This window comes from Vombatus ursinus, unplaced genomic scaffold, assembly GCF_900497805.2.
Source record: "Vombatus ursinus unplaced genomic scaffold, bare-nosed wombat genome assembly UNPS02014794.1, whole genome shotgun sequence".
In the NCBI taxonomy this organism is placed as follows: Eukaryota; Metazoa; Chordata; class Mammalia; order Diprotodontia; family Vombatidae; genus Vombatus; species Vombatus ursinus.
Window position 1 is genome coordinate 16,479,917 of NW_020954572.1, and position 72,089 is coordinate 16,552,005.

The 72,089-nt window shown below is 40.4% G+C and overlaps 1 protein-coding gene across 3 annotated transcripts; it reads right to left on the reverse strand.

Annotated features, from left to right (window-relative positions):
• Window positions 1-15,238: 15,238 nt before the first annotated feature.
• Window positions 15,239-30,095, reverse strand: SPATA5L1 (spermatogenesis associated 5 like 1). Of its 3 annotated transcripts, none has more exons than XM_027870117.1 (8): window positions 28,939-30,095; window positions 26,370-26,555; window positions 21,752-21,910; window positions 20,865-21,074; window positions 20,558-20,742; window positions 18,928-19,066; window positions 16,891-17,016; window positions 15,239-15,465 (listed from the first exon to the last, which is right to left on the reverse strand). In XM_027870117.1, the coding sequence occupies exons 1-8, from the start codon at window positions 30,022-30,024 to the stop codon at window positions 15,301-15,303; spliced, it is 2,256 nt and encodes a 751-aa protein (XP_027725918.1). In that variant the 5' UTR covers window positions 30,025-30,095; the 3' UTR covers window positions 15,239-15,300. The 3 variants fall into 3 exon arrangements, with proteins under 3 accessions (XP_027725918.1, XP_027725917.1, XP_027725916.1); XM_027870116.1 differs by having other exon boundaries at window positions 18,928-19,056; window positions 20,515-20,742; XM_027870115.1 differs by having other exon boundaries at window positions 18,928-19,062; window positions 20,515-20,742.
• Between the last annotated feature and the right edge of the window lie 41,994 nt (window positions 30,096-72,089).

Below are 72,089 nucleotides of genomic sequence, written 5' to 3' on the forward strand. Positions count from 1 at the left end.
CCCCTGTGTCACATAATTAGGTGCCTTTACTCCTTACTAAGGCTAACCCCCCTCTAGCTGCTCAAGAGATCCTATTCCACCCTGTCTCCACCAACAGATGACTCCCTCTCTCATCACCATTCTGTCACTTATTTTCAATCTCTCTCCAGCTACTGGCTCCTTCCCTACTGCCTATAATCATACCTGTCTCTCCCATCCTGAAAAAACTCTTGCTGGATACTTCCATCCCCACTAAATATTGTCTTATATCTCTTGTACTCTTTGTGACTAAACTCCTTGAAAAAACCATCCAAAATAGGTGCCTTCCACTTGTCTTTCACTGTCTTCTTCACCCCTTACAATCAATCTGACCTTATCATGCCACTGAAACTGTACCCTCCAGAGTTACTAATGATCTCTTAGCTGTCAAAAACAATGGCTTTTTCTCAATTCTCAATCTCCTTGACTTCTCTGGAGCCCTTGACACTGTTGATTGCCCTTTTCTCCCTGAGACTCTCTTCTCTCTAGGTTTTTGGGACACCACTCTTTCCTGGTTTTCCTCCTACCTACCTGACTGTTCCTTCTCCATTTCCTTTGCAGGGTCCCTCAGGGTTCTATTCTGGGCCTTCTTCTCTTCCCCCTCTATACTACTTCATATGGAGGTCTCATCGACTTCCATTGATTCTCCAATCTACCTCTTCTGCCCCAATCTCTCTGCTGACCTCCAATTTTATATCTCCAGCCGTCTTTCACACATCTCAAACTGAACATTCAGTAGCCATTTTAAGTTTATCTGAGACCAAATTAATCTTTCCCCCTAAACCTTCATTGTCTCCTACCTATCTCTACTCCTGTAGAGGGCAACACCATCCTCTCAGGCTCAAAACCTAGGAATTATCCTGGATTCCTCAATATCTCTCACTCCCCCATACCCAAGATATTGCCAAGTCCTGCTGATTTTGCCTTTGCAACATCTCTTGAATATGCCTCCTTCTCTCCTCTGATAATGCCACAACTCATCTCACACCTGGACTATTGCAATAACCTGTTTATAGCTCTGCCTGCCTCAACTCTCTCCCCATTCCAGTTCATCTTCATTCAGCCATCAAAGTAATTTTCCTAAACCACAGATCTGACCATGTTACTCCCCCTATTCAATACCCCAGTGGCTCCCTATCATCTACAGGATCAAATACAAAATCCTCTGTTTGGCATTCAAAGCCCTTCATAACTTAGCTCCCTTTTACCTTTCCAGTTTTCTTTTACCTCACACCCCTCTCCCCCAAGTACTCTTCAATATAATGACATTGACTTCCGGGCTATCCCACAAACAAGACTGGAATGCTGTCCCCTCTTCATTTCTACCTACTGCCTTCTCTGGCTTCTTTTAAGTCCCAACCAATTTTTCCATCCCCTCTTAATGGAATTATTAATGCCTTTAATTATTAATTAATTAATATGCCTTCCCTCTGTTATTTCCTATAAATCCTATACATAGCTTGTTTGTACATTAATTGTTTGTCTCCTCCTTATTGTCTCCCCCATTAGGTTGTAAACTCCTGGCAGGTAGGGACTGTCTTTTGATTCTTTTTGTATTCCCAGCCTTTAGCACCATGCCTGGCACATAATAGAAGTTTAATAAATGTTTATGAACCGAATGGCTATTTAAAGGTAACCTAGACACTCCCTAAGACTAAACTGCCTCTACATCAGATCTTTATTGTTTTGGGGTGTTTCCACACTGGCAGTTCTCTATATAGATGAAATCATAGGTCTACATCAAAAATAATCTTTAAAAAAGAACATGTCAATATTTCCTAGCTGTGTTAAACCAAAATTAAAAAAAAAAATTTAATTGTCTGATGGGCACCTGGCCCTAACTAGGAGAGACAACACTGAGCTTTGTCGGCTGAAAACACCAAACAAAACAAAACAAAATCTTTTCTGGAGCCTCATCCTCTGATTTTTTGAAACATCAAAAATCTAGAGCTGAAAGGGGTCTCGGAGGACATCTACTTTAGCCACTCTTGAGGGTAAGTGATTTGTCCAAGGTCATTCAAGTAGTAAGCATCAGAGGAAGGGTGTTCTTTCCACTACACCATGTTGTCTCCTGGGCCTGCCTATTCAAAACCCAGCTACATTTTATTATTTACAATATCCTCCAGTCTCCATCAGAGCTGAACAGTTACTGCTAGAATAGTGAAAGCTAAGTAGCCATCAGAAATAAGTTATATCCTAAGAGCCACAGTGGGGCAGCTAGGTGACACAGTGGATAAGACACACCTAGAGTCAGGTTAACCTGAGTTCAAATATGACCTCAGACACTAGATGTGTGACCCTGAGCAAGTCACTTAACCCAAGTCACTGAACCCTGTTTGCCTCAGTTTCCTCACCTGTAAAATGAGCTAGAGAAGGAAACTGCAAACCACTTCAGTATCTTTGCCAAGAAAATCCCAAATGGGGTCATGAAGAATTGGACACCATTGAAAACCTGAACAACAACAAAGAGCAGCAGGACAAAACCCAATTTTTCATGCAATTTGCTTACTTCAGTACTTAAAAGGCATGTAATTGCCTTCAGTGTAGATACACCTACAAACTATATCCCCTCTACAACTCAGACCAAGAGGTCCTAGGGATGGAAAATTCATCACCCTGTGACTGATGTGAGAATGAGGCTCTCTGGCCTTAGCTGGTCCTCAAACCACCTCCAGTTCATCACTGGCCTGTATCTGTAATGCAGTTTGGATGGGGGAATGGGAGGGAAAAAGCATTTACAGGATGTAGTAGGCTCTATGCTAAGTGCTTTTTACAAACACTATCTCATTTGATCCTCACAACCACCCTGCCAGGTAAGTACTATTATTAACCCCATTTTTACAGTTTTACAGAGGAAACTGAGGCAAATAGAAATTAAGTGACTTGCCCAGGGTCACACAGCTCATAGGCGTCTGAGGTCTGATTTGAACTTAGGTCTTCTTGACTCAGGCCCACTGCTCTATCCATTGTGCCACAAACTTGGGGAAGGAAAATAAAGATGGATGCAAAAGAAGCCCAAAGGAAAAAAGAATTTTCAATCTGAAGGTTGAAATGGATATCAAAAAACACTCAAAGCCCCTTGAGAATAAGGGAAGCCAGATTTTTTATCATATTATTTCGCATTGAGACTAAGCTTGATACATCTGAAGCAGAGTTTCCCATGCTGGGATTCATGACCTTGTTTTGTAAAAATATTTTGATGACTATATTTCAATAATATTGGCTTCCTTTGTAAATCTATTCATACTTTTAATAATAATAGCTGGTTGGTTGGTTGTTGACCTTCATTCTCAAAGGCATTTGACACAGGCATACCATGCTAAACGGCCCTGTGCCAAGTGTCTCCCATGCCTCACAATCAATTCCAAAGTTCCTTAGAGAGACCTTGAGAGTATCCTCTTATTTCTCTTTCTGACCTCAGTGTAAGCACTTGTGTGAGTTAGGCAAATGTACTTTTGGCATGCGAACAACATGGCTGGCTCATTGGAGTTGCACTCTCTGACACAGAGTTTGAATGCTTGGCAGTTGAGCTCGAGAAAAGACCTCAGTGTCCAGAACCTTATCTTGCCAGGGGATCTTTAGAATCTTCCTAATTCAAACAGAATTCAATTGGAATTCAGTTGGAACAATTCAAGAGCAGCCATTCAGTTTCCTGGCATGGCACTGGTAGACTGTCCAGGTTTCACAGGCATACAACAATGAGGTTAGCACAAGAGTTCTGTAAATCTTCAGTTTGGTAGGCAGTCTAATACCTCTTCTCTCCCACACTTTTCTTTGGAGCCTCTCAAATACTGAGCTAGCTCTGGCAATTCGTGCATCAACCTCATCATCTATGTGTATATCCCTGGAAAGTATACTGTCAAGGTAAGTGACCTTTTCTATAGCATTCAAAATTTCTCCATTTGCTATAACTGATGGTTCCACAAACTGATGGTGTAGTATTGGCTGAGGGAGAATCTCTCTTTTCTTGGTGTTGATTGTTAGGCCAAAATTAACACAAGCAGCAGAGAACTGATCCCTACTTTGTTACATCTAAGCCTAAGGCTGCATTGAGTGCAAGTCATCTGCAAACAAAAAGTTAAGCACACCTCTCCTTCCACTTTAGTCTTGGCTTGTAGCCTTTTCAAGTTAAATAATTTACCATCAGTGCAGTAGCTGATCTTGAGCTGTTTTCATCCTCATTGAAGGCATCTAACAACATCGCTGAAAACATTATGCTAAAAAGCATGGGAGCAAGCACACAGCCCTGCTTCACTCCATTGGTGACTTGGTGACTAGGAAAGCTCAAAAGCATCAGCCATTATCCAGAACCCAGGCAAGTATACTGTCATGAAAATGACGTACAATAACGATAAACTTCTCTGGGCAACCAAATTTTACCATAATTTTCCACTGAGCAGCAAACACCATATCAATTGTTCCTTGGCCTTTCTGAAGCCACACTGGCTCTCAAGTAGAGACCATCTTCCAGATGAAGGAACAGCCTATTAAGGAGAACTCTGGCAAGAATCTTGCCAGCAATGACCAAGAGAGAGAGGACTCCCCCCAACTCGACTTTGATTATCACAAGATAACATTTCCCTTTTCTTTATAGAGATGGACAGTGGAGGCATCCTTGAACTCCTGGGGGACAATCTCCTCTTGCCATATTACCCAGAAAATTTCATTCAGCTTTTGTATGAACAGCATACCCCCTACCTTGTCAATCTCAGCTGTAATAGAGCTTTGCCACATAGCAACAGCCTAATGGCATTCAAAATGTCTTATTCAATTGGAAGTTTGGCTAGAGAGGGATTGACTTCAACCTGAGGTACATGGTCAAAGGCTTCAGCATTGATTGATGACCGTCTGTAGAGAGTGCTATGGAAGTGGTCAGACCATTTTTCCAGGATCATGTTTTATCGCTAATCAATGTGGCTCTATAAGCATTGAGTAGCTGAAATGCACCATAGGTCTTTAACCCATAAATATCCTTCAGGGCATCATAGAAGTGCTTTGGAATGTTACTGTCAGTATAAAACTGAATTTAATCTGCCTTCTTACTGAGCCAAGAATCCTACATCTCTCTAAGCTTCACGTGTCCTTTACTTTTGATGGAATTAAATGCTGCCTTCTTAGAGATGGATGAACCATCCTGCTGGTAAACCCTGTAGAGTTCTCATTTTTCATTTAATAGCTTCTAAATTTCCTCACCATTTTTGTCAAACCAGTCTTGATGTCTGCGAGTGTTCTAGTCCAGATGAGTAAATACAGTGCTGTACACCGAATCTCTGAAAGTTGCCCACTCATTTTTCTGTTCCACTGTTGCCCACAGTGTGTTGATTCAGTTTTCCCTCCAAATTAGCATCAAACTCTTCATGCTTGGAAAGCACTATAATCTGCTGACATTAAATCTTCTGGTAGTTGTCTTGCCTTGGGGTCACTGCTTTCGTTGAATTCAAATATTTAACTTGGAGAGGATAAGTCTGTGATCAGTCCAGCACTCTGCACCACACATCACCTTCATCACTCTCACATCCTGTCTGTCTGTCTCTTCTCCTTACAATGACATAGTCTATTAAATGCCTATGTTTGCTGAGAGGGCGCACCCACAAAGTTTTATTGCATTTAGGTAAACACAAAAACACAGTGTTAGTGATGAGAAGATCATGAGACAGAAAAAAGTAGTAAGGGACTATTGCTGTTGCTGTTTCCAATTCCATTCCTCCCAGGGACTTCCTACCTTGTCTGTTAGTCTGTGCCTACTCTGGCATTAAAGTCACCCAGAATTATAAACTTGTCCTCATTTGGCACATTGATGGTGGGGGCCTCCAGGTTTTCATAAATTTTTTTTTAACCTCAACAGGATTCATCATGTTAGGAGCACAAGTACTGATGATGGTGGTATGGCGCTTTCCCACAAGGGGCAATTTCATTGTCATGAGTCTGGCATTCATTTCTTTTGGGATTAGTTTTGATTGCAAAACCTACACCAGCCTCACAGTGCTCCTCATCACTTTGGCCACTCCAAAAAACATGTATCCAGGTCCAACTCTAGTTTCCAACCAAAGTCTTACTACTGTGAGGTAGTGAAAGTCTTATCCCCATTTGACAGATGAGGAAACTAAGGCTGACAGAGATTAAGTTATTTGTTCAGGGTCACATTACTAAGTATTTGAGGCAGAATTCGAACTCAGATCTTCCTGACTCCAAGTCCAGCACTCTTACCCACTGTGCCATCAAGCTTTTCTAAAACAAACCTAAACCAGTTTTTCCAAAGAAAGTGCCACTGCCCAAAATAAATTTCATAGTGATACCAACTGAAGGGCAATGTTTTGACCACATAAAGCTATTTAGGGGCAGCTGGGGTGCAGTGGATAGAGCACCGGCCCTGAAGTCAGGAGGACCTGAGTTCAAATCTGGCCTCAGACACTTGACACTTACTAGCTGTGTGACCCTGGGCAAGTCACTTAACCCCATTGCCTAGCTCCCCCCCCAAAAAAAACCTAAAGCTATTTAAATATGGATAGGATCATCACCCATTTTAAGGGTTGCAAACACCACTATGATTTAGTAGATTAGAAGGGCCTAAGGAGTTGCTTGAGGCACAGAGACTTAAAGTGTCTTGCTAGGGTACATAGGGCTGTTAGAGGTGAGATACAGTGAGAGGTCAGAGAATCTAGATCTGGAAGGTTTTTACAGAGATGTCACTGGTCCTCTTTGGGAACAAAGGATGAACAAAGATAATAATGACAACAATTCCAAACCCCTAATTTTGCAGGTGAGGAAACTGAGAAGTGAAGGGATTTGCCTAAGATTACACCAGGAGTAAACAAGGTTCAGTGGATCTAGTGCCAGCCGGGAGTCAAGACAATCTACATTCAAATCTGGCCTCAGACACTTACTAGCTGTGTGACCCTGGGCAAGTCATTTAACCCTGTTTGCCTCAGTTTCCTCATCTGTAAAATGAGCTGGAAAAGGAAATGGTAAACCACTCTAGTGTCTTTGCCACGAAAACTCCAAATGGAGTCACAAAGAGTCGGATATGACTGAAAAACAATTGAACACAAGATGACTTATAAAGTCCTTCCAGATCTAAAACATGGTGTATCAAATATTTCAAGGTTTCCTATTCCTTATCAAACAGAATTTCAAGGCTTGAAAACACTCCATATTTGGGCCTGCTTGTTCAGAGGAAACATTTAGAAAATTCTAGAGCTAAATAAAGCACTAAGAAAAATGTTTATAAATATGCCTTTTTTTCATTTCTTGCCCAACTACACCATTCTTTGGATTTCACCATCATGCATCCAGGATCCTCATCATCCTAAAATATGACATCAGACTTTTTACTCCCATGGTATCATTATCCTCCTCCCCTCTGACTGGACAGCGGAAGAAGGGTTCTTTCCCAATCCTCCTTTTGATGTCCAGGACAGCCATTTCTTCATTTCCTACCCAGTCACGCTCCTTTGGGTTTCTCCCTCCTGCCTCACTGCCCCACCCCTGGGTATTCCCCACCTCTCCCTTTTCTGCTTCCTTCTGTGCATCCTCTCCTCTCATTATTCAACTGTAAGCTCCTGGAGGGCAGGAGCTGTTTTTCATATTTGTATCCCTTCCTTGCTTCTCCCCCTCCCCCCAACTGCTCAGCCCAGTGCCTGGCACAGAGTAGGCCCTGAATACATGTTTATTGACTGATTGTTAAGATATATTCCCATTCCTGTCAGTTACATAAAGAAGATGGGCACAAAGCAGCCATTTGTCACCTGAATGCTGGGGCCTAGCCTGTTTTGGAGAGGCTTATAGCTGACATTCCAAAATTTCATTTTGGCCACGGCCATTCACGAAGATGACCAAGACAGAGAACCGTAAAGACCACCACGTAGTGGTTAGAGAGCTGGCCTTGGAGTCAGGAAGACCTGGGTTCAAGCCCTGCCTCCTACCAGTACTACTGTGTGACCCTGGGCAAGTCACTTAACATTCTCAGTCCCCCAGTCTCTCCACCATTATTTGTTACTGAGGAGTTGCTAGTGCACGCTGTGGAGGGAATGTCCGTACTGGGAGCTCCCCATTCTGATCAAATTAAAGATTTGGACTAAGGTGTAAGGAGTGCCTCACTGGAGTTCCTATGTCAACTAAATCTGAGAGTTTAACGTAGATTAGTTAAAAAAAAAAAAATGAAGGGATGAACGAGCATCCTTCTACACACAAAGCCCTCCCTCTCCTCCAAAACACAGGTTCCAAGATGGCGATCCAGAAGGCCAGGCCTCCGTCCTACCCAGGCCAGGGAGGAGAGAAAAGCTTCGGCTCACACCGCACGAGAAAAGCCAGCGGCAGCTTTCGGGTCTGGCTCCCACCGGCTCGGCCGCCCTACCAGGTACCTCAGAGCCTCGACGGCAGCTCTCAGACAGGTCCCGCCTTCCGAGGGCTCTGACTGGCTGGGGCCAGGCAGGAAGTCGCCTCCTGAGAGAGCGCTGGGGCTGTCAGTCAAATGATGGGGGGAGCCCTTGGGAGAGCTTTCCTGCACTATTTCTCTTCTCCAACTGTCAGGAACTGCTAGAACCTTCCCGTCCGCCCCAAGTTGCCAGTCTGGCGCGTTTGTGCCACTGCAGAGGGGGATGTGAGGGACTTGTTCCCTGCCCCCCTCTTCCCCTCCCACCCCACCCGCCCTCCATTTGTCCGACTTAAGTCTCTTCCCTCAGGAATTTAAAGTCTTATTGTTCTCACCCCTATTCATGGATTCAGGGGCTAGAACAGTTCAACGTGGAGTATTTTTGCATGTTTATTTTTGGATCATAGGAGCTAGAGTATGTACTTCACTAGGGCAACTTCCTCACCCCAGAGAAAGATCCCCATCCCTCCAAGGCTGGAAGTGTTCCCAGGTGCATGAAGTTGCCGGCTGGGTGAAACTAGCCTTGGCATGTTTGAATTCCAACATGCCAATAGTTAATTGATCAAAATTAGAAAAGACATAGCGACTGAGAATACTAGAACTCAACTATCCCTCCTTCCTCTTCCTTTAGTAGACCCAGTGCTTAGCACAATGCCTGGCACATAGGAGACATATAATAAATGATTGCCAACTTGACAAGGCCAAGAAAAGGAAAATTATTTGCCCAATATCCAACAGCTAGGCAGGGGTAGAACCTGGGTTTGTTTGTTTTTTTCTAATTTTTTTCTAATTTATTTATTTTGAGTTTTCAACATTCACTTCCATAAGATTTTGAGTTTTAAATTTTCTCCACCTTTCTCTCCTCCCACCTCCCCAAGACAGCATGGAATCTTATCTAGTTATATATTCTTTATTTATACATTCATATTAAACATTTTCACATTAGTCATAACGTAAAGAATTAAAACTAATGGGAGGGACCATGAGAAAGAAGAAACAAAACAAAACAACAAAGGAAAAGGAGAGCGAATAGTATGTTTCCATCTGCATTCAGACTCCAAAGTCCTTCCTCTGGATGAGGATAGCATTTTCCATCATGAGTTTTTTGGAGTTGTCTTAGATCCTTGCATTGCTGAGAGGAGCTAAGTCTATCAAAGTCAGTCATCACACAATGCGGCTGTTACTGTGTACAATGTTCTCCTGGTTCTGCTCATTTCACTCTGCATCAATTCATATAAGTCTTTCCAGGTTTTTCTGAAGTCTGCTTACTCACCATTTCTTATAGTACAATAGTATTCCATTATATTCACATATCACAACTTGTTCAGCCATTCCCCAATTAATGGGCATCCTCTCAATTTCCAATTCTTTGCCACCACAAAAAGAGCTGCTATAAATATTTTTGTACATGTGGGTCCTTTTTTTGATCTCTTTGGGATAGAGACCTAGAAGTGGTATTGCTGGGTCAAAGGGTATTCGCAGTTTTATAGCCCTTTGGGCATAGCTCCAAATTGCTCTCCAGAATGGTTGGATCAGTAGAACTTGTCTTGAAGTCAGTGTTCTTTCTTTTAATTTTATGTTAAGCTCAGGGTACGTTATGATGTTTTATCCTATTTGGGATAAATATGGGGCAGTACCCAACTTCCAAGTCTTCCTTCTATCAAATTCTGGACAAGATAGGGTCAAAGCCAGCCTTTCAAAGCCCAGAGTAGCTGCAGGGGCAGTCCTGTTCTCAGGTGGAGGGAATGGAGTGAAGCTAATGGCCAAAATAGAGTGGAATGTAGGCCAAATGACCAGGAAGAACAGATTACTAACCACAGACCTCTTTGCTGTTTAGTCATTTAAATCCTATCTGACACTTTGTGACCCCATTTGGGGTTTTTGTGGCAAAGATATTAGAATTGTTTGCCATTTCCTACTCTAGTTCATTTCACAGAAGAGATAACTGAGGCAAACAGAGTTAAATGACTTATCCAGGGTTACAAAGTAAGTGTCTAAGACTGGATTTGAACTCAGGTTTTTGTGACTCCAGGCCCAACACTCTATCCACTGCACCACAAAACTCTAAAGAATGCCAAAGTTTAGGAGACAAGCAGAGGAAAAACAGGAAACACAATCAGAACCAGGTAGGTATGTGTCACAGAAACCAAGAAAAGAATGAGTTTCAAGAAAGGGTTGGTCATCAATCTCAAGATTGGGGAGACCTAAATGTATTTATAGTTAGAAAGGAAGTAGCTACTACAGTGAGAGCTAGCTCTCATATTTCATGCTATTTTCTGTCTTGCTTGAGAGTCAGCAGAAATAGGAGAAAAATTGCCCCTCCATTGAAGATGGTTGAGGAAAGTTGTATCATTAGGTGGTAAGCCTGGTTTCAGTTCAGCAAAAAGGACGGCTAGTGGAAAAATGGAAGGGTAGAGATGGATTGCTCATAACAGAACAGTGATTCCTAAAGGCCTAATGGAAAGTGTTGGGAAGGGGAGGAAGAGACCAGAATGAAGCAACCTGAGTTGGATAAGGATTGAGAGGACACGGGAAATAAAGGAAGTTATACCTGTGGCAGTGATTGTGTTTAACAAGGATGAAGGAGGCAAGATGCTGGGAGGACGGGATGGCTATAGGTATGTAGACGGTGGTGGTGGGGTAGGGGTTGGGAATGCTCAGTTATCATGATGGAGAAATTTATAGAACAAGCTTGCTCCAAAATTCCCATCGGAATGATGATTTTTCAGGGTGTTGATGGGCTTCCATAAATTGTCTCCTGAGGTGCTAGACTAGACCCAAGGGTGTGCTAGAACCAATTCAAACTGGCTCAAGAGAGGATTGTTGGATTTTGACTGTATTTATTTACACCTGGGACATCGCTACAAATCAGGGTTTGATTTTTTCTTTTGTTGATTGTCTAAAGTAATGGAGAAAATGTTAATAATGCATATTAAACTTAAAAATGCGTGGTGCTGACTTTTCCCCTGGAGAACCAATTAGTAAACATTTACCAACATATCCCTTGGCCTAGACCTGATAATATCAGAAAAAGTAGTAAAGGTTGCATGGGAACTAGGTAGGCTGGTGCAATGACTGGAGAAGCAAGATTCCTCAGCAGCAGACCTGTCTCTTCAAGTACCTCTGTAATGTTGACTCGATCATAGCCATTGGGTTTTTTTTTTAATAAATTTTTATTGATATCCTGTTTTACATCACCAGAATTTCTTCGAGTATCCTTCTCCTCCCCCTTCCCAGAGAGCCATCCCATACAAAAATATTTTTTCAAAGAAAAAAAAGAGGAAAGGAAAATAGCAAATCCAACTAATACATAAAAAAATTCTGAAAATATATGCAATATTCCACAATCACAGACCTTGGAGTGGAATAAGGAAGGTCTTTTCATATCTCTTCTTTGGGGCCGTGTTTGTTCTTTGTAATTTTGCAAAATTTACTTTTGTTTTGTGATTCTTCCATTTGCATCGATGTTGTTATGTATATTGTTTTATTGGCTCTGCTTCACTCTGCATAGGTTTTTGTAAGTCTTTCCATGTGCCTCTGTGTTCATCATGTTAATTATTTCTTACAGCACAGTAATATTCCATCACTTTCATGTACCAGTTTGTCTAGCCACTCCTAATCAGTGGGCATCTTTATATATACAGTTCTTTGCTACAAGAAAAAGTACTGCTGTAAATATTTTAGTGCATAAAAGGACTTTCCTCTCATCAGTGACTTCCTTGGGGCACATGCCTAGCAGTGATAAATCTGGTTTGAAGGTTATGGACATATTAATGCTATTACGTGCATAATTCACCTAGCCAATATAAAGCATACTAGAACGCTAGGGGAAGATGGGACATTAGAGATCTGTTCCAATACTTTTTTTTTTTTTTTCTGCAGATGAGAAGATTGAGACTTAGTGACTAGACCAGGATCATAGAGTCGGGATTAGAACTGAAATCTCTAAACCTTTAATCTAGTTCTTTTTTTTTTTTTAGACAAAGGCAGCTAGATGGCACAGTGGTACAGCAATGGGCCTGGAATCAGGAAGACTAATTTTCTTGAGTTCAAACCTGGCCTCAGACCCTTATTTGCTGTGGGACCCCGGGCAAGTAACTTAAACTGCTTGCCTCAGTTTCCTGTAAAATGAACTGGAAAAGAAAAAGGCAAGTCACTCCAGTATCTCTGCCAAGAAAAGCCCAAATGGGGTCATGAAGAGTCAGATACAATTAAACAACAGAATTTCTTTAGACAATCCAGCCAAGGAGAGGCATGTGAGAGCAAAGGACATTTGAAAAGTTATCATTTCTCAGGAGCTTAGATATCACTTCTTGACATCTATTAACTATATTGTTAAACATGGTTGGTTTATTAGTATTTTTTGCTAAACTGCTTTTTTCTTTCTTTTCTATTCTTTGTTTTAAGAGAGGGCTCATTGGGTAGGGGAGGTGAGATCATCAGAAATGAAGGTGATGTAAAAGCGAAAGACATAATTGGTCTTAAAATACCATACTGCACATTACTTCAGAACCATTAAGTAAATACCTGAATTTAATGATAGTAAAACCTAATTCATTTGTATCTCACCAATTCAGTTACTGGTAATTGGAACATGAGGAAAATTGTATGGAGCGGTATATTTTACTTAACTGTAGAGACAAACAGTTGTTAAATACTATAAAACCACTTCAGCAACATTAATTTACATAAAATATGCTGAGTTTATTCTAATCTACTAATTAAAGAAGGAATTTCAAATACTGAATTGAAAGTAGTCAAGTTTGAATTCATTTACTAATATCTAATAATCAAAGTCTGATAGAACTTCTCCCTTTCTCTCCCCTTAGTAAGTGAAACTTGTTATTTTAGAAAGTTGCTTATTAATGTCAAAGGCATTACGCTACTACATCACTAAGCCTGGAATCTCAGTTATCATCTTTGACCCCACACTCACTCACCTCACATATCCAATTAGTTGCCAAATCTAGTTTCTACATTCACATCTACCTCCCTAAACACAGCTAGCACCTAGTACAGTCTCTCATCACCTGGACTACTGCAATTGACTTCTAACCAGTGTTAAGTTCTCTTTCCTCTTTCTTCTCCACTTGGCTATCCAGGTAATTTTAATCCCCCTTACTAAGTAGGCTTCAGTGTCTCATCTCCAAGATCATATGTAGTCTTCTGTTGGACATTAAAGCTCTTTATAACCTAGTCTTTTTACCTTTCCAATCTCATATCTTACATCTTACTCCTTTCCTAGCATTCTTTGATCCAGCTACGCAGGCCTACTTGCATTTCCTAATACACAATACTCAATCTGCCATGAATGTACCTTTCTGCCAGCTGTCCCCTATGGACAAGATGCTCCGCCTCATTTTCCATCTTTTATTAATTTTAAGTAATAACCTGTTTCAATTATGTATTGGCTGAAGTGCAGGAATATTTTTCCAATACCCTTATATACTAATGCCTTCCGTCTACTCTGTGTATGTCTTTTATGTACCTGGTTACTTATATGCCTTTCTCCTTCATTGGAAAGTATTTTTCCTCCTTTTTGAGTCTAGCACAGTGCCAGGCAAATGGGCACTTAAATACTTTTGCATTCATCAACTGGCATTTGAGGGCATGGACACTATTGAAGTCATGGTTCAAGATTGTGGATGTGACAAGGCTAGCACAAGGTGAGCCCAGAGCTGGACAGGCAAGCTGCCCTCCTACATTATGGGGAGTTGGCATAGCCAGGGTGTTTCAGATCTAAAGCAGAAATGGTTTCAGGTTGTCTGGATTAACAGCTTCTGGAAGCCACATGAGTTGAGGGGCTGGAGGGAGGACAAGACATAGTACTCTTTCTCCCAGTGTTTCTGTGCTCTACAAAGGAGCCTTGGACCCATAACTTCCACTTAGGGAACTGGCCTGAAAGACTGGGAGTCGGGGCAAGAGGGACTGGAAACGTTTGGATTAAGCACTCTATGAAATAGCTCTTAAGATACATCTTATTCCTTCTCCGGTATACGAAAGATGCATAAAGCTCTAGTGCTGTGAACTGCTCTAATCCATAAAACTTAGTAAGGTGCTACTCTATAAGAATAACTTACTTGAGAGTATTAAGAAAACTTAAGAGCTAATCTTACAATATTTGATCTCCATGAAAATTACCTTTTTTGTTTTGAACTATTTGCACATTTGACCATTCAGGTACATTCCTAGAAAGAGTATGTGCCAGCACCAAGTCACCACTTACTTCTCCTAAGGGGAAAGAGTGGACCAACGAACATACAGCATATAGGGACACCTATGCTTAAGACTTGTATCTGTCAATAGTGCTTTATTTACTCTTGTCCAGCCTTCTCAGAGCAACCAGAAGAAGTTGGGTATTTCCATTCAATCCAATTCCAGTCGTCATCCCTTTCTTCCGAACATGGGGACAGAAGGCAATAGTTGAGCTTTGCTCCTTCTAGAAGTTGTCACTCCCTCTAAAATGGGATGACACAAGCTAGTATCAGGCTTTCGGTTAGCTGGTGGTAGAAAGTGGCTGACATGTGGTCGTGCAGTATGACAACAGGGAATGGAAGGGAGCTAGGTCATCCAGTCCAACTCTCTCAATTTTGTAGATGAGGACAATGATGTCCACTGAGGTTTAATGACTTGTCCACATTGACAGGCACAGGTAATTATTTGAATTTAGGCCCCATTCTCTGTCTTTTCCCAGCACCATGACCTAATCCAACAGTTTGGGTTGTGGGTGGAGTGAAATTACCACTAGAGCAAGATTATGTTTTATCAAGAACCCTCTGTAGACACAGCTGGTGATCCTAGAAGTCCCCATCCTCTCCAAACCCATAAACAGAACAAAGCTGCCTGAAATGCAGGGAAAAAAAACCCACATATTTTAGTTTATTCATGGAAAAGACCTTTATAAAAGTAATCTAAAGATTCTCTAAACTGGAGAATTCTTGCTTTTGAAATCCTTCACAAAGAGTCAAATCTTGATGGCGTAAGGATGGTTTTATAGTCTCCAGTGATTTCAGAAAGTGCTCCTGACTCACTGTGCTTGCTTCTAGTCCATTTTCTTCTAGAGCCCGCAAAGCAGCCTGTAAAAACAAAACCCCCCAAAGTTAACTTTTACCTTTTGTAACCTATAACAAGAAAGAATCTGAATACAAAGTGTTATTTCAGTCAATCCAACATTCATGAAACCCTAAGACCTCACTTATAAAGCAAGTTAAACAGACTGAAAACTCTTACTAATAAACCTTTATTCCTTTTATAATAATTTCAGACTTTCACAGCAATTCCTACCATAAACACTTAAAACTTAATTGTATATAAACACTATGTAAGTTGCATTCCCTATGCTTGTGTGATGCTTCTGTGTTATAGTTTCACTTTGGAGGGAGGGGAAAGATGGGGAAGATTGTCCTTTTACTATGTAGGTAGGCTCGAAGGAGATATAATAAATGGAGGGAGGAGAAAATGTGTGTGTGTGTGTGTGTGTGTGTGTGAGAAAGAGAGTGAGAGAGAGTGAGAGAGAGAGAGAGAGAGAGACAGAGAGAGAGAGAGAAATGATCTTACCTATGTAAGGAGAGTTGAATGAGAATCAGACAGGAATTGTTATTCCACTGCAGTCACACAGGGAAGTGTGTCTGCAGTGAACAGACAAAAGGAATTGACACTAAATTTGGTTATACAACAGTAAAGTGGGAAGAATAGAGCCAGACATTGGGAGCAGATAGGCCTTAACAGAAAAAAAGTACAAGTTAAGTTAGCTGTGAAGAGCTACTATCCACCAGGAAAATGATCCGACATGACCACTAATTTTTAAAATATTTAAAATAGAGTATTCTATCTTCTTAACATTTTGTGAGATGGTCTCTCCCATGTTAGACTCAATTTAATACTTGTTGGCATTTATACCGTCATTAAAACAAGATTAACTTTCCTATTCCAAGAACTTAAATCACTTAAAATTTTTTAACGTTATAATGTAGGAAAACTAAATACCAGAATTAAGTTTAAATGAAGTTACTATCTTATCTTTTTTTCATTACTGCACTCAGCTAGTAGATGGCAACTAAGGAGAATAACAATGGGGATGAAGCCTGAGTAAGCAGAGCTTTTTCTGTAGGCAACCTATGCTGTTCTAGCTTGCCACCCTTAAAAAGATGGATGCCATCACCAAGGTTTATGTGGAGCTACAGTTCTACCTCTATCCAACTCTGTTCTATGATCAGGGAAAATGTCTCGAGCAAGGAGAGGCCATAAGGTGAGCTTAAGGAAGACAGTGGTTCCTTCTTCTGGAAGTACCAAGCAAGGAGATATGGGACAAACTATCAAACTTTGTTCTGTGGCATTTAGAGACAGGTGGATGACTACATTACGTACTCCTCCCCATGGCACAAGTAACTGGCTAGCCAACGTGTCAAAAGCTTTCTGAACTGCACTTGATGGTGTGGAACAACTCATTACACACCATTCTGAATAAGAGACTTACCCACTGATAATCAAATAAAACTTACTTCCTTGCAGAGATTTCCAAGGTCAGCTCCAGAGAAAAAACTGGTTTTTGCTGCTAAGTTTTCTAAAGACACATCAGAATCTAGAGGTGTATTTTTTGTGCAGATTTTCAAAATAGAGAGTCTGTCCTAGGGTAGAAGCAAAAAAAATACAAAATTATTAACTTCCTCAAAGAACATAACATACTTAACCACTTAAGTTTGTATTTTTTACCACCAGTACAAAAAATATGAGATTATTGTTTATATTAACAATTGTAGTGAGTAATATTTATGTAGCACATTAAGATTTTCAAAGGGCTTGACATACATGCATTTCATGTGATTTTCATAACAACTCTGTGAGGTAGGTACTATTAATATCTCCATTTTATAGATGAGATGACTGAGGCTGAGAGATGGCAAATGACAGGGTCACCTGGCTGGTTAAAAGTGAGGTTGGCCTCAAACCCAGGTCTTTCCTGACTTGAGTACAACACTTAACCCATCCCATCATAGTCCCTTGATAAAGAATTCATTTATAAAAAATGAATTCCAATGTTAATGCTTCATATTACTTAGGCTAATTTATATGTAAGAAAAAATGTATTTAAAACTCAAATAGCACTGAAATGTATTCAACTTTAAAAATCCCTCATTTTTAATCAATTAAAAAAATAATTCTCTACTTGCTGCCTCCAGCGACCTCCTAAGTCTTTGGGTGTGGTCTTTTGACTGAGTCCAAGTTTTACAGAACAAATTTTAATCTCTGAAACTTTTTTTGTTTTGGTTTTTTCTCTTAAAGACCAGCCTAACCCCAAATCACTCAGGTCCCAGATCAAGTCATACTTGGTCACAGTCTGGGCCCTGATTGGCTCAGAATGAATGTAAATAACAATTGTTTCTGTTTTGGCCAGAAACCCTAAGGGGCTTTCCCTCTCAGATCCTTTTTTTTTTAAAGAGATTATTCTTTGTGCTGCCTCAGTCAAACTAAGACCAGTTAAAGACCTAAGCTTAAAAAGGCCAAGCTCCCCCACTGTAACCTGGGCCATCACCAGCTGTCCTGATCCTGATCTGGCCACTGGACCCAAATGGCTCCAGAGGAGGGAGTGAGGCTGGTGACTTTGCACAGCCCTCCCTCACTTAAATCCAATTCACTTGCATGTCATGGCATCGCCTCCCTAATGTCATGGCCCTTTTTGAGAACGAAGGACAAAGAGCAGAAGCAGCAACAGAACAAATCTTTTCTGTGAAGTTTGGATTCAGTCAAAGGGCTTCACTTGAGGACCTAGAAGGCCATGTGTCCTCAAAGCCAAAGGTTCTCCACCCCTGTCCTAGGCAGAGATAACTTATTCTGTCACAAGATGAATGCTATGAAATCAATGTATAAAGAGTATAAAAAGAGTATTTATTCTGCAAATACTTTTACATAAATTTGTCTTCCTCTTAAGAGTATAAACTTAAGAGTATAAACTCTGTGCAAGCAGGGAGTTTCATTCACTGTATTTGTATCTCTTGCACCTCAACAGTGCCTAACACCTAGGAGATAATTAATGCTTGTTGACTTGTTTGATTTTGCCCTTAAATTTTACTTCGCTTTTTAACCTCTCCTTCAGAGTAAAGTAAAGCCTCCAACACCAGGGAATTTTTCTAGGGCAAAGGATTAACTAGTTGGTGACCTAGGGCAAACAGCAGAAACTCATTAGGCCCTAATCTCCTCACCTACAAAATGAGGAAGTGGTTGAATCCACATTATCCCTAAGGACATGTTAGTGTCAACATTCCCCATTCTACAATTCTCCCACTATAGTTGCAAAATACTAAATTGGTGACTGCGGCAAGGCTGGAAAGGAGATGATCCCCCTACCTCTATGCTTGGATCTCTCTGACAAGTCAAATAATGACAGAAAAACCAACAGAAGCAGAACAAAATGTGGCCCGAGACGAGGCTAGGTGAAAGCCTATAAACCAGTAGAGTAAGACCTCGTACACAAACACAGAGGAAAAACATCTGGAATCCAATATGTTGTATACACATATGCAGACACAGGCATGATCTACCTTCTGATCTGGAGGTGGAATATAAATAAGTTTGTCTAGTCTTCCAGGTCGTAACAAAGCATCATCCAATACATCTGGTCGGTTTGTTGCAGCAATTATCATGACATTTTGATTAAAAACTTCTTGAAACTCTAGCTGAAAGAAAAGACATGTACACAGATGAAAATCACCAAATTTTAACACACATAAAACAGATTACATTAGGAAAAAGAAGGCTCTTGGAAGAACCAGGTAAATAGCAGAAAAAACTTAGACTTGAAAACATCATAGAAGATTTCAGTCAATGATTCTTAAAATTCCTCTAAGTGCTGGAATAAATGTCAATATGATTAGACCAAAGATATATTTTGATACAAAGGCAGTATGGTTACACAAGCAAAAGCACTGAACAAGATGCCCAAAGATCTGGATTTGAATCCCACCTCTGCTCCTTTATCTTAGCTGTGGGAATTCAGGTAACTTCTCTGCACTTCAGTTCTCTCACCTATAAAATAGTGATAACGATATACCTGCTCTACCTACATCATAGGACTACTGCAATGACCAAGGAAAAGATGAAGAATAAATATGCTACTAATGACTTAATATTATGAGTAGAACAATGGAATAATCAACCAATAAGCATTTGTTAAGCACCTGAGATGTGACAGGCATCATGCTAAGAATCAGAATAAAATACAGAAGGAAACATAAGGTTGAAGATGTATCCTGAAGAGTCAAGACATGAATAGGAGGAAAACACAAGATGGCTTTAGTCAAATAACCAAAGGGCTGCCTTGTGGAAAAGAGAAGAGATTGCTTCTACTACCCCAAACAGCAGAACCAGAAAAGTTCTTCCTTTTACTGAGTCAACCCAATGGAACTGGCCATTCTGAGAATCAGTGAGTTCCTAGTCACTGGAGAAGCTAGATGATCATCTAGGACCTTTTAGAAAAAAGGTTACACTGAATAACTATTCTTAAGTTTCTTAAGACTGTGAGGGACTGTTTCCTTTTAAAAACAACAATAACAACAACCCCAAACTATCAATATGAGACCACAAACCAGAACTCCACAGTCCGGTAGTCTAGGGGCAAAGGATGTATTTCCCAACTAGACAATAAAAATAATATCTTATATTGACACAGCACTTCATAGTTACAGTTAATGCACTTTCTTCACAGCAATCCAGAGAAGTAGGTACCACAAATACTGTCTGCATTTTACAGAGGAACAAACACAAGTTTAAAGAATAAATGATTTGCCTAAGAAATTGAACCCGGTTCTTCAGACTCCAAGTTCAGATCTCTCTCCTCTATCCTGTACCGATTCTCCTAACAGCTGCTTATGTTTACACAGCACTTTCTGCTTCTAAACCTCCAGAAAAAGCAAAGGCCTAATTAAGACTGAATCAATATAATGTGTTATAAAATCTACTACTGCCATTCCAGCAGAATTACAATCCACGTCACATTTTATATAAAAGCAGATGTAGCCCAACTGGACAGTTATCACTCTATTGTTTTTATAAGAGGAATCTAGCATAGGAAAGGCTTTGTTACAGTGCAGACAAATATTTGGCATAGTCGTGTATATATAAAGGAATACCTCCTCCTCATCTTCTCTCTGCTCTTCACAGTTATCTTGTAACCTCAATTTATTTCCTCTTCTTTCTATTGTCTTGAGTCCAACACCATCCAACTCATTGAGGAGGACAGAAAGAACTCTCTCCTGAATACCATTTTCAGCTTTGCTGATGGATCGGGATCCCAACATTGAATCAATTTCATCCAAAAATACAATTGCTGGAGTATTAGCTCTTGCTTGTCGAAAAACCTTTCATAAAATAAAAAAAATTATGTTTATTGAAAATATATTTTACAAAGTTAACAGTAATAAAGGAAGGAAATGAGATAAAAGTAAAGCTGTGGCAAAAAAAACAAACTCAGATAACATACCTGAGCCAAGACTTTTTCTGAATCTCCAATGAAAGGTGAGAAGAGATCGGCTGCACTTACAGATGCAAAAGAGCAATGACAGCTCGTGGCCACGGCCCGCACTAGTGTGGTTTTTGCACATCCTGGGGGTCCATAAAGCAGAATACCTTTAGGTGGATTCAGGCCCATCCTAGCAAATTCCCGAGGGAATTTCAAAGGCCATTCAACACTCTGCAAATACATCCCCCCAAAAGGGCAATTTAGCACAAAACAATTAAGATACTTAATAATACATTTTAAAACAACTCAAATGTATATTTAAGGGTACTAGGACCTAAACTTTTAGTGCCTGTAAAGAAGATAAGGAGTTCCTGTTTTGTGCATACTGAGTTTGAGATGCCTATGGGCCATCCAGTTTGAGATATTCAAAAAACAGCTGATGATATGGAGTGGAGTTCAGGAGAATGAGGACTAGATATAGAGTTCTGGGAATCATCTGTATAGAAATGAGAGCTGGTACCATGGGAGCTCCTATTACCAAGTGAGATAGTATAGAGGGAACAGAGGAGAGAGCCTAGGATAGAACAGTGGAGGGTACTCATGGCCTGGGTTCAAATCCCACCTTTGATAATTATCAATTACTACCTGTGCAACCTTGAGCAGATGATGATGACTATGAGCAAATGATTATTGATGATTATTAATTATTACTACCTGTGTGACTGTAACCTCCCTTGGCTTCACCTTCCTCCTCTGTAAAAGGAGGCTGAACTCCATGGTCTCTGAGGTCCCTTTCAGCTCAAGATTTATGATCCCTTTTAGGAACTATTTATATTTGTTTCTACTATTCATTCACTGTATCTAAAATACCAATGATTTTTCCTATTTTAAAACGATTCTGTGTTTACCTGCTTTAATTTTAACTTCACATCTTCAAGGCCACCAATCTGTTCCCAGCTAACAGGTTTAACGTCTGTTAGTCCAATGAAACTTCGAAAGGAAGAAGGCTGAATCTTTTTAAAGGCTTCAAAGAAATCTGCAGCATCAATCACAGGATTTTCAGAATTCTGTGAGGGGAAAAAAGGCACAACCAGAAGTCAAGGGTTAGGGCTAATATAATAAATAATCTTTTGTAAGTCTCTGATGAAACTTCCCTGAACAGAAAACTACTGTGTATTTGTCACATCAAGCGAAGCAGTCACTATTATCACATACTAGCATTTACTCTTTTTGTATTTCCATAATTATTCAAGTATTGGCTTCTTATATATATCCTGTCCTTAATCAAATTTTAAGAAAATCAAGAAAAGTATGCCACCCACAACAAACTTCTACTTCCTTTTTTTCTACAACAACAACAAAAAATTTAAATAAATAACTATGGCTTTCAGCAAACACTGAGATCTTAAAAAAATGCCAGTTTTTTTATAATCTGGCAATTCCTAATCTGTTTCTACAGTGATGTCCTATTTCCATCAGAAGACATTTTCCATAAAGCTAGATGAGCTTTATTTGTGCCACTAAAAACAAAGGGCAAACTAATAAGGTAACAAATAGCATCCAGACACTTAGATCCTTGCCAACTTGCCTCTCCCCGTCATCTTTCCCCTTTTCCCTCCATCTCAGCTGTTCCTGAGTCTGATCAGCAACGAACTGTGGTAACTGCCATTAATAAGGCATTTATTTAAACTCCCAATCCATTACCAACATCATGAAGTGACACTGGGGTAGCTGCTCAATCCTCCTTTCCCTGAAACAAAAAGATGCTTAAGTTCCCAACCTGAAACTTTAAGGATAGGAAATTCTACTTAAATACAAGACAATTAATTGTATTTGCTCTCTTCTCCTTACAAATTCCTAGACCTTCATACATGAAATCTCCACTGAAATTTCTTTGAATGCTTAGTTCCTCCTCTTTATTCACAACAGGTCAAGACTCAAGTGAGACTCAACTCAACCCCTTTCCCTCTACTTTTTGAGTTAAAACATCAGGGTATGGAAATGTGTGAACTATACAAGTAAACAGAATATTCTTCACAATTTAGGGTGAAGTACTACTTTCATTTTATAACAATTCATATTAGAGAAAAATAGTTCAAAGTGAAAGAGCATAATTTCTTTTAGAGTTAGAGGGAACCTTTGAGATCATTTAGTCAATTCCTTCATTTTATTGGCCAGGAAGCTGAGGTCCAGAGGGGTGAAATCCCTTGCCCAAAGCCACACAGCTTGATGGGGCAGAGCTGGGGCTAGCACCCAGGTCAGCTGGATCCAGTGTTCTTTCAACTACATTCCATATTGCAAGTGGGAGATATGTAGAGACTCAGAATTCCCAATCTGGTAAGACACAACCTCATCACTTTTTTCAGTGATGTTGGGATTCAAGTATTACTTATTACAAATAGAATTGACTCTACCATCAACTGTGTTGGACACTCACTAGCACTAGGATGTAAAAACTCATGTTTTTATTTTTAAGTAAGTGTCAGAAGTATTTAATGACAGACTTAATACTGGGAACATTTCTCTCCAAAAAATAAAGACTCAGGTCTAGGAAGAGATTCTGGGAGCCACCACCAGAAGCTTTAGTTTTAAAAAGCGGGGGAGAGGGAGGGAAGGGATACAGTTCCCTTTCAGTTTCAATCTCTATGCCACCTGGAGAAAGCCTATTTCAATTTCCACTACTTTTTCTACAGCATTAACAAGCGTCTGACTCAAATACAATCAAGTACTTAGAAAAAAAAGAGATAGCAGGAAGAAGAATATTAAAGAGGAAAACAAAAATGGGCAGATCTTACCCAAGCTAAGATTTTTATTTATTTCAAAGTCTCTAATCTGGGACAATTCAAGTATTTGCCCAAATGGAGTGCCAACTCATTCAGTTGACTGAATGCTTTATAAATCTTAAAGCATTATACGCATGCAAGTTATTATGGTTATTGATTCACTTTAGCTAGCTACTCCCAAACATACTACTAGGGCATGGAGAGAGTGTAAGAAAACAACTCAAACCATTCTAGATAACCAATTTGAGAACACTAATGCCATCACTCTAAGGATAGGAAAAGGCTCCAACTTTCACAGTGTGCTTGGCCAGAAACTGGGCACTATAACAAGTCTTTGTATTTACATCTTTAAATGACCTCCTCCTTCTATCACCCAGCATTCTGGGTACAAGAAAACAGACCTTGCATAGAGGTGAAGGCAATTTGATAGAGAAAGGAGGGAAGGAAGAGATGAGAGAGAGCTCTGCTAGCTCTTTCCTTGGCATGATAAGACCACTTTTTCCTGATCACCCATGACTAGACCAGCTGAACCTTCTCTGAACAGCCCTTAAAACACAATCCACTATAAGGTGCTGGAATCTTAGCCCAATTCTCACAAGCCACTTGCTTGAAATAGCCTGGAAAAAGCAAATCTTCTCCCATGTTCATAGTATTAAAAACTAGAATACCAGAGGCTATTATAGTTATTAATTTTAATTGTATGTGACTGATGTGATTCTACTGTGCTGCTACTCTGGGAAGACCACTATAAAAACTGGGCCCTTCTGTATTTTCCTTAGCCCCACCACAGACAGCTATGATAGGAATCAGCCAGCAAACAGCAGTGACAAATGGAATAAGGGAAAGCCTCTCTGAGGACAAGTTGATAGGTTCCACATGCTTTTTCTTGTCCCACCGATATTTCATTCTATATTACTCTTCTAATAATAGCTAACATTTACATAGCTATTTGCAAAGGACTTGATATATCTCATCTAACACTTAAAATAACTCTGAGAAATAGGTGTTATTCTTATCCCCATTTTATAGATGGAGAAAGTGAGGCTGAGTAAATTTAAGTGACTTGCCTAGGATCATATAAATGTCCAAGGCAGGGTTTGAACTTTGGTCTTCCTGACTCCCAAGAAAAACACTTTAACCACCAGGCACCCCAAATCTAGAGATTGTTTTATTAAAGAAAAAGGGGCCTTCTTGAAGGCACTCAAAAACTGAGGAAAACCCAGACTAACTGGAAAATGTTTTACAGAAAGTGAGAAAGAAAACAAATAAACAACGGAAATTTTAAAAAATGTGAAGCCCTGCCTGCCTAGTTGTTAGACTTCAGAATAGTGACCAAAACATTTTAGAATTTTGACACATTCAACCCACTCAACTCCAAGAGAAGTTAAACATGTTTCCTCCCCATCCAATTCAATTACTGGAAAATGTGTGGCACTGTTGAAAAGGCATCACTTCCACACAACTGTTAAGTTTACTCTAAACACTCTAACATAGCATTTATCTCCTATTCACTCTGTATAAAATCTTGTATATCCATAGCTGTTTGGATATTGTCTCTCCCTTTAGAATGTGCATTCCTTGAGGGGAGGAACCATGTTTTTGCCTTTCTCTGTATGATGAGTACAGTGCCTCACACACAGTATTCTGTTGATTGACTAGTATTAAAATAAAGACCTTCCAAGTTAACTTAAATAAATGAAAAAAAAAAATCTGGCTATTAAAAAAAAACATGACTAATGGGAAAATATGCTTAACATGAATGTATTGTGTAGAACCTATATCAGATTGTACGCTGTCTTGGGATGGGGGGGAATAAGAGGAGGGGAAAATTTAAAACCCAAAATCTTATGGAAGTGAATGTTGAAAACTAAAAATAAATAAATTTTAAAAAATAAAAAAAATCTGGCTATTTCAAAGTTACCTTAAATAATTCTTTCTACCCCCACACCCCCATCCCCTTTCAATCAGCTGCCAAATTCTATAGATTCTACCTTCATAGCCATCTCTCACATACACCCCATTCTCTCCTGACACAGTCACCACCTGGGTCCATGCTCTCATCGCTTAAGCCTGGACTACTGCAATAGCCTGCTGGTTGGTCTTCCTGCTAAAGGGCTCTCTCCCCTCCAAACCACCTTCCACTCAGTTGTCAAACTAAGCTTCCTCAAGCACAACAGATCTCACCACGCTCCCTATTGACTCCAGGGTCAAATATAAAAGCCTCTAGCATTCATAATCAGCCAAACTTCCTCCTACTATTTATAGTTTTCTTACACTTTATCCACCCCACTCTCTCCTTTACCCCAGTGATTTTGTGACAGTGGATTTTTTTGTTTTATTTTTTGGCTATTCCATGCATAAAACACTGCATCTCCTGTTCCTTGAGTCTAGGTATTTTCATTGGCCATCTCCCTTCCCCCTAAAGCCTGGAATTCTCTCCACTTCTGGCTTCTTTCAAATCCCAGCCAAAATCCCACCTTCTACAAGAAGTCTTTCCTGACTGCCCTTTATGCTAGACCTTTCCCTCCATTCATCGTCTCCAGTTTATCCCAAATTTATCTTGCTTGTACATGGCTCTCTGCCTGTTTTCTCCCCCCTTAGATTATGAGCTCCATAAGAGTAGGGACTGGTTTTGCTGCAGCTCTCCACACAGTGCCTAGCACATAGTAGACATTTAATAAGTGCTTGCTGAATAACTACAGTGTATAGTATAAAAGGCTCCATCACTCAAGTATCTTCATACCTTACCAGGGTGACGCATTGCCTGCATGGCAGCCTCTCTGCAGAGTGCCGTCAGATCAGCTCCGACGTAGCCAGTAGTCATTTCTGCCAAGTGAAGTAGATCCACATTAGGGGAGACAGGCATCTTTGAGGTTATTACTTGCAGAATATCCTTCCTTTGCATCAGTGTGGGTGTCCCAATGATGATCTAAAGCAAAACAAACCCCCACAAATTGAAGTCTACATGTAGTTTTTGAAGTTACAGCTTTTCTATTTTCCTCACTTTTTTTTTTTTTTGGCATTTCAAGTCAATAGGCATTTTAGCATCCATTACAAAGAATGTAAAGAATTAGATAGTTCCAATCCTAACAGAAGACCATTAGCTGAAAATTTTGCAAATGAAATTGTGACAGGCATTCTACATAGCAGGGCAGCTAGGTGGCACAGTGGATAGAGTGCCAGGCCTGAAGTCAGGAATACTCATTTTCCTGAGTTCAAATCTGGCCTCAGATATTTAGTAGCTGTGTAACCTTGGACCACTCAGTTTGCCTGTTTCTTCATCTGTAAAATGAAGACATGACAAATCACTTCAGAATCTTTGCCAAGAAAATCCCAACTGGGGTCACAAAAGAGTTGGATGCTACTGAAAATGACTGAACAATAAATTCTATGTAGTATGGTGGTAGAAACCTAACTCAGACTCTTTTGGTCATGTTCTTTAAAGTTCTAACAAAAAATTCAATTTAGTACTAATGCTAAATACAAGGGCTCAATTTTGTTGAAAATCCAGGTAGTAAGGTTTTTTAACGTTAAAGTAAATTTTTGTTGCTATTTTTGTCACTTAAATTTCTGTCCTCAAAGGCTCCAGATGCCATCACCTATAACAAAGAATTTGGTAGCAACAGTTTTAAAAGTTTTCCCATGGGACGGCAAACCAAAAGTTTTATAAGTCAACCTGCACTCTGAGGGAAACCAGTTTCAGAAATCCCTCCCTCCTTCCACTTGATGACACACAAATCAAAACATCACATGTCCAAAGTGTATACGTTTATGCACTTTGGGAAGTACCACATAATATACAATAATCTACATTCAAGAGAAAAATATGGAGAGAGAAAAGAACAATTTTTTTTTTTGCTTTTTTGGTGAGGCATTCGGAGTTGAGTGACTTGCCCAGGGTCACACAACTAGGGTCAAGTGTCTGAGGCTGGATTTGAACTCGGGTTGTCCTGACTCCAAGGCTGGAGCTCTTATCTACTGCGCCATCTAGCTGCCCCAAAAAGGGCAATTTTTAAAAGCAGTGTTGAGTGCATCAATTTAATTTTCAGTAAAGTGATATTAATGGGGAATGAATAGCTAAGAAATGAACAAGACAGTTTTATCTTGATATAAGCCTGTGCTAGAAGATGTATATCACAACTTTAGAGGACCATTCAAACTCTATTAGGGAAATGAGCATTTAATATTTGTTACTCAAAATAATACAGGACCTGGAGTCAGAAAACTTGGCTTTTAGTTCTGATTCTGCCACTTGCTACATGTGACATGGACCTCCACTTCATCTTCAAAATGAGGTAACACACTACCTGCCTTAGTGGCCTGTTTTTTAGAAAAAAGTGGTATGCAATCCTTGCTTAACGTGAACTATTACATTTAATCTCTGTATCCAGTCTCTAAAACTAGATTAGAGAGGAATTGCAGATTAAATACCTAAGGGTAAAATTCTTTTGTACCAGTCCTCCACAACTGGATTGAAATGGGCAGGTACACCCTGAGAGCCAGGAAGGACTCATCCTAGCAGGAGAAGGCCTAAACACCACGAGGCTAGAATGCAAGCTTTGTTGTCAGAAAGACCAGGGTTCCAATTCAGCCTCAGACAACTCAATGCTTGATCCTTCAGGAAATTATTTAGCTTCTAATTTTTGTCTGCAAAAACCTGAGATGTTAACAGCAGAACCCAACTTGCAAGATTATGATGATAATAATGATGACTACCACTTTAAGGTTTGCAAAGGAACTCAAAACATCTCACTCGAGTCCTACAACAGCCTTGCTGAGACAGATGCTATGATTCCCATTTCACAAATGAGGAAACTGAGGCTGAGAGGAGTTAAGTAACTGCTACAAGTAGGTACCCACCTCAGACACTCCAGCTCTGTAATCCTAACCTCCATTTGCCTCAGTTTCTTCATCTGAAAAATATAGCACCTACCTCCCACAGTTGTGAGGATCCAATGAGCTAACGATTGTAAAGTGCTCAGCACATTGTCTGGCACACATTAAGCACTACACAAATGTTAGCTATTGCTATTTAAAGTGTCCTAGTCCACATTTGACTTCTTGACACCAAGCCAGGCACTATCAAATTGGATAAAATAGGCCAAAAAAGCATTAGGCAGAGCCTTAAAGAGCTATATAAATGTGAACTATGGCTTCTCCGGTACAGGGCACCCCCAGGCGAGAACACTCCCTTTCCCAGGGCAGGCTGGCACCTCCTCCGAACTTGGAGTCTTGGAGAGCTGCTTAGTACACAGAGAGATTGGGCGACGCACAACCTCGAACCCGGGCCTGCACGCCGTCGGAGCGCTCACCTCGCGGTCTAGCCGGCCGGGCCTGCGCAGCGCCGGGTCCAGGGCGTCCGGCCGGTTGGTGGCGGCCACCAGGAGCACGCGCCGCTCGCTGCCCACGCCGTCCATCAGAGTGAGCACCTGGGCCACGGCTCTGCTCTCGGGGGCTCCGCGGGGGCCGCCCCGCCGGGGACACAACGCATCCAGCTCGTCGATGAAGAGCAGGGCGGGCCCTCTCTGGGCCAGCTCTCTGGCCCGCGCGAACACCAGGCGCACGTTCTCCTCCGTCTCGCCGGGCCGCGAGCCCTGCAGCTCCGGGCCGCTCACGGCCAGCAGCCGGGCACGCGCCTCCCGGGCCACGGCCCTCACCAGCTGCGTCTTGCCCACGCCGGGCGGCCCGACGAGCAGAAGCCCCCGGGGGACGCAGACGTCGAGCGCCGCCAGGGCGCGGGCGTGCAGGTGAGGCAGGCGCAGGAGCTCCCGCAGCGCCGCAGCCGCCTCGGCCAGCCCGCCCAGCGTCGTCTCCGCGGGAGGATCCGGCGCCGGGGGCGCCGACGGCTCGCCCAACTCGACGCGGGTGCGCGGCGTGACCAGGCCGGCGGGCTCCGGCCTGGGGTCGCCCCCGAGCACGTGCACCGCGGCCACCGGGCCGGCGGCGCCCGGAGGAGCCATCAGCACCGAGCACACCCCGACCGGCCGGTTCCGCAGAAGCTCCTGCGCCGCCTCCAGCACCGAGGCCCCGCCCGGAGCCGGAGGCTCTCGCAGCACGGGCCACACGGTGACGCTCCGCAGGGGCGGGCAGGGCACCGCGCGGAGGCCGCTCAAGCGGATGCTACGGCCTGCACCCCACGGCCCCGTGGCCGCGCCGGGACTCGCGCACCCTGGGTCAAGCTGCACGAAGCCGTCGGACAAGTCGCGCCGGGGCCATGCAGTGCAGATGCAGGAGCCGCCGTCCGGCAGGTTGACTGTAAGTGCGGCGCCCAGGCGCACCCTCAGGGCGCGGAGGGCAGAAGGACCCAGGCGGCAGCGCTGCGTCCCCCGGTCCCTGGAGTCCGTGGGTAGTAACTTCAAAAGTGGATCTGCAGTGGGGACCCCCGAGTCCGGAACCATCGCGCCGGGCTAGGCGGAATCACCGGGGTGACCAGCACGCCATAGAATTCGCACGGCGGACCAATCGTGTCCCAGCGCGGTGACGTATGCTTTCCTTGCCTCACCCGGTCCCGCGAGAGGGCCGGAAAAAGATGCTGCGCACGCGCCAGGCAATTCTCACGGACTCAGACCTCGGAGTGTGTAGAGCCGGTGCGCTCTAATGGGCGAGATCGAGGAGGCCGCTGCTCTCCCGTGGTAGGGAATCATTTACATATGGCTTCTTATGGATTCTGAAGCTTGGCTTCTCCCAAGCTTGTAGGAGCCTCGGTCTGTAGGTTTACAGCTGGGAACTGTGACTCAACCAGTAAGCCGCTAGGTGGAACGCTCAGGGGACCGAGCCTTGGACCTGTAGTCAGGAAGACCCGACTTCAAATGCAGCTTTGGATACTGATAGCTATGTGACCCGGGGCAAGTCACTTAACTTCTCTCTGCCTTATTTACATCATCTTTAAAGGGGGAAAATAATAGCACCCACCTCCCAGGGTAGTTGTGAGGCTCAAATGAAATGATGCTTTGCAAGCCTCTAAGTGCTTGCTGTATAAGTAAATGCTAGCCATCGTTATTAAGCGTTTGTTAATGCTTACTGACATTTACTATTGTGCCTGTCCCTTGCCACAATTTTCATAGAATACTTCTTTTTGCAAATGAGGAAACAGAGGCCCAAGAAGTAGAGTGACTTGCCCAAAGTCGCAAGCGAAACAAGTAGCAGAGACAAGTTTGAACGCCACTTGTATTGACTCCACACCTCCGAAGTTTCTGTCCTGGTTCTTAGGCTGCTGTCATGCCCTTTGGAGCCCAGAAGTACAATCCTAATGAGCTCATTTCTTTGACTCAATGCTCAGCAGAGCAAAGGCATAATAAACGCTTTCTTGATCTCACCTAACTGCTCACTAGCTCACATTTATGTAGCTTTTAAAAGGAATTTTGCATATATTATCTTACTTGATCCCCATACCAACATTATGAAATAGTAGTACTATCTCCATTTCATCAGATGAAGACATCAAAGCCCAGAAGTTGACTTCCCCAGGATCACACAGGTGAGATTTGACCCCAGGTCTTCAAGATTCCAAGGCCAATGCTTTATCAATACTAGGCTACTCCTTAGCAATGTGCAAGGCAAGGAAGAGAGAAAGAATAACAGATTCTGTGTCAAGAACCTTACATTCTCTTTTGTTTGTTTGTTTTTATTTTTTATTAATTTATTTTGATTTATCAACAATCACTTCCATATGCTTTTGAGTTTAAAATTTTTCTCCCCCTTCCTCCCCAAAAGAGTGGGCAATCTGATATAGGCTATACATATACATTCCTATTAAACATATTTTCACATTAGTGATGTTGTAAATAAGAGTTAGAACCAATAGGAGGAACCACCAGAAAGAGGAAACAAAACTCAACAGAAGAAAAAAAAATAGCAAATAGTATGCTTTGATCTGCTATCAAACTCCATAGATCTTTCTTTGGATGTGGATAGCATTTTCTATCACGAGGCCTTTGGAGATGTCTCAGATCCTTGTATTGCTGGGAAGGGTTAAGTTTATCAATATTAGTCATCGCACAACGTGGCTGTTAGTGTGTACAACATTCTCTTGAAGAACCTTATATTCTAAAGAGAATGTATGTATGTATACAGATAAGTAAGAGAGAGAGATAGGGACTGGATCAGTGAGTTCACTGATTATAGGGAACTTCCACATGAGGAAACTCCCTCCACCAATGGAGATCAACACCATCTTTGCAATTTATAGTTTCTGAGAACTGCCCAGAGCATTGAGAGGCTAAGTGATTTGCCCAGGATCTCACCCCCAGTATGTCAACTATAGGAATTGAACCCAGACCTTCCTAGCTTTGGGGGTCTCCATCCATTACTCCATGCTGCTAGGTAATTTGAGGGAGAAGGGGGAATGAATCATGGGGATAGGGTGGGACTTTGAAGGAGATAGATGGAGGAGTTCATTCCAGGCATGGGGGCAGTTTGTGTAGGTGCTGGCCTATGGGTAGAGAAGTCATTCTGAGGCCAGGAATAGGTAGTAGTCCAGTTTGGCTGGAGCATAAGAGTCCAGGAAGAGGATAAGTGTGAAATAAGGCATAGGGAGTCAGTAGAGGTGTTTAAGCCGGGCAGTGATGTGGTTAGAGCTCTGCCTTAGGGAGATCGTTTTGGCCCCTATTAGTGCAGGTGGAAGGTGTGCCCTCCAGACCCATCTGCCTACAAGGCAGTGAGAAGTAAAAGACATGGAAGATTCAATACCATCTGATACAGACTTAAGAAAATATAGGCTAACTTTTTTTTTCTTCTTCATCCAACTGGTATGTATGTGGATATCATTTTGCTAAACACTAAGCTAGGGACTATATCTAGAATGCTTTTTATATGAAAATTACTATCTCATTCTCTTTTCACTGTTTTTACACCCCTGAAGCCCCCTTCCAAAGCTAGAGGGTTGCTCTTCAGTCTTTATCAGGGTTGACATTTGCTATTCCTTCTAACAGTTGTCCATTGAAAAGGATTACAGATAAAAGAACTCGTGCAAACATGCCTTATTTTTTCACCCTACTTATTACATCTCCCCACATTTATTTCCTTTTCCTTCCCTGACACTACGTTTATGAAACTAAAAGTCAAGTTACAACAGGGGTCCTTAACCTTTATTGTGTCATGGACCCTCAGAAAAAAGATTTTTATGTAATTGAAGGAAATGCTAAATTTCATTTAGTTTAGTGAAAATAAAAATTTTGATATGTGTAATTTTATTAAAATAATATATTTTTCAAAATTTATAATTATTAAAATCTAAATGATTAATAAACAACTTGATGTTTATCTTTTATTTAAATTTGTAATTTAAATTATTTTATTAAAATTTATTTTTGGCAGTGTGATTTAATATTAATAATGAAGTAATATATAGTAATGTTTTTAAAATAATGTCCATTTAAATTTATATACTTATTAAAATATATTTTTATGAGAAAATAAGTATTTTTTTCCTATCCAAGTTAATGGATCTTTGAAATATCTTCACAAACCCCTTGGGGGTCTCTGGACCCCAGGTTAACAACGTCTGAGTTAGTGTTACCCAGACTTTAGTGCAGCAGCTAGACAAGTTGATGCTATATAGGGCCTGTGAATTATATGACTAATTTCTTATTTACTGTCCCTAGGCTTCCAGTATCATCTTCCACAGTGCATGATCAACTTAAGAGTAGGAAGAAGTCCAGGAGATATAAGTAAGCAACCCATTACCTTCTATTTTGTTACTCTTTCAGCAAATTAATCAATCACCAAACATCTATTAAGTGCTTACTAAGTGCCAGGCACTTTACTATTCCGATGAGGATACAAATAAAAAGAAAAAAGTATCTCTGTGCTCAAGGAGTTCACATTCTATTGGGGAATGCAACATGTACAAATACAAATAGATATCTAGAATAATTATAAGTTCAAGGGACTTGAGAAGTTGAGGAGGGGAGAAACCAGGAAATGTTTTGTATAGAAGGTAGGGTTTGAGTTGTGTGTTGTTGGAAGAGAGGTATTCTATGAAGTGGAGGTGAGGAGAAGTGCATTTGAGGCATGGGGGACAGCCAGGGGATAGGGCTAGCAGTGCAGGAGATGAAATGCTGTGTATGAGAAACAAAGAAAGGAAGCTGACATGGCTATATTTAGCCAAACTCCTCCTTTTTCCTCCCCCCAAAATCCTCCAAAATAAAACTCCCTACCTTTTCCAGTAATCGAATTGGAGGGAAAAGAAACCATTTCTGCTTGGAGGAGGGTGGGATGAATATGTCAAAATTCTCTCTCTCCCTCCTCTCCCTCTTACCCTCTCTCCTTCAGTTTTTTTTTCCCTTTTTGGTTAGACAGTTGGGGTTAAGTGACCTGCCCAGGGTCACACAGCTAGTAAGTGTCAAGTGTCTGAGGCCAGATTTGAATTCAGGTCCTCCTGGCTCCAAGGCCAGAGATCTATCCACTGTACCACCTAGCTGCCCCAAAGTTTGTTTTTGTGTGTGTGTGTTGGTTTTTTTTTTTTTAAAGGCATTTGGGGTTAAGTGACTTGCCCAGGGTTACACAGCTAGTAAGTGTCAAGTGTTTGGTCTGAGGCTGGATTTGAACTCAGGTCCTCCCAACTTCAGGGCCAGTGCTCTATCCACTGCGCCACCTAGCTGCCCCTTTCCTAGAGTCTTAACAACTAGGAGGAGGAATAATGTCCAACAAGGTTGGGTTGGAAAGATAGACTGCGGCTAGGTTGTGAAGGCTTTAAAAATGAAACAGAAATTTATATTTGATCCTAATGGCAATAGGGAACCTCACTGTGGTAGCTGTGTGGAGGATGTATTGGAGTGGGGAGATATTTGAGGCAGAGAATATACAATTAGAAAGCCATTGCAGTTGTCCAGGGAAGAGGTGGTGAAGGCCTTACCTAAGAGTGTAGCTAAGTGAGTTGTTGTTTGTTCCTGAAGAGGACCATGACATCATGAAGGCAATACTATGACTTGCAAGTGAATTGTATTTAAGTGGGGCAGGGCTATGCAAAGTAAGTGGCCTCACTTTCTCCTCTGGAACCATCTGGGCAGACTTAAGCTAAGTGAGTAATGATAAGGGGATTAATAGGGAATTTCTGGGATAGAAATATCAAGATTTGACAACTGATTAGATATGTGGGGTGAGGGAGAGTGAGGAGTAGAAGATAATGCTGAGATTATTGGAAGAATAGTGGTATATCCACATTCTTGGTTGTGAACTTTTTTCCTCCCACTAATTGCACCAGAAACAAAGTTTAGAAGCCAGTGCTTTGATGAATCCTTGTAGGAGGCACAGGCCTGGAAAGAATGAACATACCTTTCCAGTCTGACATGGAAATGAAATCAGAGACAGACCATCTACCAAACTCTTCCTTCTTGTGGAAGCTAAGAGGAAAGTCCTTTGGCCCAAGCCATGAATGTTTAAGAGAGAGGTGGTGAAGGCTTGAGTTAAGGGGAGAACTGTGAGGAAGAGAAGTAAGAGGTGCATGTAATAGACATTTTTAAATATAATTATGCTTTATTTTAACATTCCTTTCTTAAAATCCTGATCCACATTCTCCCTCTGCCTCCAGCCCCTCCCTTACCCATTGAGAAGACAAGCAATATATCAGTTATACATGTGAAGTCATGCAAAGCATATTTACATATTAGCTATGTTGCAAAAAATTAAAAGCAAGAAAAATAAAGTAAGTGAAAAAAGTATGCTTCAATCTGTACTTCAGTCTGCACAATCAGTTCTCTCTTAGGAGGCGGATGACATTTTTCTCTATGGGTCCTTCAGAATTGTCTTGGATCATGGTATTGATTAGACATTTTTCTCTATGGGTCCTTCAGAATTGTCTTGGATCATTGTATTGATTAGAGTAGCTAAGTCTTTCACAGTTGATTATCGTTACAGCACTGTGTGAGGGACTGTCTGATGTTGGCAGCTACCAGGTTGGACGCTGTGGCAAGGGTAGGGTAAGATCTGGGTATTTTGGAAGTCGAGGCAGGGGCTGTGGTAGGCAGAGTCGTGGTGAACTGGGATGGGCTGGATACGGAGAAGCCCTGAGGTAGTGGGCAGTGCTATGTGAGATAAGCTGGGTACAAGGAAGTAGCAGAGCTTGTGCTCCTGAGGCAAGGGGCGGTGCCACGTGGGAGTGGGACGGCAGAGGACTGAGTTCCCTTTGCTTAGTCCCCTCCCTATATGCAACGTCATCCCCAGACACCTCTTGTGACCTTCCTGACTTCCTGGGTCCCTTTGTGCAGCACTGACCCAGACCCCTCCTCCCAGTGTCTGAGTCTGACTTCCTAGGTCACGTACTCTTGTCTGTGTGCCAATCCCAGATGCCTCCTCCCCGTATCCGGTCCTAGCCTCCTACGTCACTCCCTCCCCCCTTGGTGTGCTAAACTCAGACAGCCCCTTCCGGTACCTGACCCTACAATCATTGGCTAGTAAGCGGGCTGGGGAGGAGGGGCTAGGTAGGTTTTTAGGAACAAGCATGGTCAGATCACACGCGCGCTCTCTCCTGGCTCCTGCCCTGTTGCTCTGGCCTTGCTGCTTGGGCTTGCTATGATGGCTTGCTGTGATGGCCTCTGAATAAAGCTCTGGTGTTGGCGCCTCCCGATGGCTCGTCTCTGTGTGGTTATCCGGCAGAGAACCGAAGACTCGAGTGTGAGTAAGACTCTGGTAGTGCGCTTCTTATAGGAGGAGCGGGTACCGGCGTACGGCTGGCAGAAGGTCGGCGTGCGGCCAGTATAACACTGCTGTTACTGTGCACCATGTTCTTTTGGTTCTGCTCACTTCACTTTGCATCAGCTCATATAAATCTTCTCAGATTTTTCTGAAACCATACCCCTCCTATAATAGATATTTCAAAGGAAGATCTGACCAGATTGGGCAGTTTATTGATTCATTAGTATTTCAAGGATCTGTAACTTTGTCAATGTGGGTATTCCCTCTGTTGATGAAAACTGATACTAGAGCTGTAACTAGGACAGGTGACTGGAGCTTCTCCTAAAAGGCACAAAATTTAGAGGGTAAAAAGAACGCTCTCTGCGGGTGTGCCCTCCCACCCCTTCCTAGTGGCTGTGTGCAGCTTAATTATTCCCTGCTGAGACTTCACCTAGGCTAGGATGGAAATGCTAGCTCCCATCCTTAACCTGTACGCCACCCTTGTCCCAAACATTCCTCAGTCCTTCAGAAGCTTAGAAACATGGTGTTCCTCATTGTCAGTGTCCATGTCTCAGGTGAACTCCCTGCTGCCATACAATATCCTTTAGCCCTCTATGTAATTTAGTAAGTAACCTTTGAGCCCACTGACAGAGAAATGGTTCTGGGACCTGACAAGCTTTACCGAATCTGGCTAGGCTAGTCCTCAGACAGATACAGAATCAATTACAAGTGAGAAAATTAGTGAGGTCTGACCCCTTAATCCAGATCAAGAGGTCAATTATAATTAGAACTCCTCTAAGAGATTGAATGAATGACGAGTGGTGAAGCTTGCATTGAACCAGAACAGGGTCAACCCAATCTTCAAGCATACACCTTGATGCAGAACTAACTCTGCTCTGAATCAGGAACCTTAACAATTAGAACTGATAAGACAAGCACATTCCTATGAAGTCACAAGGATGCTTATGGGGCAAAGTGTTTTAGAATATAAAATGTGGATATCGTAGAATTAGAATGAAAGCTTAGAAACTGCAAAATGTTATAACATCCTTGACATTTTTCCCTTTAAAAATGTAAAAATTTAAAGCCGTAGAATTGAAATAGTGTTCAGAACAATCTGGCTCTGTTTCTCCTTACTGGCAAATAAAATCTCTTTTGGCTCAAGGGGCTGTTTTTCTTGGTCTGGGTTTTGAAAATATGAAGAGACCTTCAGGACACAATGTACCTAGCATGATTGCTTGAATATGCAGATACTCCACACGTGTTTCTTGATTCATCGATGATTATCATAGGGCTCAATAATTAGGGCTCTGGACTCTGGGGGAAAAGAGGAAGGGAAAATTGTCAAATCCCAAGAGAAACAAGAAACATTTATTTATTGTTCATTCCCTTTGCAACTTAAATTTCTCCCTCTCCCCTGATTCCTTCTCCTCTTCCTACAAACATGCTTATCATCATAATCATCAACAACCATTTATTAAGCATTACCTGTGTATAGACACTGTGCTGAGGGCTGGGGATAAAGAATCACCTATCCTAAAAAATTAAAAACAAAAAACCTACATGTTTAATTATTTCCCCCCCCACGCCCTTCCTTTTTCATTTTTGCTTTTTAAAAGATCTGGCTCCTCCCCCAAATATTCTGCTGATCAAAGTGGCCAAATCTGGTGGCCTCTGCAGCATCGGACACCACGGATCACCCCCCTCCCTTTTGGTTCCTTTCTTCCCTTGGCTTCTATAATATTATTGTACATCCTAGTTCTTCTCTTCCCTCTTTGAGCACTCCTTTTCAGGTTCTTCCTACAGGCATTGTTCAAGAATCTTGCCAATCTCATTCATTTCCATGGATTCCTGTCAGATACTATGTAAATAACTCCTAATCTGTTTATCCAGCTCTAATCTCCCCCTCAAGCATCAACCCAGCACTTCTGACTGTCTGCTACTTAATTTCTCCACCTAGATGGTTTGTAGGACCTCAGACTCAACAAGAACAAATTCATCATTTTTCTCCCAAACCTATTTCTCAGTCATATTTCCCCTGTCTTTTAAAGGAACTATGGTTTTCCTAGTTACCTGTCAAAACCTGTCATTGTTGAACCTGACTTCTCTTCCAGTATCCTTTTGGTGGCCAAGTCCTGTTGATTCTGTTTCCAAAATGGCTCCTGCTCCTGTCTCTTTTTTTCTTTTTTCCAGCTGTACAGCTGCTGGTATTTATTTTTAAAATAATTCTAATAGTAACTAGAATTTATATAGCACTTTGAACCTTGCAAAGCACTTTACAAATATTTCATTTTATCTTCAAATGCTATTATTTTCCCCATTTTACAGTTGAGGAACCTGAGGTGGAGGTTAAGTGATTTACCCATGGTTACATAATTGGTAAGTATTTGAGGCTACATTTGAATTTAGGTCTTCCTGACTCCAAATCCACCTCTATATCCTCTCCTGAACTTTTGTTTTACATTGCCTTTATTTCCAAATATATCCCTACTTCCTCCCCTACCCATCAAACCATTTCTTTATACAAACAATAAGAAAAGAAACAAAAAACCTGACTTGAGCAAAACTGATCCAATATGTCAACTGAAACTTACAGTATATGTACTATCCTATACCTACAGTCTCTCTCATTGGCAGGGAAGGAAGTGTTAAGGGGCCCCCTGAACTTGTCTTCTTGAGTTGCCATATTTTCCAATGGAGTCCGAGGAAGGGAAGTACATTTTCTCATCTCTTCTCTCAGGCCAAGCCAGGACATTATAATTACATAGCATTCTGTTTTATTTTGTTGATATCTTTGTCATTCTTGCCACTTACGTTGTTATAGTTATTATGTATGTTGTTTTCCTGATACTGCTTTGTGCATTAGTTCATAGGTCTTTCTATGTTTCTTAGACTCTTTATATTCACTTTTTTCTTATGGCACAATAATATTTTATTACATTCAGTTATCACAGTTTATTTAGCCAATACCCAGTGGATGGACTCACACTTTGTTTTGAGTTTTTTTGCTACCAAAATTTTACAAAAATGCTGTAATTAATATTTTGGTACATGTGGGACCTTTCTGTCTTTGAGATCCCTTGATCACTGACACAAGAATTCCTGAGAAGACTCCGAAATTTCTGTCAAGGCTGAATAGTACAAATCTATGAGTCAGGGACTGTGGAAAGTGTAGTCATTTTTTTTTAGCGTAATTCTAAATTGCTTTCCGGAGTGGTTGGACCAATGCAGAGTTCCACCACCAGTGTCAGCGAGCTTGTTTTTCTGTAGCCTCTCCAACATTGGTTTCTTGTCGTCTTTGCCAACTCGCTGTATACCAGATGAAACTTTGATTTGCATTTGTCATGATTTATGATTTGGAGCAGTCTTTTATATAGTTGTTAATAGTAGCAACTCTTCTGAGTACTGTTTGTGTCCTTTGTCCATATTCATCAGTTAATCTGCCCCTTCTTTTCTATTAGTACCCAGTTCCATTTACCGTTACCTATTTTTGTACTATTATAATAAATTCCTAACTGGTCTCCTTACCTTTAGTCTTTCCCCAAACCAATCCTACACGGATTTGCCAAATTAATCCTCATAACGAATAGCACTGATTGTATTATTCCAATAGTCGAATATCATAAATGATTCTCTATTGCCTATGAAATAAAGTCCATTTCCTAAAAATGGCATTAAAATGTCTTTTATAATTTACACTATCATTCTATTCCAGTTTTATCTTACATTCTTCTGCTTTATATAATCAATATTGCAGTCGAACTGGACTATTCACTATCCCTATAATACATTCTGAACTTTCAAGGATCATAGATTTAGGCTTAGAGGTCATCTAGTCCAACCCATAATTACAGATGAGAAAAATGAAGCTCAGAATGCTTAAGGGACTTACCCAGGATCACATAGCTAGCAGGTGTCATAGGCAGTATTTGAACTCAGATCTTCCTGACTCCAGGACCAGCAGTCAATCTACTTATCCATGTTGCTTTTCTAATTTTTACTCTCTTGCTTCTCTGCCTTTTTCCCTGGTATTTCCTAGACCTGGAACACTCCCATTTCTACCTACTGAGATTCTGCCCATTTTTCAGTGTTCCATGTCTTCCTTGAAACCCTGCCTAAAGGAATATGAGACCATGCACATGTGGAAGGTTGGGAAATGACATTTGAGTTTAACTCTCCTTTCCTATCCAGAAGTAATTTCTCCCCATCCATCCAATGAACATCCGTAACACCTTACCTATGTCTCTCTTAGGCCCTGCCTTCAAGGAATCCACTAGGGAGATATGAAATGTACCTAGATAACTTAGGGGCAAGAGCACACCAGCAACTTGGAGTATTAAGGAAAGTTTCACGGGAGAGATGGCACCTGAGCCTTGTTAGAAGATCATGATTTCTGAGGAGCTAAACTGAAGGCATGCCTTCCAGGTATGAGGAATTGCTTGTTTGAGGCGGAAGCCAGATTATAGAGAGTTGGGAAGTAAGTGGGTAATTAAGAAGAGGAGGCCAGCCAGTGTTGAAGACTCTTTTTAGGAGTTTGGCAGTGAAAGGTAAGAGAGATGTAGGGAAATAGCTTGAGTGGGGTGATATGATCGAGGGAACTTTTTTTTAAAATGAAGGTAGAGGCCTAAGCACTTTTGTAGTCAGAATGATAAAAAGATCATAGGTTTTGAGCCAAAAGAGACCTTGGAGGCTATCTAGTCCAGCCCCTTAACTTTACAGATGAGCGAATTGAGACTCAAGAAAGGTGGAGAGATTTACTCAAGGTCACATTGGTAATGAGGGACTTATGGCCCAGTATGTAACCTCCATGAAGATCGACTTGACAGAGTGGTATGGTTGTGGGATGGGGTGCAAAATGAGGATTTGAGAATGTTAGGAGCAAAACTTATGCCAACTCTCCCTCTTGGGATGCCATGAAGGAGGGAGAAGGAAAAAGGAACCAGCAAAGTGTCATGTGGAGAAAACCAGATTTGTGATAGCACAATAATAGAGGAACTCTATTTAAAAGACAAAAAACAAACCCCAAAAACATTGTTAGTGATGGCTTCTGGGAGAGGAAAGGATATAGGGGAAAATTTAGGAAATATAAAATCAAAAGATATCAAAAATCTATTTTAAAAAAAGAATATGAGGGGCAGCTAGGTGGCACAGTGGATAGAGCTCCAGCCTTGGAGTCAGGAGGACCTGAGTTCAAATCTGGCCTCAGACGCTTGACACTTACTAGCTGTGTGACTCTGGGCAGGTCACTTAACCCCGATTGCCTCATCAAAAAGAAAAAAAATAAACAAGTAAAAATTTTTTAAAAAATAAAGGAATATGAGAAGAAGAGATCTAGAATAAAGGAAAATTTAACAAGCAGAGATGGGGAGTAGAAGAGTTGCCAGAAGCCACAAAGACTAAGTTCTGAAGAAGGATAGGGCTGAGAGCTAGGTAGAAATGAGAGAGGAAAAAAAATGGGGTTTTTGTTTGTTTTGGCTTAAGACCTCAAGAATTCACTTCACTGCTTAGCACAGAGGACACATTCCTTGGAGAGCAAGGCCAGGAACAACAGGCCTGCAGAACTGCCTGCTCTCAATTAATAGATCTCACCTGACTTAATCTCTCCTTCCTTCCAAGACAATCAACTCTACAATCATAGTACAGTGTGTCCCAAAAGTCTTAGTGAAGTCTTAAGCTACTAAAATAGCTCAAGCTATTTTAAATTGAATTTTAAATATGTTTTAAAGTTACTAAGAGAGCTTAAAACTGCATTAAGACATTTGGAACACCCTCTATAAAGGACCAGCCTGTAATACAGTGTCCAAAATTCTGTGTCTCCTGCTTTCATCTGCTCCCAGCAGGCAGCCTCATAGGGGAAAAGGGATTGGTGTTTCTTCAGTGCCTGTGCTCACAGCTGCTAGTTACCCACCACAGCATACCTTCCTTAGGGTGATAACAGCTTCCTTAATATTGTTCATCCTTGTCTGGGGAGAGGGGAGGGGGTGTTGTCAGGAAGACCTCAGTCCATAAGTAGGCTTCAGACAATTACTGGCTCTGTGATCCTTAGCGTCTCTCAGTCTTTTTTCTTCTCTGTCAAAATGAGGATAATAATAAAACATGCCTCATTGGATAGTCCTGAGGATCAAATGAGATCAGTCACTCTTACTGGACTATAAGCATCTGGGGGGCAGGGACTGTGTCTTATCTAAACTCTAGCCCTGTGTGGATAAAAGCTGATGAAGTTTTGAGTCTCAGAGATAGAAGGGACCTCAGAAGCTTTTTAGTTCAACTTATACTTAAACAAGACTCCCTCAACAACATATCTGACACATGGTCTTCTAGTACAGTCTTTCCATTAAGGCTTTTCTCCAGCGAGAGGAAATCCATTACTTCCCAAGGCACTCCACTTCTGGATCTTTCTAATTGTTAAGGAGTTTTCCTTCCATCAAACCTAAATTTGTCCCTTTGAAACTAACTGTCTCTCATTGCTCCTGGTTCTATCCTCACCAAGCCAACGAATGTATGGAGAAAAGCAGCAATCTTGGTGGCTGTAGGAAGGCAATGTTCATTGATGCAATTTTGCTAAGCAAAGCTCCCAGTATTTGCATGGATCCAGACTAGTGTCCAGGAACATGATGGAATTTAAAAGAAATGGACTCATCCCAACTCCAATGGAAAGCTAGCTTCCATGCTAAGTCTCTTTTATCTGGACAGTGAAGTTATACAGTACTGTATATAAATGGAGTGCCATGAGTCATTGACTGAAGTGCTTTCTGAAGCTGCCTCTCTGGTGAAGTCTCAAAGATTCCATTTCTTAGATAAGTTATATGACTTTTTCTACCTGTGGTCTTCTCACCTTGGAAGATCCCTCCACCCCTGTAGCTCCTTACTCTGATACTCATTTACTCCATCTTAAGTAATCCAGGCCATTCATTCTTCTTTATGCTCTCTTAGTGATTCCCCATACTTCTTTTTCCACCATGCATCTATCTGCTCCCCAGCTCTACCTTTTCAGCTTCCTTTTATGTATTGTCTTTACCCATTTGAATGTGAGATCCTTGATGACAGGAATTGTATTTCTTTTTGCTTCTGTTTGGATGCCCAATGTCTGGCACATAGTTGTTGTTTGTCCTTACTTTTCAAAGAGGACCAGTGACATCATGAGGTGATGTCTTGACTTGCATGTGAATTGAATGTAAGTGAGGCAGAGTTTCACAAAGTCATCAGACCTCACTCTTTCTTCCAGAGTCATCTGTGTGGGTGTATGGTGTGTTTAGGGAGGACTAGCACCTCTGGTGTGGGGGCTTGCTGAGCCCTTTTCAGGGCTGCTCGTCCACCTTTGGTGTCTACCTGTCATCCAACTCTCACCTGTGGCTTCAAGAAGCTGTAGCACGAATGGCGGCCACACCTGGGTATGAACCGTTTTGGCAGATGGGCTAAACCAGATTGAGGGTAACTGACAGGATTCAAACCTGTCAGTGAGTTAGGGAAATGTTTACCCCAAGCATGTGAAGACTTCCCCAGAGGAATGGGCAGATGAGAACAATTTGTTCCAGCAGCCACGAAGGATGCTGAAGCAGGCACTATGGAGGGCTTAGAGCTTGGTTTGACATGGACCAAGGTCATCCACTGCATCCCAGGCCATCACCAATTGTCCTGACTTTTCTGTTGCTACAGGACTTTAATGACTCTGGCACATAGTAAATACTTAATAAATGCTTGTTGACTTCAGGGAATAGCAGTTGAGGCAGTAGCAAAGAATTTCAAAAGGCAGATGTAATTTAAGACTAGGCAGTTGTAGGTCTGGCTCACAGAAGAGCTGAAATACCCCCTGAGACTATGGGCTAAAAAGAGCTGAACTCCTTCCCTTGTAGGGAATCAGCCTCATGATAGCTACAGTTCAACAAAGAACCTGCAGATGGCAGCCAAGAACAAGCCAACAGATTCAGCATAGCTAGCAGCTCAGCAGAAGAAATCCTCCAGCAGAGGACACCAGCAACAAGCTGGTAAAGTAAACAACCTTCGTCCTCTCTTCCTACCAGCAACCAGCGTCACTTCTTTTCCTCCAGATAAATAATGAAGGTCCATCGGCCCAGAAGACATCAAAGACATTAAGAAGAATGGAGATAACTCTACGAGGACAAAGAGGGCCACTTCATGAAGAAAATTCAGAAACAGAAGACCAATTCTCTCCAGCCATCATTCGTCCAACTGAAGAGCCATCTCACATAAAACAGGGGCATTGATTACTCTGTTATCAGTGGGACAAAATTGACCCATGACACAAAAGGCCTTTTATGCAACATCCATTGGAAACTTTCCAGTATGAAATAATCTTGTAGAATAAGGGGCTTTGCAGGATTCCCTCCAACATACTCTAGATACTGTTGAGAACCTAGCACACTATTTCCTAACTAGATTGTAAATCCCAGTAGGGCAGCGACCGTGTCTTTTGGTGTCTTCCAGAACCTAGCAAAATGCTAGTACTCTAGTAGGATCCTAGCAAAGGATTGTTGAATTCAATTGAATATTTATTAGTATTCATAAGTTTTTATAACTACTATTTGAAATTTAATGCTTAAAAACTGTCGTTCTAGTGCTTCCTCTCTTTGTCTATTTTCTCTTCTAATCTCATATATTTAACAACATTGCTGTAATTTGGCTTAGGCATTGCTGACTACGTATCAAGATCTGTGATATGATTCAAATTGTGATGAAGTTTACAGTAAAGGGCTTTAACCTTTTGACCTATGTTAATTAAGGGAGAATTAATAAAGAGTATGCTGCATGTTATATTCTCAAGAAAGCACCTGTCACCTCCTATAGTCTAGCCTAAGAGACATTATGCTATAAAGGAACATCTAAAAAAAAATGGGTCTTTGACACAGGTGAAAAGGGGACAATCAAAAGTTCAAAAAAATAGGCCAAGTCAGTACCCAGGGGAAAGTGAAAAGAATTGGGATAGGGCTCATAATGCTGTAGTAAGCTTTAAGTTTCTCTTAAAACTTGCATGTCTAATCAGTGCACCCAGGAGGGGCAGCAATAAGGGATAAGATTTACTCTAAGCCTAAGGCTCTCAGATCTTAGAATTTAGCCTGATGTTTTAAAACAAGTAAAAGGGGAGCTGAACTATTAGGGATGGTAATTCATTTGTGCAAAAAGGTTAAACTAGCCCAAGACTATAATTCATCCATGAACTGGGTGTGCCTAGGTCTGAAGGTAACTATGTGGACATGGTTCTTGAAATTTAATTGATTTGTAGCAGGGATGATTAGGGAACTCTTGGTTTGCTAGATGGGGCACCTCCCACAGAGCTGCATATGTGCTCTGGCTCCTTGCTGAGGAACGTGAATCCTGCTGGGGTGACACAAGGAACTCCACATTTGTCCCCAGTGACTAGCCCTTGGTGAAGATGGTTGGGTTGGTAACTGGGTTAGGAAAGAGCTGGGAAGATGGACTCCTGTTACCATAGTTGCTCCCTACATGGTCTGGAAGGGGAACAAAGAGAAACATCTGTGTCTTCTTTTGTGATTCTTTTCTGGCTCTTTTTCTCCCTTGAACTTCCATAAAGTGGAGAGAGAATGTATTTATGCCACAAACAGCCATTGTTGGGGAGGAAAGAAGAGGGGAGAAAAATCCCCTCCCTTTACCTTGGTCCTTCCTGGAAGTCCACAAAAGAGAAAGAGAGAGAGTAGGAAAAGTCACAGAAGAGGACAGAGCCATTTCTTTTCCTTTTTGCATTCATTTCTTTTTTTAATGAGCTTTTTAAAAAATAAATTTTTATTAATATCTTTTGTTTTAATATAACCTAAATTTCCTTCTGCATCTCTCCTTCTCCTTTTCCCCCTCTCCCAGAGGGCCATCTCATATAACATACAATTTTATAGAAAAAAAAAAGATGAAAAGGAAAAAAAAATCAGCAAAATTGATCAATACATTAAAAAAAAATTTGACAGTATATACAGTATTCCATATCTGTAAATCACTCCCCTCCCTCCATGCCTGCCTTAGATAAACACATTTCTCTTCAATTTCTTGTAGACCATAAAGGGGGCAGCTCTTCTCAACAAAAATCCATTCTCTTGGCAATCATCTTCTCAAAACAGTAGTAACTGAGGAACAATCAGCTGTTCCCTGTGTCATTTCAGCAAGGTATGCACGTTCCTCATCAAGGAGCCAGAGGACATGTCCAGCTCCATGGAAGTTATCCCGGTCCAGCAAATCAGGGATTCCTCTGATCATCCTTTGAGGTAAGAACACTATCTGTCAGGCCTAGTGTTTGCTTAAAAACTATTAAAAATCATTTTTAAGACTTAATAAGTTGAGGGGACTAAGATTCAGCCTTTGACAGTTTTCTAGTTGCAAAAAAAAAAAAAAAACCTCTCCAAGGTGGTTAGCTTCTCCCTTGGGTTGAGAGACCATCATGACCATCAGAGGCAGTAAGGCTGCACCCAATTGAATCAATACTGTATTCTTGTTGTATCCCCTTTCCCTGCTTTGACTAAGTCTACTTCCTTTTGTTAAATGAAAGTCTTACAGAGCCCTTGTACTTACCTCATTGTTGTATGCCTGTGAAACCTAGACAGTATACTTGCACCATGCCAGGAAAATTTTCATTTGAATTGTCTTAGGAAGATTCTGAAGATTACCTGGCAGGATAAGATACCAGACACTGAGGGCCTTTCTTGAACTGGCCGTGTTATTTGAATGCCAAATGTGTGCTTGCCAAAAAAACTATTTTATGGAGAACTCACACAGGGCAGGTGCTCACATGGTGGTCAGAAAAAGCAATACAAGGTCTCTCTGAAGAGCTTTTGAATTGATTGTGTGACGTGGGAGACACTGCACAGGATGACCCAGCGTGGCGTGCCCTCATCAGAGAAGGTGTTGGGCTCTTCTCTATGAGCACAGCAGAATTGAAGTAGCTCCGCAGAAATGTGAGTTGCACAGATTTAAAGAATCCACCCCAAATGTTCACATGGACTATTTGTGCTCGACCTGTGGTAGAGCGTTCTGAGCTCATATTGGTCTGATCAGCCGCAGCTGTGACCTGACTCTAACATATTGATGTCATTTTGGTCCTCTTCAAGAGTGAAGGACAACAGCCAGCCAGGTGGTCTACAAGTGTCTCCTTGCATTCTGATTCCCCACTTGAAGCACCAGCCCAACCTGAGTCATGCTGGCCATACGATACTCCCACAGTTCCCTTACTACATATTTAATGAATATTTGAGGAAACTCAAATAGTTGTTGTTGTTCAGAGCATGTCCGACTCTTTGTGACCCAATTTTTTCTTGGGTTTTCTTGGCAGAGATACTGGAGTGGTTTGCCATTTCCTTCTTTGGCTCTTTTTGCAGATAAGGAACTGAGGTAAATAGGGTTAAGTGACTTGCCCAGGGTCATATAACTCAGAAGTGTCTGAGGCCAGATTTGAACTCATGAAGATGAGTCTTCCTGACTTCAGGCCATTCACTCTGTCCACTTCACCACATAGCTGCCCAAATTATAGTCCTATTTCTAATTTGCCAAGAGCTCAAACATTCTTAGGCCCTTTTGGAACCATGTAAACTGTTGGTGGATCAGTCTTATCAAGGTATATATACAGCCTACCAACATACTTGAAAAACTAGAAGAGCATTACATACCAGCTCTTTTCTTCATTCTGAGTCATAGGGAGACATGAATAGGGTCTTTGACCCTTTCTTGCTTACTCCCAATGGAACTACAAATATTTACATGGAGCTTCATCAGTAGTGAGATTAAGAATCCTTTCTGCTTCCAAAGAACATTCTATTTTCAGTACCATCATTCCGGCCATTTTAACAACCCAGTTTGCTCGATGAATCAACAATATCATTTTTTTTTGGATGAACCATGAAAAATTATTCTGGGCAGGGATTAGGATTTAAGTATAGAAAAAGAAGAACCCAGTGGGCATTTAAACACTAGAGGGAGTCCACTGTCTTCTACATGAAGGCAGTAACAAAATTGTTAATATGCTGAAAGGGTGGCTTGCACTAGGATTCTCCTGAGGGTCATAGTTAAATGGAAAACCTCCATGGTCCCTCCTGGCTCTGAATCTATCATTTGAGACAGTAGGGTTGTAAGTGTATTTGTACAATAACTTGTGTCTTCAAATAATACTAGCACATTCTTATCTAGATTTCATATTTGGGCTTTTTGGCCCGTAGATCAAAGTTTGTGGAGTCTAGTGAGCTATAAAGGTTATAGATCCCTAAACTGGATCACATACAATGGTTCACAATATTATTTTATTGTCGCAGGTGTTGAATTCCTTATTTGAAAAATTAAGGATGATACTATCAAGTCCTACCTATTTTTACTAATGGGGAAATGAGAATATCTGTATCTAACTTTGAACTTAGGGGAAAAAAAAAACCTGCCACATGATTATGACCAATCAGTAATAATCAATGAATCGATCAACTAGCATTTATTACTTGTTCCTACTATGTACAAGGTACTGTGCTAAACTAATGGGGATACAAGTACCAAGAAAGAAATAATCTCTACTTGGCAAGGGGGAGGGGAAGCAACAAGTACATACATAGGGGTAGTTAGGTGGCTCAGTGGATAGAGCACCGGCCCTGAAGTCAGGAGGACCTGAGTTCAGATCCGGACTCAGACCGAACACTTGACACTTACTAGCTGTGTGACCTTGGGCAAGTCACTTAACCCCAGTTGCCAAAAAAAACAAAAAACAAAAAAAAAAGTACATACATAAATACATAGAGCATAAATATAAAGTGAATAAATACAAATATGTATAAAATGGAGGTCTATACATACATGTATTATAGATAGATACACAAAATACATATATGCAAAATACAAGGTAGTTTGGAAGGGAGGGTGCTAGCAGTTGGAGGAATCGGGAAAAGCTTCATGAAGAAGATGGTACTTGAACATAATAAATACAGACTTTGCTTCTTGGTGAGTTAGAGCATTCTAAAGAGGACACTTACAAAGCAAAACTATCTATATGCTTTCTTCAAATTTTATCTCATGTCCTTCCCTCTGCAGGAAGCCTTTGCCAGTCCTCCTTAATCTTAGTATCTCCCCTCTGCATCCATCTTATTTGTACATAGTTGTTTAAGTGTTGTCTATTCTAGTAGACTGTGAGCTCCGTGAGGGCAGGGACTGGTTTTTGCATTTTTTGTATGCCCCGTGCTGGGCACAGCACTTGGCACATAGTAAGCCCGTAATAAATGCGTGTGGACTGACTGGAATTGGTTGTGTGTTTGTGTTTTAATTAACACACCCGTTGTAATGGAAAGAATGTTGACTTTGGAGTTAGGAGATCTAGCTTCAAATCCCAGCCAACCTACCTACCATCTTTGTGATTATTTACTGTTTATGACGATCATTTAACCTCTCTCGTTAACCGCAAAAAGGCCCTCCAGTTCTAAGTTGATGATCTACTAGAGTTTATACATTCCAATGAGCATTGTCCTAAAGTTGCCACTTTAGGAAGCCATGTGGGGACACTACCTTTGTTGAAAATATTTTTGAAGCTCTTAGAATTGCTTTCAAATTCCGTTTAAAAGCCTCAAAACAGTAGTCACATTGATAGGCCTGCTTTATTTTAGACTCAGTGTCACTCAGTTTGATCATCCACCTTATTTGTTCAACAAACAAAACCAAATGCCTTACTAATATTTTTTTTCTTTCTTACAACACTGCCTTCCCAATGATGCTTCCTGCTCTCCTGTGAATCCCTCACAGAATCCTCCTTTGTAACAAACAGCTAAGCAATACAAACGAACACATTCACTTTGACAACGTATGTCTCATTTCTCAGCTGTGACCCACCACCTCTATGCCAAAAAGAGGTAGGCAGGCAATGCTTCACTGTTAGTCGTTCTGAGTCAACATGGGTCATCAGAGTTCTGATGTTTTTGGTGTCTTCCTTACATTCAAATTCAAATAGAAATGGGGCCACTAAATCCCATAAGGATCCCTGTGGCTGCATATTGACTTAGTCAATCACATATTAATGTTATCTATGATTTATTATATTTTTATTTAGTTAGTTAAATTTTTCCCAGTTAATTTTAATCTTATTCTTGTCCTCAAGCCCATGTTTGACGCTTCTATTATTGTTTGTCCTCCTGGTTCTATTTATTTCACTTTACATTAGTTAATAAAGTCCTCCCAAATCATTCTGAATTCTTCAAGTTCATATTTCTTATTTCACAGTAAGAAAATTTCATTACATTCATATGCCACAGTTTGTTCAGCCATTTGGCTTCCAGTTTTTTGCGACTGTAAAATGTGTTGCTATAAATATTTATGTGCGTGTGGGGCCTTTCTTTTTGTCTTTGACCACCTTGAAAGAGATGCCCAGTAGTGGTGTCACTGGGTCAAAGTTCAGTGGTTCAGTGATTTTTCTAGTATAATTACACATCGTTTGGGCTAATTATAACAATAGCTAGCATTTACATAGTGCTTTAAGGTTGGCAGAGTTCTTTACGTATATTTACATACATTATCTCATTTGATCCTCACTACAGCTATGTGAGGCAGGTAGTTATCATCTATCTTATTCACCAGATTTGATTCCAAATAACTTTGGGCATATGCCCCAAATCAAAAGCAAATATTTGCTACTATTGAGAAAATTCAAAGGACTGTTACAGTTCTCTGAACACCATTCCTCAGTGGCAACATCATTGTATAGATTATCAAAAAAAATTTTAAGAACAAGTTCATGGATCCTGAGTTAATAACCCCTGCCTTAGAATAGCCTATAGAAGGAAGCCAGGTCACTCCATGGTAATATTATAGTCACACCCCTTATTTTATTTTATTTTTTTTGGTTAGGCCGTGGGGTTGAGTGACTTGCCCAGGGTCACACAGCTAGTAAGTGTCAAGTGTTTGGTCTGAGACCGGATTTGAACTCAGGTCCTCCTGAATCCAGGGCCAGTGCTCTATCCACTGTGCCACCTAACTGCCCCTCACACCACTTATTTTTTAAGCCAATTAGTAAATTCCTGTGACACTGTACTACTAATAAGTTACTATTTTTACTGATTATGCTGTGGGTTTAACATTATCATCAGTTAAGCATTCCCAGATAGCCAGGATACTGTACTAGGTATAATTTACATCAAAAAAGTGATTGTGAAGAACAAGTGGATAAAAGAACAACAAAAAGAATAAAGATAAGAAAAGCCATCATAACTTCAGAACTGACCCAGCTCCTACTCAGGAAAGGAAAACATAAAACATAAAAAACAAGTTTATAAAAGCCTAAGTTAGAAAATGTTGTAGGTGATAAAGAAATCAATAGGTTCTTACCAGTCAGCCTTGGACTTTAGAACATGTTTTATTGACAGAGGTCAGACTGGCCGGGATATGAGAGTATTTGAATGAAAAGATAGCACAGCAGCCTGTTTGTAAGAACACTACCATATTCAGTGGCTTTCCCACAGTCAGAGCTAACAGCAGCCTAGAACACTGGTCATCTTAATAGCAATTTCTCTGGGTCTTTTTGTCCCGACATTCCTTTCTTTAAAGCTGATTGGGCAGACCACTTAACCTCTCAGAGACACATTTCCTCCATTGTAAAATAGAGGAAGTAACAGTGGTTCTTCCTACCTCACAGGTGTGTTGGGAGGAATATACTTTGTACATCTTGAAAGCACTATACAAATAAGGGTCAGAATTCTTTCTACTTGGGCTCCAGCCCATGCTCCTTTACCACGTCGGAATGACTCTGCTCCCCTACTCCCCCCTTTTCTGTATATCTTCAGTTTTTTCTAGGGAAGTTTTTTCTCCTTTGCTTTCTTTTTTTTTTTTCTCCCAGCCAAGCATCACATTTCACTTTTTGGTCTTTAGAAAATTATTGGTGTGCTGACTTTACATCACCTTTATGTTTCAATCTACCCCTTCCCTGCCCCCCTCACAGAGCTATCCTTCATGGTCTGGACTGGGTCTGATTCAGGCCAGGCTCCCTAGTAGTTTAATTTCAATATTAGAACTAAATGAAGCACTTCCCTGTGTCATTCATCAGTTAACAAAATATTAACTTAGTCATCAGAAGAGAAGGACATTTAACAAGGATATGCTTAGAGGATGATACCTTGAGCTGATTCAGTGGAGCAAATCTGAGAGTCTCTGGGGTTGCTCATCATTGTACAACACTGGACTGCGTCTTGACTGACTGTTTTGTTGTACTCAGGTGACTAGTAGGTGATGTTAATAGCCTGGGCCATTAGTCCCCTGGGCCACTCAAGGATTTGAGGATGGGCTTTAATTTGAATTGGATGGAGGAGTTAGTATATTGCTTCCACCAAGTCAGTAAGCAGTTGTTTTTTTTTTTTTTTTGCCTTTTTTGGTGAGGCAGTTGGGGTTAAGTGACTTACCCAGGGTCACACAGCTAGTAAATGTCAAGTGTCTGAGGCTGGATTTGAACTCAGGTCCTCCTGCCTCCAAGGCCGAAGCTCTATCCACTGTGCCACCTAGCTGCCCCAACAAGCATTTATTAAGATTCTGTCAAGTACTAGGCCCTCTCTTAAGTGCTGAGGATACAAAGAAAGGTAAAGTAGTCCCTGCTCTCAAATTGACAGTCTAATGGGGGAGATGACGTGCAAACAACATACAGACAAGATATGTACGAGATAAATTGCAGATAATCGATAGAGAGAAGGCACTATCATTAAGTGCTAGCACCATACCTTACAACAAAAAACAAAAAAGGAAGAGGAGGGAAAAGTCATTCAACAGAACTAAACACATCAACAAAGCCTGGTGTTATATGCAGTGTTCCATACCCATAGGCATCTACTTCTACAAAGAAGGAAGAGAGTTACATTCTCATCTCTTATCTTTGGAACTAAACTTGATTATTATAATCACACAGCTTTCAGTTTTTATTTTTTTAAAATTCCATTTATATTGTATATATGGGCATTATATATATTTATTTTTCTGGTTGTACTGACCTCACTTTGCATCAGTTCACATGTTTTCTTATGCTTTTCTGTGTTCTTCATATTCATCATTTCCTAGAATGTGGTAGCATTCCATTAATTAGTATAACACAGTTTGTTTAGAAATTCCCCAATTGATGGGCACCAACTTTTTTTCTAGTTTTTACTACCACAGAAAGTGGGATCCGTGGGTCAAAGGATATGAATGTTTTAGTAATTTTCTTTGAGTATTTCCAAATTGCTTTCCAGAATTGCTAGACAAATTCACAGCTACACTAATAGTTACTGATGTACTTGTCTTTCTATAACCCATGGAGCCTTGATCATTCCCACCTTGTCATCTTTAATCATTGTATGTGAGCTGGAAGCTCAGAGTTGTTTTACTTTGCATTTCCCTTATTATTAGTGACTGGAGCAACCTTTCATATAGATGTCACTAATTTCCAGTTCTTCTTTAGAGAACTGTTTGCTTCGTATCCTTTGACCACTCATACACTGGTGTTATATATTTATGTTACTTCCCTGTATATCTTTGATATCAGACTCAGATATTTGATTCAAAGATATTTTCCTGATCAGCCGTTAACTTCTTATGTTGATTTCAAACTTATACAAGTCTCCCATGTTTAAAAAAATCAGGTCAGAGGACCTTGAGCTTGATCCTGCTCTAGCTACTTCTTGTTTTCTTCTTTTCACTGCTGATTTTCTTGAATGAGACACATCTGCCTCTATTCCTCACCACACATTCCCTCCTTAATCTTCTGCTGTCAGAATTCCATTATACTGCACTTAATGTATCATTGCTCACCAGTGAACTCCTTGACAAATCCAATAGTCTTCCCAATCCTCATTTTCCCTGACCACTTTTCTTTTCTGATGCTGCTGACCATCCTCTCTCCCTTTTAAAATTCCATCTCCTCTTAGTTTGTGTGATAATTTTAATAGCTCCCTCTATAAACACTTTGCAGAGTGCTTTCCTTGAAAAAAAGAACTGGATAAGATGGGGCTTTGATTCCCACTCTCTTGCTTTCTAGGTTTGTGACTTTAGGTTACCTCTTTGGGACTCCTTCCCCAGTAAGAGGGCTGAACTAAATGATTTATAAGATCCAGTTCTCAATTCTGTGAGCCCTATGAGGTACAAGCAGTGCAAGTACAGTATTTGCTATTTTAGACATAAGGAAATCAATTCTTCAAGAGGTGAATAGGCTTGATTGAAATCCCCAAACCAGTAAATGCCAGAGCTAGGACTCACACGAGACAATCCTGGTTCTCCTACAACCTCTCAGACTGCTCCTTCATTGTGTCCTTTTTCTTCTCTCATAGATACCCCAAATGTAGGCAACTACCCAAGGCTCAGTCATTGGAGAGCTCAACCATTCCATGCCTGGAATGTACTTCCTCCTCACGTTGGTCTCTTAGTCTCCCTGGTTTCCTTCAAGACTCCTCTCAAATCTCACCTTCTGCAGGAGGCCTTTCTCACTTTCCCTCCCTGCCCCATCTGCTAATGCCTTCCCCTCCCAGACTGCTTTCCATATATTCTGTATAATATCTTGTATGTACCTAGTTATTTACATGTTTGGTGCCCCATTAGAATATGAACTCCTGGAGGTAAAGGACTACTTTTTGCCTTTCTTTGTACCCCCCAGTACTTAGCACAATGCCTGACACAAATAAGTACTTAATTGCTGACTCTCTTCCTTGCTGAGGATCCAAATCTGTTTCTCCCTCTAACCTCTAACTGGAGTTCTAATCCTGTGTTTCCAACTTCCTACTAGACATTTCCCCTTGCATATCTACTGTCACTTCAAATTGGAAATGTTTGAAACCAAATTATACATATTCCTCTCATATAAGTCCTTGGCCGTACTGCTGTGTTGAGTCAGACAAGGGAACACAGATCTACTCCTCAAACATTCATGTCATCAGGGAATACACACCATTGTTTTAAAAGCCAAAGCTTTCAGGAGGCAGATTAACTCCAATAGTCAATTTACCAACATACCTTCTTCCTCACTTTCTGATCCAGTTCTGTCTTCCTGGGTTTGAACCTGCATCCCATCCTTTGGCTTCCCATTAATTTCTGTATCAGCAAAGATTTTGGTGCCAGGTTTCCCTGTCTCATTTCACCATCAGTTACATTCACTTGGATCCCAGTTCAGACTCTGCCCCTCTGTTCCCAAGAGGTGATTGATGCTCCTTTCTCACCTCTCCTCTGAGCTCTACCTCAAGTCTCTCCCCACTATAGCCTCTCCTCTAATCACCCTTCAAATTAATCTTCCTAAAGCCCAAGTTAAACAATGGGTCACCCCCCCCATTCAACCAATTGTGTTCCTCCTGTTACACTCCACGTTACCTCCAGGATCCTCTGGCTTTAAAAGTCCTTCATACTTTGTCCCCTTCCTCCCTTTCCTGTCTCACACCATACTTCCCTCTCCATGTACAGTGATCCAGGGATAATGGCCTTCCTGCTATTCCTCTCACACAACACACCATCTCCCGACTCCATTTTCATAGGCTGTCCTTTATACCCAGATCTCTGTCCCTCCTCATCTCTGTCTCCTGGCTTCTCTGGCTCCCTTCAAGCCCCAGCTAAAGTCTCACCTTCTTCAAGAAATCTTCCCCAGTTTTCCTGAATTTCAGTATCTTCCCTCTATATCCCCAGTTTATCCTGAATGTATTTTGCTTGTACATAGTGGTTTGCATGTTGTCTCCCCCTCATTAGATTGAGCTCACCAGACCTGAGAAACTGGGGGCCTGAGTGGCCATATGACAGAGCCATAAAGAATGGCACCAAGTAGGGAAGAGAAAGCAAGTGACATATTCCTTCTCTCCTTTGAGTAATTGGGAGCAATGCTCCAAGACAGGATTTGTGGTTGGAGGTAGAGGAACTTTTATGTGAGGGACTGAAGATTTACATGCATCTTTGTGTGTGATCCAGATTTAGGGATCTCGTGCACAGGTGGGCATATCTCGGTGGGACCTCCAAAGCTGTGTGGTACAGCGACTCTAACACAATTAAATTCAGAGACTTCTCAAGGTGGAAGCAAAAAGTTACTCTTTATTACAATCTCACGAGAAGGGGCATCTACTCCTCCAGTACACTACCAGCAGGAGAGAGGTGAGGCACAAAGGACAAAGCAAGGTTATATATCTTAACGCAAACAAGAAACTCCCACCCTGCCACTATCCCTTTCTCCCATTGGCTGGGAGGCGGGCTTACATTCTAGGCACGAAAATCTTTCCCATTCCCAAAGAACAAGGAAACAGGGTATAGCCAATCCAAACATACACGTCCTAATTTAGTATACCTAATGCTTACGTGGCAGTGGCAATCAGGAGAGGGTTTACGGCTGAATTAAACTTATGGCCTGTTCGTTCTCTCAGAGCCTACCTCTAGTTTCGAAACAGTCTTTTCATCACCACCCTGAGAAGTCTTCACAGAGGTTATATCTCATTCATTTGGAACTAATGGCACTCATGCTAACCATCTTCATTTTGTTTTCTTCCTTCCAGTACTTTCTTCTGTTAAAATTATGATTGGCATGCTTATAAATAGGGAAGTGGTCTCACTCATGCATACTTTTTTCTTTTTAACATTTTTATTTCATTAAATACTTCCCAATTATATGCAAAAAAATTTTAACATTCATTTTTTAAAATTTTCAGCTCCAAATCCTCTCCTTCCCTCCCACCGCACCCTTCACTTGAGAAAGCAAGCAATTTGATATAGATTTTACATGTAAAGTCACGTAGAACATTTCCATTTATAGCTATGTTGCAAAAGAAAACAGACAAACCCAAGAAAAACAAAGAGTAAAAGAGTATCATGCATATTTATTTTGAGGCTTCTGTGTGTGAGCTAAGAGCCAAGAGTCTGAGAAAATCCCCCTGGGTATACCTGAGGCCCTTTGTGCCATCCAAGAGTCTAACACAGTGGTGTCAAACTCAGGCAGAAACAGGCACCACTAAACTGAACATACGGATCCCTATGGGCCTGGCCTGACTTAGAAAATCACATATCAATATTGTCTGTGTTTTATTACGTGTTTATACACTGACAAATGCTTCCCAATTACATTTTAATCTCTTTTGGGCCACTTTAGGGAGTTTTGTGGGCCACAGGCAGTCAGCAGGCACCTTGTTTGACCCCTCAGGTCTAGCAAGGTTGATGTGAATTAGTACCATGTATTCATTCATTTAGAAGTTAACTTGTTTTCTTATTATTTCATGTGTGTTGCCTACCCAAATGAGATTATTAAGGCACTCTGAGGGCTGGGAACATGTCTTGTTTTAGTTTATAGAATTACTAGTTTATAGAATACTAAGTCTACACTGAATTTAATAAGATAATAATAAGCACATTTTTCTTGTCTTCATGATCAGGAATTTCTGGTGTGGGAACTCCGTCCATAAGGCAGATCAGCAATAGCTCTGTAACTTGGAATCTTAGAGAAGTTGCCTTGGAACATTGAGATGTTAAAAGTAATTTGGCCAGGGTTACCTAACTAAGAAGTCAGTGTGATGAGTTCTAGAGGTCTGGGGTGCTGGGACCCCAAGATCAAAACACATAGATCCTGCCCAAAAGAATTTGGCCTAACTCTTCTTTCAGCAAAAGGCAAGATTTATTAGAGATTCCCTATATTGGGCAGACTCTTAAGGAATCTGAGTGTCTGTGAGGTATTGGCTATATTGTAAAAATCTGAGCAGTGGCTGGATTATAAGATATATATATATAAGATACATATATTATAAGATATACATCTTATAAGATACATATATTATAAGATACACATCTTATATAAGATATATATAGATCTTGTAATATATAATATATTGTATCTATATATAATATATAATTATACATATATAATGTAATATATAATTATATTACAAGATGGACCTTATACACAGAAAGACTATGGGAGGAATCTAGGAGTGGCCAAGTAGTCTATGAGGACTCTAGGGACCAGGACCACAAGGATAAGGGAAAATGAAGTCTAGGTAGGATTAAGGGTGGAAAGTGGCCAGGGGCCATAGGGAAGTAAGACAATGGTCTTTCCTCTTAAAGTTTTCTTATCATACTTTGTCTAGATCCATTCTTTGCCCTTAATAATAGTAGCTGGCATTTACATAGCTCTGTAAGGTAAGCAAAATGCTTTGTAAATATATTAATCCTGATTTTACAGATGAGGAAACTAATTTATATTCCTGTTTTATCTCCCCTTATTAGATTGAAAGCCACTTGAGGGCAAGATCTGTTTTGATTTTTATCTCTGTGCCTAGCCCAGTGCTTTGCAAACTGTAGGTACCCTTGATTTGCTGAAGACCATTTAGGAATGGAATGGAATTTTGACATTCCTTTACTTAGGAAAGCATTAGAGAGATAAGGCAGTGGCTAGGCTAGGTCAAGGGTAACAGAATTGGGTGATTGGGTGTAGCCACAGTGAAAGGCCGGTTGATGGGATTGTAGCCCCAGGTGAACTCCAGAGATTTGGCCTTGTGGGGAAGGTCCAACGTTTTTCCTTTCTAGGGTCCAGATCCCAACCCCATCAAGTGGGAGGATTTAAGCCCAGGTCTGACTGGGACATGTCCTCCTACCCCCATTCCCCAACTTAAGCCAGGACCAAAGCAGCCTCCAGGAGGAGAGATGTCATCACTCTTTTAGTACAGCCTTGACCACCTTCCTTCCACCCCCCCCCTTTCCTTCATGCTCTCTTTTCCAGCCAAACTGGACCATTGGCCATTCACTAATTTTGCCCTGCCTATTCTGGCCTCCCTCATTTTTGGAATATACCTCATGTCCACTTGTTAAAATCCTTTCCTAATAAAATAGATAAACCTTTGGTTAATTTAATAAATAAAAAAAGAAAGAAGAAAACCAAATTACCAGTATCAAAAATGAGAAGGGTGAATTCACCACCAAGGAAGAAGAAATTAAAATAATAATTAGGAACTTTTGCCCAACTGTATGCCAATAAATTTGACAGTCTTAGTGAAATGGATAAATATTTACAAAAATATAAATTGCGCAGATTAACAGAAGAGGAAATAAAATACTTAACCCCATCTCAGAAAAAGAAATTGAACAAACCATTGATGAACTCCCTAGGAGAAAATCTCCAGGGCCAAATGGATTTACAAGCGAATTCTATCAAACATTTAAAGAACAGTTAACTCCATAACTATATAGACTATTTGGTAAAATAGGTGAAGAAGGAATCTTACCAAATTCTTTTTATGACACAAATATGGTGCTGATACCTAAACCAGGAAGAGTCAAAACAGAGAAAGAAAATTATAGACCAATTTATCTAATGAATATAGATGCAAAAATTTTAAACAAAATATTAGCAAATAGATTACAGCAATTTATAACAAGAATAGTACACTATGACCAGGTAGGATTTATACCAGGAATGCAGGGCTGGTTCAATATAAGGAAAACTATCAGCCTAATTCATCATATCAACACCAGAACTAACAGAAACCACATGATCATCTCAATAGATGCAGAAAAAGCTTTTGACAAAATACAACACCCATTCCTATTAAAAACACTGGAGAGCATAGGTATAAATGGACTCTTCCTTAAAATAATAAATAGCATCTATCTAAAACCTTCAGCAAACATAATATGTAATAGGGAAAAGCTAGAAGCATTTCCAATAAGATCAGGGGTGAAACAAGAATGTCCATTATCACCACTGTTGTTCAATATTGTACTGGAAACGTTAGCTTTAGCAATAAGAGAAGAAAAAGACATTGAAGGCGTTAGAATAGGCAAAGAAGAAACAAAGCTATCACTCTTTGCAGATAACATGATCTTATACTTAGAGAATCTCAGAGAATCAAGTAAAAAACTACTTGAAATAATAAAGAACTTTAGCAAAGTTGCAGGCTATAAAATAAACCCACATAAATCATCTGTATTTCTATATATTACCAACAAAGCCCAACAGCAAAAGACAGAAAAAGAAATTCCATTTAAACTTACTGTAGACATTATAAAATATTTAGGAGTATACCTCCCAAAACAAACCCAGGAACTCTATGAACACAATTACAAAACACTTTTCACACAAATAAATCAGATCTAAATAATTGGAAAAACAACAGTTGCTCATGGGTAGGCCGAGCTAATATAATAAAAATGACAATTCTGCCTAAGCTAATTTGCTTATTCAGTGCCATACCAATCAAACTACTGAAAAATTATTTTATAGAGTTAGAAAAAATAATAACGAGATTCATTTGGAAGAACAAAAGGTCCAGAATATCAAGAGAACTAATGAAAAGAAGTGCAGGGGAAGGTGGCCTAGCCATTCCAGATCTTAAATTGTATTATAAAGCAGCAATCATCAAAACTGCTTGGTACTGGCCAAGAAATAGAGTAGTGGATCAGTGGAATAGGTTAAGTATGCAAGACACAGTAGTCAATGAATATAGTAATCTATTATTTGATAAACCCAGAGACTCCAACTTTTGGGATAAGAACTCACTCTTTGACAAAAACTGCTGGGAAAACTGGAAAAGAGTATGGCAGAAACTAGGCATAGATCAAAATCTCACACCATATACCAAAATAAAGTCAAAATGGGTCCATGATTTAGATATAAAGGCTGATACTGTAAGCAAACTGGGAGAGCAAGGAATAGTTTACCTATCAGATTTATGGAGAGCAAAAGAATTCATGACCAAACAGGAGATAGAGAACATTATGAAATGCAAAATGGATAACTTTGATTACATTAAATTGAAAAGTTTTTGCACAAACAAAACCAATACAACTAAGATCAGAAGGAAAGTAGAAAATTGGGAAAGAATTTTTACAACCAGTCTCTGATAAGGGCCTCATCTCTAAAATATATAGAGAATTAAGTCAAATTTATAAGAATACAAGTCATTCCCCAATTGATAAATTGTCAAAGGATATGAACAGGCAGTTCTCAGATGAAGAAATTAAAGCCATCTATAATCATATGAAAAAATGCTCTAAATTACTGTTGATTAGAGAAATGCAAATCAAAATAACTCTGAGGTACCATATCACACCTATCAGAATGAACAACATGACAAAACAGTAAAATGATAAATGTTGGAGAAGATGTGGGAAAATTGGAATGATCCAACTATTTTAGAGAATAATTTGGAATTATGCCCAAAGGGCTATAAAATTGTGATTTTTGATTTGATCCAGCAATAGCACTTTTTTTTGTTTTTGTTTTTTGTTTGTTTGTTTGTTTTAGGCAATTGGGGTTAAGTGACTTGCCCAGGGTCACACAGCTAGTAAGTGTCAAGTGTTTGGTCTGAGGTCGGATTTGAAATCAGGTCCTCCTGACCTCAGGGCCGGTGCTCTATCTACTGAGCCACCTAGCTGCCCCCAGCAATAGCACTTTTAGGGCTATATCCCAAAGAGATCATACAAATGGGAAAAGGACCCACATGTACAAAAATATTTATAGCAGCTCTTTTTGTGGTGGCAAAGAATTGGAAATTGAGAGAATGCCCATCAATTGGGGAATGACTGAACAAGGTGTGGTATATGAATGTAATGGAATACTATTGTGTTGTAATGATGAACAGGCAGACTTCAGAAAAATCTGGAAGGACTTGTATGATCTGAGGCTGAGTGAAGTGAGTAGAACCAGAAGAACGTTGTACACAGTAATAGCCATGTTGTGCAATGACTAATATTGATAGACTTAACCTTTCTCAGCAATACAAGGATCTAAGACATCTCCAAAGGTCTCATGATAGAAAATGCTATCTATGTCCAAAGAAAGAACTATGCAGTTTGAATGCAGATTGAAGCATAATATTTGCTATTTTTTTTTCTTCTGTTGAGTTTTGTTTCCTCTTTATGGTGGTTCTTCCTATTGGTTCTAATTCTTACTTACAACATCACTAATGTGAAAATATGTTTAATAGGAATGTGTATGTATAGCCTACATCAGATTGTGCACTGTCTTGGGGAGGGAGGGGGAGAAAAATTTAAAACTCAAAAGCTTGTGGAAATGATGGTTGAGAAATCAAAATAAATTAATTCAAAAAAAAATAAAATAAAATCCTTTCCTTTAAGAACCAGTTAAGGTACCACATCCTCTGTGAAGCTTTCTGAGATTGTTCCAGCTTGAAAGTAATCTTTCCCTGGTCAAATTTTCTTATCATACTTTGTCTAGATCCATTCTTTGTCATTAATACTAATAGCTAGCATTTACATAGCATTTTAAGATAAGCAAAATGCTTTGCAAATATTTAGTCTTCACAACAACTGGTGCTATTATTAATCCAGATTTTACAGATGAGGAAACTAATTTATATTCCTGTTTTATCCCCCCCTTTATTAGATTCTAAGCCACCTGAGGGCAAGATCTGTTTTGATTTTTATCTTTGTATCCTCTGTGCCTAGCCCAGTGCTTTGCAACGGGTAGGTACCCTTGATTTACTGAAGACCTTTTAGGAATAGAATGGAATTTTGACATTCCTTTACTTAGTAAAGCATTAGAAAGGTAAGGCAGTAGGGGACTAGGCTAGTCAAGGGGAACAGAATTGGGAGATTGGGAGATTAGCTAGCATTTACATAGCACTTTAAGGTAAGCAAAATGCTTTGCAAATACAACTGGTGCTTTTATTAATCCTAATTTTACAGATGAGGAAATTAATTTATATTCCTGTTTTATCCCCCTTATTAGATTGAAAGCCACTTGAGGGCAAGGTCTGTTTTGATTTTTATCTTGGTATGCTCTGTACCTAGCCCAGTGCTTTGCAGATTGCTGAAGACCATTTAGGAATGGAATGGAATTTTGACATTCCTTTACTTAGTAAAGCATTAAGATCAGGCAGAATGAATTCACAAAAGTCCCTTATACACATCTCCTCACCTCTCCCCCAATAGCCCATTTTTCAGCAAATATGTTTCTGCATAACTCACAATCCCAAGAGAAAGTAAGAATCTTGTATCGGAAGGAAACTGATCTATGGGGATCCAAAGTAGCCAAACTGAAAACAAAAGCAAATACACATGTTCAAGTTTCCTCAAACTGCTACAGAGCTTTCATTAGAATAACATCATTGTCCTTGGTGTTGAATACCTCTTTTGTTCATTGAAGTAAAGGTCACTACTCCCACACCCAGGAGCAAAAAAGTGTAGGACTAGACTGTGCGTGTGCTGCCAGACACTTCTCAGAATTCTATCTGAGCTCCTTCAGTGTGGCTCCGTCCCCTAGATGACCAACGGAAGGGATTATATGGATTCGGTGGTGTCTTTTTGAATGCTTAGTCTTGGAGGCTCCCAATCAAGCTTGCAAGAAGAGATATAAGGAATTGGGAGAAATCTGCAAGATCCTGAGTAGTTAATTACTCAAGGGAAGTTAGGTGTCATTGGCAAGAGCAGCCATTTCAGTGATTGGAAGGTGTTTTGAGGGGAAGGAGAGGCATCCTGAACATGGTCCTGAAGAAGGGGAAGCAGTAGATGCTGACATTTTCACCTAATTATCTGTTAGATGTATGTGTTCACCAGTATTAGTACTAAGATTTCTAAGCCTGTCCAGCATTAATTTAGCCGTTTTGGCTTCCTCCTTTAGTACCACGGGCTCTCAGTATGCCAGGGCTCATAACAGATATCTTTATCCACCCCATGTAGCTACATATTTAATATTACTTTTTTTAATCATCAAGTCAAAAATTTTAAAACATTTTTTAAGCCAGAAACATCTAAGGCTATGGGCATGTTCACAGAGGGAGGTCTTCTGTGAGCTTAGATTTAAAAGGATATGTACAAAAATGGAGGTATTTTCCCTTGGGTGAGATCCAGGACTCCCTCATTGGTTGAGCAGAGTTACCTCACTGCCAATGGGAGAGCTCCTTCACTCTGTATGGTCTGGTATACATTCTCCTATGTATACTTTGTCTGATTTTTCTTTTGCTATCAACTTGGATAAATGGGATTTCTTTGCTTAAAAAAAACAAAACACCACACATAAAACAGAATGAGTATCAAAAAGCAGCATGACTTTGTAAGAAGGTTGGGAGGTCTGAAGGCCAGAATGAATTGAAGCTTGAGAAAAATACCAAGGAAAATAATAGTTTTTTAAGGTGTGCCAAGAGCCAGAGGAGCAAGGAAGGAATAGATTATCCTCTACTAGGGCTGAAAGGCTATTTTCAAGGCTATGAAAATTGAGATGTATTGAGATTCTCACCTTAGTTTCCTAAGGCCCAAATACACTATAGCAAAATAGTTATAAATGCCCCAGGTTTCCAGAGCTAGGCTGCTGTTCCCTCTATAGGTATCCTTTAGGGGTTGGGGATATCTTTTCCCAATACTATTGGTATGAATCCCCATTCCAGTGTATTCATACCACTGTTCTTTGTTGGATTTTTTAAAATTTAAAATTTATTTCCAACATTCATTTAAAATAAATTTTGAGTTCCAGATTCTCTCCCTCCTTCCTGCCCCTCCCCCGTCCATCTAGAAGGCAAGCAATATATCAGTTGTACATGTAAAGATATACAAAACATATTTACATATTAGCCATGTTGAAAAATAAAACACAAGAAAAATAAAGTAAGTGAAAAAAATATGCTTCAGTCTGTACTTCATTCTGCACAGTCAGTTCTCTCTTGGGAGGTGGAGAGCATTTTTCACTATGGGTCTTTCAAAATTGTCTTGATCAGAGTAGCTAACTCTTTCACAGTTGATCATTGTTACAATGTTACTGTTACTATGTAAGATGTTCTCCTAGTTCTGCTCACTTCAGTTTGCATCAGTTCATGTAATACTCTCCAGGTTTTTCTGAAAACATCCTGCTCAGAATTCTTATAGCACAACACTATTCTATCACAATCATATATCACAACTTGTTCAACCAATTGATGGGCATCTCCTTGATTTCCAATTCTTTGTCACCACAAAAAAAACTCCACCATCAGTGCATTAATGTCCCAATTTTTCCATATCCCTTTCAACATTTGTCATTTTCCTTTTTGGTCATGTTAGACAATCTTCAATGTGCTTCAAGACTCAGCTGGTATCACTTTCAGTATGGTGCGTCTTTTGGTCTCCCCAGACGCTTATGCCTTCTCCTCTAAGGTAACTTTGTATCTTCTCTGTATATACCTATACATGTATGTGATGTTTCTCTCAGTAGAATGTAAACTCCTTGAGGACAAGGACTATTATCACTATCGTCTTTGTATTTCTAGTATGTAACAGTGTCTGGCACATAGAAAGCACTTAATAAATGCTTGTTGATTGGTTAATTTCACTTTCTTTGTTGTTTTATTTTTGTTATAGAGAACATCTCTCTCTGGGACGAGGGATTTGGAAATGAAGGTAATGAAAAAATAAAATAGGTCAATAAAAAAATAGAGAATTGCTTGGAATGATTCAGGTCTCTTGGCCCAGAAAGATTACAAAATCAAAAGTGCAAGATTCTTACCTCTTGACATCTATAGTCTACCATTCCTTATCTCTGATGGACTTGAGTTTGGTTAGTAAGTCCTGGTGTTATGAAACTTCCTAAGCTTTGCCATCCTTAGCAATGTCACAATTTGCAGCTGACGGCATTTAGATGTTTGAATGGGATAGGATGAGTTCCCTCCCTCACTTGTCTTCAGCTTGCTCAAGAATAGTTGTCGGAGGGTCACAAATTGAGAGGTTAGATTTCTCTTCATTTATTTGTTTTTTTTTTTTTTTAGGCAATTCACCTTTCAGTGTCCCAGGCAGCCCTCGAATAGTTTAACTTCTAGTTTGCTGGTCTACATCAGTGGGAAGGTGTTTCCATTCCAGGAGTTCCCTTCATTGTTGATGTCAGGATTTGGTTGGCTTCTGCATGTAGGATTTTGTGTCCCTTGTCTAAGACATAAGTGTCTAAGGTGTAGCATGATCGCTCTTTGAGGTTAGGGGACTGGTTTAATGCAGACTCTCTTCTGCCTCAAAGGCTTATCTCTACTACAAAGACATCTCATAGGTCTGGACCAAAAACTATAATAAAAAACAGTTATTCAGCTTCCCTTTCTATCAGGGCTCCTTTAGCATTTCTTAGCTATTAACTCTCCTCCTATGCCCCACCAAAAAGTAATATTTCCAGAGAGAGAAAGAGAGAGGGAGGGGAGTGGGAGAGAGGGAAGAGGGGGAGGAGGGAGGGAGGAAGGGTGGGAGAGAAAAATATTGATTTGAGATTCTTTGAAACCTCATCCTATTTAAGCCCTGATGATATATGGTTGAATTAGAGTAGGTTTCTGGGCTTGAGCCAAAGCATCAGAGGTTAGGGGAGATTAAACATAATATTAAATTACCTTTCCTGGAATAGTGACATTCAGTCACTTGCTGTTTTCCACTTACAACTTTGACATGATAGTGCCCTTAAGTAATATGATCAATCTGCTTTCCAATTCTATATTCTTACCCAATAAGTCTGATTTATGAAATGGTTCTTTTATTATATTAAAGTAAGAAAAAAAATAAAGTAGACAGCTATGACAGACTACAGTTGCTTTTGTAGAAAAAGAAAGTGTTATATGCTATAATCATTGTGAAGATTGTTTTATTCAGGAAATGCTGTCATTTGGGATTGAAATATGCTGGGCTAGAGCTAGGTTTTAGTTTAAATGTCCTTTTGCTTAATGATCAAATGTGTGCCCTAACGCCAAGTTAGCTGAGGGATTCACTGGTATTTCATCAGATAGACATGATACTTACTGTCCTTTAGAACTTGACCTGGGAATGTGTTCTAACACCACGGTGTCAAACTCAAATAGATTGGGGGGTGGGGGGGGGGCGTCATTAAACTATACATAAGAATCCCTGCAAGCTACATATTGACTTAGAAAACTACATATTAATGTTATCTGTTTTTTATTATATTCTTATTTATTTTTGTTATGTATTTCCCAATTACATTTTAATCTGGTTCTTGCTGCTTTTGGGAGTGTTGTGAACCATGTGGGGCCCACAGATCACATTTGACACCTCTGGTCTTATGGGTAGTGCTGAGGGTATTTTTTTCCTTTTTTTTTTTTCCAGATAAAATATTTTATTTAAAAAAATCATAAATTCAATGAAAAATGCATTCAAAATAATTGCTTAAGTAAAATATCAAGATATATAATAAACCCACAAAAGTCATTAACTTTACATATCCCTCTCTCCCACTCCCCTCCCTTTCTCTCTTTCTCACTCTGGAAATATTACTTTTTGGTGGGGCATAGGAGGAGAGTTTATAGCTTAGAAATGCTAAAGGAGCCCTGAAAGAAAGGGAGGCTGAATAAGTGTTTTTTATTATAATTTTTGGTCCAGACCTATGAGATGTTAAAAAATATGAAATACATAAATATATATGGGACTTAACATACCAAAACACACTCCAGATTTACATAAAGTAAGACTTAAATAGTTGGAGTGATTCATTGTTCTTGGTTGGACTATGCTGACACACTTTTAAGTTTAGAAACTTGAATTTATGGGATCATCAAATTGGAGCTAGGAGGGACTACATATGCCTTCTTTTTACAGAAAACTGAGGCCCAGGGAAATTAAGTGATTTTTACCCAAGGCCAAATAGATAATAAGCGTCAGAGGGGGATTTGAGCCCCAGACTTATTCCAGGGCCTGTGCTGCCCTTTCCACTGTAGTACAATTCTCAACCTGATACTCATGCTATATATTACCAGGGAAAGTGGACTGGATTTGAAGTCTGAGAGCTGGGATTCAGTCTTGACTCTGCCACTTACGACCTATGTGACCCTGGGCAAGTGGGCCTCAGTTTCCTCACTTGTAAAATGAAGAGATTGAACTTAAATGACCTTTAAGATCCCGTCTAGCTCAAAATCTATAGTTGTACTTATTCCTTTAGTTTCCAAGGGAGAGTCACTATCCCTAAACCAGCGGTTTTTGTGGCCACTAGATGCACTTCTGCTTTCTGCACATTCCCTAGAGACTCACAAAGAAGCAATGATGAGGTTCTTAGGGACTATTTTCCTATCACTTAAAGAATGTCCAGACTTTTGTATTGGTCTCAATGTGACACACAGATAATAGGAAAATAGAAATTCTCTTATTCCCTCAGAGGAAAGGGTATTCTACACGAATTTCTTTTACTCTTCTTTCTTATCCTTCCTCCAGAAATAAACCTGCAGAAGGGTTTCCTTTGAGCTATAACAGGACTGATTCCATGGAACATGTGATTTGACTCCATGAAGGTGGACATGCCCATTGACCACTTGCTGGAGGACACAGATTTTACTTTGCTGAAATGATATAACAATTCCTTAATGGTCATCATGTATCCAAGTAGATTGGCCACGGAGCCTCATGGTAGATGGACACATACTTGTGGAGGAAACTTTTCCTTTCAGCAGTTTTTAAGAAATATAGAAAGGCTCTGTCTGCGCTTCTCTCTGAAACCCCCATCTTGGTGTAGATTCAGTCCCAGTTTTTTCTAGAAATTCTAGAAAGCAGTAAGAAAACCTGAACTGAAATTGAGTTAAAAACTAAGAATCATCAAGGAAGAGATTTTCCAGAATGAGTTCCAGTGTGGTGCCAGTATCCCTGAGGCAAACCTGCTCAAAAAGAAATTCAAATAACAAAAGGAATAAATTTTAAAAGGGGGGGGAGGTGAGAGAAGGAAAAATCCTAGAAGCAGAAAGAAGAAAAAATTTAAAAATCCCAGACATAAGATCCCACAGATAACCAAGTAGGGGAGGTATCTGAGCCATGATGGAAATCTTCTAACACTGGTCAAGGAGATTCATCTAGTCACAACCAGGTCAAAGGGAAAACATGCATTCCCCACCCCTCTATACTCACTCACAAGCTTATTTCCTTAAGTTTAAAATAAAAAAGTCCAGAGTACAGTATGTGAATATTACCAAAATTTTAGATTATCTCTCTAACCTGTTCTCCTCCCCACCCCCTATCTGTCTCTCTCTCTCTTCCCCCTCAATCTAAGCTAAGGAAGATCCTTTTCGTCTCCCTTTCTAGTTTAACTTGCCAAAATTATGGTAAGTGGCCATCTAATTTAATAGTAGCTTTAAGTAAATAATAATGGAGCTGAATAATGGAAAGGATAAAGCTTCCAGATGCTGGATGTACTAGTTGCAGAGGAGGAGAAGAATGTCTTTCTTCCCCTCCCACTGGTTGGAGGGAAAATAGGAAGTAAGGAGATCAGAAATCAGATGGAATAATCAGATCGGGGTAGTGACCTCCCTAGGCAATACTTCAGGGAAAAGGGGGAGGAAAGCAAAGGACTGTGAACTGGGCAGCTAAGTGGTTCAGTCGATGGAGTGCCAGGCCTGGAGTCAGGAAGACTCCTGACTTCAAATCTGGCCTCAGACGCTTATTAGCTGTGTGACCTTGGGCAAGTCACTTAACCCTGTGTGCCTCAGTTTCCTCATCTGTAAAATTAGTTGGAGAAGGAAATGATAAACCATACCCAGTATCTTTGCCAAGAAAACCCCAACGGGGTCACAAAGAGTCAGGACTGAACCACGACATGAGCTGGACCTGGGCCACATGTCTACTGCTTGGTTTGATCATTTCTCTGTGGCTCAGCTCTAGCCCAGGTGTATTCATGCCTCAAACACATCTGATTTGCAGCTGCGCTTCTTGGTCCTGTTCCTCTGTCTGTCCCACACGGCTGCCTTGACTTCCATGGAGAGTCTCTTTTAAAGACACCAGAATTCAGAAGTGTCCATAGCTTCTCACATACCTCGTCCCCTCCTACCCTTTTTGGTCCTACTCTGGCATTTCGGTGGCTCTTTTTCTCCCTCCCCCCTCTGGGTGGGAAGAGGGGAGTACATTTAATTTATAATGCTCCCCTCTCCAGGCTAGAGGTAGAAGAATTGGACAGAATGTGGATTGCATTTCTACGAGTTAGTCTTCATCAAGACGGTAGGAGCATTGCTTTGGGAGCAAGTAGCACACATAAAGATAATAAATCTGAGGATGGCCAGGAATAGAAGGCAGTATGAGTTAGTGCTGGACTTAGAGCCAGGAAGACCAGGATTTGAATCCTGTTTCTGCCACTTATTAGCTGTGAGACCATGGGCATAGTCCTCGAGCCTCCATTTCCTCCTCTGCAGAACAAGGTGACTTCTGAGGTCCCTCCTGACTCTGACTTTTTGATCCTATAATACACTTCAGTTTTTATGTCTCATTTTCTCTACCAGAAGATCCTTTGCCGTAGCAAACTGTGTTTGCCGTTAGTAGTGTTACAGTTAACAGCATTGCTGCTAGCTAGCTAGCAATGCCGGCAGACATTATAAACAGCATAACGCCACAGAGACAATCAGTGGCTTTGCATCTGGGTGGTCACCAACAATTTTTCTGTCATGTCATCTGATCAGTTTGTAGCGCCTTCTGGTAAACAGATGGTCCACAAGCCGCCATTTGAGAGAGAGCTTCTCTTTGCCCTAGAAAACCAGCCAGCAGTTGCTGCCAAGCCAGATTCCTTGAGGCAGAACAGCCAACCACTCTGTTCGTTTCATGCCAGCACCACAGAGGCATTTTCAGCTCTCTCGTCTCTGGTTGTGTATGAAGTGGTTTTTGAGGCACTGATCCACCAGGACAACCTCGCTGACTTAGCAGCAAATCCATGGCCTTTTATGGCTTCAGAGAGGAAATGAGCTTAGGAGTTTTTTTTGATTAATATGAGTGAATCAGGAGAAGTGATGGACAGTAGGGATCAAGCAGGGGACAAGAAACTAAATTAAACCCACGATTAAAAAGCTCTAATACGCCGCCTATTATTTTAAAATTTAAATTAAATTTTTTTCAACAAACAAAAACTAATTTTCTCTCTCCCATCTCCCCCTCCCCTATTGGGAAAAAAGAAAAAGAAAACTCTTGTAACAAATATGCATAGTCAAGCAAAACAAATCCCCATGTTGGTTACGTCCAAAAAATACTTCTCAATCTGCAACCTGTGTCCGTCACTTCTCTATGGAGAGGTGGGTAGTGTGTTTCCTCTGGAGTTGTGGTTGGTCAGTGCATTGGTCAGAGCTCTTAAGTCTTTCAAAGTTGTTTGCTTTACTGTGTTGTTATTATATAAATTGTTCTCATTCTGCTCTCATTATACATTAATTCATACAACTATTCCTAGGTTTCTCTGAAACCATCCACTTCATTTCTTCTAGCACAATAGTATTTCATTACATTCACATACCATAATTTGCTCATGCATTTCCCAGTTGATGGGAACCCCCTTGATTCCTATTTCTCTGCCACACAACAAAGAACTGCTGTAAGTACGTATGTATCTACAAGTCCTTTTCCTCTTTTTTTTGATCTTTTTTTGGGCAGAGACTTAGTAAAGGTATTGCTGGGTCAAGGGTATACAGTTTAGTAACTTTTTGGGCATAGTTCCAAATTGCTTTCCAGACTGGCTAGATCAATTCATAGCTCTACCAATAGTGTATAAATGTATTTGTTTTTCCATAGCCCCTCCAACATTTGTCATTTTTCTTTTTTGTCAACATTTCCAATCTGATGGGTTTGTGGTAGAACCTCAGAGTTGTTTTAATTTGCATTTCTCTCATTATTATGATTTGGAGCATTTTTTTACACAGCTTGTATTTTTTCCTCTGAAAATTGTTTGTTTGTATTCTTTGACCATTTATCAGTTGGGTCAAATAGCTCTTATAAACTTGAATGAGTATGTACTTTGAAAATGAGACTTTATTAAGAGAAACTTCCTAAAAAGATGTTTTTTCTAGTTGCCTACTTCCTTTCTAATTTCTAATTCTTCATTGCTTTTGTTTTTTCAAAACTTTAAAATTTTATATATGATACACCTAATTTTTTTTTTAATGACTAAAGGCCAAATTTAATGACTTCTTTACAAATCAATCTGAGGGAATGAAAGATAAAATCATTTATAGATTGGTTGACTATAAAGATAGCTCAGAAAAACATTTCTAGT

Coding starts and splice junctions, on each gene's coding strand:
- SPATA5L1 (XM_027870115.1), bottom strand. CDS start 30,024: ATGGTTCCGGACTCGGGGGTCCCCACTGCAGATCCACTTTTGAAGTTA. Junction 21,911..26,369: donor CAATGCGTCACCCTGGTAAG/GTATGAAGATAC, acceptor TTCCCCTCACAG/AATTCTGAAAATCCTGTGAT. Junction 15,466..16,890: donor TTGGAAATCTCTGCAAGGAA/GTAAGTTTTATT, acceptor TTGTTTTTACAG/GCTGCTTTGCGGGCTCTAGA.